General features: G+C 40.9%; 3 protein-coding genes and 1 long non-coding RNA gene across 6 annotated transcripts; 1 reads left to right on the top strand and 3 right to left on the bottom strand.

The window, feature by feature from the left end:
* Nucleotides 1–24117: 24117 nt before the first annotated feature.
* oprd1a (opioid receptor, delta 1a) lies at nt 24118–69522 on the top strand. Its single transcript, XM_085446385.1, has 3 exons — nt 24118–24638; nt 47231–47586; nt 63402–69522. Exons 1-3 carry the CDS (start codon nt 24388–24390, stop codon nt 63929–63931), a joined length of 1137 nt encoding a protein of 378 aa, XP_085302511.1. The 5' UTR covers nt 24118–24387; the 3' UTR covers nt 63932–69522.
* LOC146683578 (uncharacterized) lies at nt 36192–39469 on the bottom strand. 2 transcript variants are annotated; one of them, XR_014917581.1, is made up of 4 exons: nt 39128–39469; nt 38180–38251; nt 37498–37599; nt 36192–37324 (listed from the first exon to the last, which is right to left on the bottom strand). It is a non-coding gene; the product is annotated as an uncharacterized LOC146683578 (long non-coding RNA). The 2 variants fall into 2 exon arrangements; XR_014917580.1 differs by having other exon boundaries at nt 38180–39469.
* Nucleotides 48862–60351, bottom strand: LOC146683576 (uncharacterized). Of its 2 annotated transcripts, XM_085446384.1 has the most exons (3): nt 59966–60103; nt 59741–59835; nt 49594–52674 (listed from the first exon to the last, which is right to left on the bottom strand). In XM_085446384.1, exon 3 carries the CDS (start codon nt 52077–52079, stop codon nt 49974–49976), a length of 2106 nt encoding a protein of 701 aa, XP_085302510.1. In that variant the 5' UTR covers nt 52080–52674; nt 59741–59835; nt 59966–60103; the 3' UTR covers nt 49594–49973. The 2 variants fall into 2 exon arrangements, 1 of the variants encoding a protein (XP_085302510.1); XR_014917579.1 differs by lacking the exon at nt 49594–52674 and adding an exon at nt 48862–49526 and having other exon boundaries at nt 59741–60351.
* LOC146683577 (uncharacterized) lies at nt 56285–59049 on the bottom strand. Its single transcript, XM_085446383.1, has one exon. It carries the CDS (start codon nt 58741–58743, stop codon nt 56536–56538), a length of 2208 nt encoding a protein of 735 aa, XP_085302509.1. The 5' UTR covers nt 58744–59049; the 3' UTR covers nt 56285–56535.
* Nucleotides 69523–72089: the final 2567 nt, after the last annotated feature.

Below are 72089 nucleotides of genomic sequence, written 5' to 3'. Positions count from 1 at the left end.
CTGGGCAATATGGCCTAAAATTCATATCGCGATATAATTTGAAGCATGTGCGGTAACGATATATATCACGATATATTATTTTCTTCTGTATAACGTATTTTCCACACTATAAGGCACACTTAAAATCCTTTAATTTTCTCAAAAATCGAGAGTGTGCCTTATGTATGGATTCTGGTTGTGCTTACTGACCTCGAACTGATTTTGGCGTGCAGAAATCTGTTAAAAAATGTTTTAGTACAACTTTGGTAAGCTGCACTGCTTGATTGATTGTCAGAGCATTACGGCTGCTGTAGTGAGGAGCTTCGCGGAGTAATCTGGGTCCAAAACTCCGTCCCTTTAGGTCCCAAAGTCAAACAAACACTAAGAGTTAAAAACGGTCTAAATTCTTTCATCTGTAATTAAATCATCAGCGTTGCTGCTTTATCAGGTGTAACAATTAAATAAATTCTGTTTTCATGGATGCATGGATGTAAAAATCCATGCATCCATGAAAATAGAATTTATTTAATTTAACCGAGTTAGAAGTTAACAGGAAGTTAGCTCGCTAGTTTACACCTAAACATTTCATACCATGTTCTGACTGAGAGATTTTTGAAACTAATTCAAACGTACAGCTCTGCTACCACTTCCAACATAAATGAAGACAGAAAACTAAACAGCAGTGGCGTTTGCAGGGTTACTGAAGTTGGACTACCTGGTATACAATGTTGTGCTACGTGATTGCTAGTGACACAGCTATGTTAGCATAACATTAGCACAGTGAAGCTGGAGGATGAACGCCAACTTTTTTTCCACTCAATAAAAGTTAATGTGAGGGATTCTGATGGTTAGGGACAAATTCAATCGCATAGCAGGATGCTATACACGGGCCAAACTTCAGTCAGGAGAACAACTGAGATTATTCATCCACAATACGAAGTTAGTTATTAATATACTGCAACAACATAGGAATAGAACAGCTGCGAGAGAATTCAACATTAATGAATCAATTAATGTTACGGAAGTGGAGGAAGCGCAGTTTTTGGCTTTCCCCATATTTCAAAAGTGCTTCATCTCTTTGCTATGACTGTCACCCGCCATAATTTGCAGATGATAATGGTTTTAGCCGCTGCGATGCTTTTGACCAAAACAGGCGCAGCTTGATGACATCATCAACATGCGCTATAGCGATAGAGCGATATAGTCAAAATCTCTCTCGTTGGCCAAATTTATATCGTTTCTATCGTATATCGTTTATATCGCCCACCCTAATATGAAGCTGCTAGTGATTTCCATTTATACGTTTCCTTGAGCTAAACAACTAAACTTAAAAAAAAATTATCTTGGATTTCTAAAGGATAAGTAAAACCACCACTCTAATTCACTCTATTTTCACCATTTTAGGTCTATGACCGCCCATGGAGGCATAGTAAAAAACTAACAACAGGCCTTTAATATGTCTGTCACTTTTGAAGCCAAACAGTTTTGAGAGCAGATGCTGTCTTGACACCACAATCATCAGTAAAGTGGTGCTGCCAAATGACCATGTGTCCGTCTAACCACGCAAGCACAACCAGCACAATGCTTTGACATTAAAACTAAGATCAGCGGGACAGCCATCGTGCCAGCTGCAGTCTGGTGAAATATGTTGCTTAATGATGTTGCAAGTAGATGATGTGATTTCCTCTGCCACTTTTAACACCTCCAGTGTTACTCTAATGGCCATCTAGCCTCTGATTAGCCTTTTACATTAAGTAAGACATGTAATGACTGACCCAGAAATAGCACAGAGGAACAAACTGTGAAGGCAAAGGAAGAGATGTATCCTGCAAAAAGTCCTATACAGCCAGACTAAAGTAAAGTAATAACAACAACTCTGAACCCCAGAGAAGCAGAGCAATGAAGCAAAAGGAAGACAGTAGTTTCTCTGTAGAGTCAAGTTTCCTGACCAAACTAAAAACATTGCCACTGATTTTGTAAAATGCTGAAAAATATTGCTGAGTTGTAACTACTCAGTTTCCATAATTGTATTTACATCAAATCATAACTGCCCAATTGGAAAGCCCTAGCTTAAAAATGTGAGACCAGAAGCACTGACCATATGTTATGGCCAAAACCCAGCTCCATAACAGATCCACCTCGCTAACGTCTATTTTTCAGGAGTGTGAAAGGAAAGAAGGCTGAAGCTAATGCATCTCGACATTTCCCTCCCCACCACTCCATCTGCTGTGCCACTGATTAAGAGGCTTCCAGAAAAGCTCCCAGCTCTATGTCGGATGGCACTGTGGATTACAAGGCGCAACACATCACCATTTACAACATGGATGTAAGTTCGACAGCAGTAAGAGAATCAAAGATCAGGGTCTTAAAAAACTCCATGTACTTTCTACAGAGACAAGAAAACAGAAAAAAAAAAGAAAAAAAAAGTTGCACACGTTTGGATTTTCCATTCTTCTGCACTTGAATTTGAAATAAATGTACATGTATCCAACATTAGAGTGCCAATCTCTGTGAGAGATATGCAATATGAAAAAGAAACTGATGAAAAAATATGCTTGATTTGTATATAACTGGTGTATATAACTGTGTATAACTGGTCTTAGCTATGATTTACAGAAAGGGACCTCAGTGGAGTTTTCCTAAGCAACACAATAAAATAAGCATGAAACAAGTAAAACGTCTGACGCAAGTCTTTGATGATTTTAAGCACTACAGTATTGTGGAGTTGAGTTTTGAACTCATTTTTCATATTAAATTACTGCTTTAAAATATACCATTCAAAGTTCAAGAGTTGTATTCTAAAAGGTAGAACCTGATATATATTTTTTAAAAATACTTATATAATAAGATAAGAAATAGTTTAGTTTGTACTGTGAGATCAATTAGGTTTTTTTCTTTGCGTAAACAGTTGACTTTTTTACTCTGAGGTTTACTGTTGAATCTGGATTTCACCAGCTACACTCTAGGATATATAAGCAGATGTTATATGAACTATCAAGCCTGCTCCTACTATAAAGCATGTTAGATGGTGTTAAAGAGCATTATTACCTTAATTTCACTTTAATAACTGCTTCACAAACCAACCATTGACCAAGAGATCTTAGACCTGCCCTGCACCAATCCTCAAAGTTCATTCTGTAAACTGTACAAATGTACTGAAAACTACTTTACCTTGGACTTACTGTTCAGTATTCTCACATTATTTCTGAATAACACAAAACTGTCCACTCGTTGATAAACAAATAAAAAAATGAAACAGTCAGATAAGTTTATCAAAGGATCAAATGTGACCCCAACAGAAATTAGGACATTTAATCTTTAACTTTCCAGCCTATTAAATATCACCTGGTTAGGAGTGCAAATACCCAATTTACCTTCGGGGTCAACCTTCAGGATCAATAAAGTTTTATTGAGTTGAATTGAACTGAAATAGTACTGAACTACAAACAGCATCAGCTCTAGCAGGCTCCTTTTGTCTTTGATTCAGCAGGTCGATAGTTTCACTACTTCAACCTGAAATGTTCTTTGGTTGCTTTGGCAATAGGATTGCTGTCCTGCTGAATGATAAATTGCTGTCCGGTGTGCTTTAATGCATTTGGATGAATTTGAGTTTACTACTGGATTACTTCTGTTACTTCCATCAGTACTGAAACTATCAACAAAGGGCCAGCTTTCTGGCAGCTCAAGCCATAATAGAAGCACCACTGCTTCTGACAGATGAGGTAGCGCTTTGGTTTATGAGCCGTTCCATTCAATCATTTAGAAATTTGTCTACAAAAGTTTCCTTTACAATTGTTTTTTTTTTTGGTTCTTTATTTGTGTGTATGTAAATGGCTAACTTCCAAATGACTGCTGCTCTGTTCCTTGTTTTCCTGTGGCAACAATTTTTGTTCATAAACAACCCATGTACTTTTTTTTTTTTTTTTTTTTTTTTAAATGACATCAGAAACAGCAGTATGCGACATTACGTGATGGCAGAGCTTCAGTTCATCCTTTGTCATTTTTTTTTTTTTTTTTTTTTTTTTTAATAAATAGGACAGGGGGAATGAATGAGAGAAAGAGGGGGAGAGAAAGAAAGAAAACCAAAGGGGAGAAGAGACGGTGAGAAGGGGGGGGAAGAGAGAGAAAAAAAAAAAGAACTCCTGGGTCACCTGTATGGAGGAAAAAAAAAAACAAACAACAAAAAAAAAAAAAGAGGAGACAGCAAACAACAAAGAGCAACATAATAATAGAGAAAACAAAGCACCATCACAATAAACTAGCTAGTAATAGATATCAATATTTACTAAATAATAAACGATATTGTGCAGCACGCAAGATAGACAGCGCACAGTGTGCTTTGAGGCAGCAGCCAAGAAAGCTTTAGTCCGCATCTGTGAATACCCATGTGTGCATACCTGTGTGGATCAGCATGCTTGCATTCCAAAGGTTTCTCCATGTAATGATCTGCTAGGGAGTGTGGGGGGGCCACAGCCCCGTCCTCCAGGGTGTGAAGCAGGTATGGAGGAGATCAAAACTCCAGACATCCAGAGGCCCCCAGAACACAAGAGACCATGGAAGACCAACAGAGGGGCAGCCGCGCCACTGTTCCAGTAAGAGCTGAGGAGAGTCCCAGATGAGGGCTCGCCCAGCAGCCGCGGAGCAGAAGTCAGGGGGAGTTGCAGTGACGCGCCCGTGAGCTCCGCCGGCCCCCAGCTGTGCCTGAGTGACCGAGCCCCAGGCCGAGAGGCCGGGGGCACCCCACCTCCAAAGGGGCCCGAGCGAGCCCCAGGCCCCAGGCCCCGACAAGCGGCCGCCAAGGAGTGAGCCGGTGTGTACCCGGACGCCCACCCCCAGACACAAAGAACCACCAACACACCGACACCTGAGGGAGTCCGCCACCGGCAGGGGAAGTGGTGGTGGGTGGAGATAGGCCTCCAAACCTTGGAGGGCCTGAGGTGTCCCCAGAGAGGTGGCGTCTGATACCCAACCTGACATATAGACACAGACATACAGGCACACACAGACACAAACATCCATTCCCACCCTCATGCTCTCATATGCACTCACTCCACACTCAACCAACGTGGAGACAGACATAAAGAGACGCTGTACACACAATCACACTCCCCAAGCGTACTCTACAAACCGGGTCTAGGTACCCTTGCCCCTGGAGGGGGGAATTGCACCCAGACCCAGGTGGTGTTACCCTTTTCCCTGCGGTGGGGAGAGGCAGACCACCCCGACTCCGCAGCAGCAGGGAGGCCCCACACCCCAGACCGCAGTCGGACGGCCAACTCCTCCTACTAGCCCTCCCGCTCCAGCAGGCCGCAGAGAATGGGGGTGGGAGAAGACTCCAAACCTCCCTCCACCCGCTCATTGTAGTGTTGATGCATATGTGTTCTAAGGTGCAATTAAAATACCCAATTTACCTTCGGGGTCAACCTTCAGGATCAATAAAGTTTTATTGAGTTGAATTGAACTGAAATAGTACTGAACTACAAACAGCATCAGCTCTAGCAGGCTCCTTTTGTCTTTGATTCAGCAGGTCGATAGTTTCACTACTTCAACCTGAAATGTTCTTTGGTTGCTTTGGCAATAGGATTGCTGTCCTGCTGAATGATAAATTGCTGTCCGGTGTGCTTTAATGCATTTGGATGAATTTGAGTTTACTACTGGATTACTTCTGTTACTTCCATCAGTACTGAAACTATCAACAAAGGGCCAGCTTTCTGGCAGCTCAAGCCATAATAGAAGCACCACTGCTTCTGACAGATGAGGTAGCGCTTTGGTTTATGAGCCGTTCCATTCAATCATTTAGAAATTTGTCTACAAAAGTTTCCTTTACAATTGTTTTTTTTTTTTGGTTCTTTATTTGTGTGTATGTAAATGGCTAACTTCCAAATGACTGCTGCTCTGTTCCTTGTTTTCCTGTGGCAACAATTTTTGTTCATAAACAACCCATGTACTTTTTTTTTTTTTTTTTTTTTTTTAAATGACATCAGAAACAGCAGTATGCGACATTACGTGATGGCAGAGCTTCAGTTCATCCTTTGTCATTTTTTTTTTTTTTTTTTTTTTTTTTAATAAATAGGACAGGGGGGATGAATGAGAGAAAGAGGGGGAGAGAAAGAAAGAAAACCAAAGGGGAGAAGAGACGGTGAGAAGGGGGGGGAAGAGAGAGAAAAAAAAAAAGAACTCCTGGGTCACCTGTATGGAGAAAAAAAAACAAACAAACAAAAAAAACAAACAGAGGAGACAGCAAACAACAAAGAGCAACATAATAATAGAGAAAACAAAGCACCATCACAATAAACTAGCTAGTCATAGATATCAGTATTTACTAAATAATAAACGATATTGTGCAGCACGCAAGATAGACAGCGCACAGTGTGCTTTGAGGCAGCAGCCAAGAAAGCTTTAGTCCGCGTCTGTGAATACCCATGTGTGCATACCTGTGTGGATCAGCATGCTTGCATTCCAAAGGTTTCTCCATGTAATGATCTGCTAGGGAGTGTGGGGGGGCCACAGCCCCGTCCTCCAGGGTGTGAAGCAGGTATGGAGGAGATCAAAACTCCAGACATCCAGAGGCCCCCAGAACACAAGAGACCATGGAAGACCAACAGAGGGGCAGCCGCGCCACTGTTCCAGTAAGAGCTGAGGAGAGTCCCAGATGAGGGCTCGCCCAGCAGCCGCGGAGCAGAAGTCAGGGGGAGTTGCAGTGACGCGCCCGTGAGCTCCGCCGGCCCCCAGCTGTGCCTGAGTGACCGAGCCCCAGGCCGAGAGGCCGGGGGCACCCCACCTCCAAAGGGGCCCGAGCGAGCCCCAGGCCCCAGGCCCCGACAAGCGGCCGCCAAGGAGTGAGCCGGTGTGTACCCGGACGCCCACCCCCAGACACAAAGAACCACCAACACACCGACACCTGAGGGAGTCCGCCACCGGCAGGGGAAGTGGTGGTGGGTGGAGATAGGCCTCCAAACCTTGGAGGGCCTGAGGTGTCCCCAGAGAGGTGGCGTCTGATACCCAACCTGACATATAGACACAGACATACAGGCACACACAGACACAAACATCCATTCCCACCCTCATGCTCTCATATGCACTCACTCCACACTCAACCAACGTGGAGACAGACATAAAGAGACGCTGTACACACAATCACACTCCCCAAGTGTACTCTACAAACCGGGTCTAGGTACCCTTGCCCCTGGAGGGGGGAATTGCACCCAGACCCAGGTAGTGTTACCCTTTTCCCTGCGGTGGGGAGAGGCAGACCACCCCGACTCCGCAGCAGCAGGGAGGCCCCACACCCCAGACCGCAGTCGGACGGCCAACTCCTCCTACTAGCCCTCCCGCTCCAGCAGGCCGCAGAGAATGGGGGTGGGAGAAGACTCCAAACCTCCCTCCACCCGCTCATTGTAGTGTTGATGCATATGTGTTCTAAGGTGCAATTAAAATACCCAATTTACCTTCGGGGTCAACCTTCAGGATCAATAAAGTTTTATTGAGTTGAATTGAACTGAAATAGTACTGAACTACAAACAGCATCAGCTCTAGCAGGCTCCTTTTGTCTTTGATTCAGCAGGTCGATAGTTTCACTACTTCAACCTGAAATGTTCTTTGGTTGCTTTGGCAATAGGATTGCTGTCCTGCTGAATGATAAATTGCTGTCCGGTGTGCTTTAATGCATTTGGATGAATTTGAGTTTACTACTGGATTACTTCTGTTACTTCCATCAGTACTGAAACTATCAACAAAGGGCCAGCTTTCTGGCAGCTCAAGCCATAATAGAAGCACCACTGCTTCTGACAGATGAGGTAGCGCTTTGGTTTATGAGCCGTTCCATTCAATCATTTAGAAATTTGTCTACAAAAGTTTCCTTTACAATTGTTTTTTTTTTTTTGGTTCTTTATTTGTGTGTATGTAAATGGCTAACTTCCAAATGACTGCTGCTCTGTTCCTTGTTTTCCTGTGGCAACAATTTTTGTTCATAAACAACCCATGTACTTTTTTTTTTTTTTTTTTTTTTTTAAATGACATCAGAAACAGCAGTATGCGACATTACGTGATGGCAGAGCTTCAGTTCATCCTTTGTCATTTTTTTTTTTTTTTTTTTTTTTTTTTAATAAATAGGACAGGGGGAATGAATGAGAGAAAGAGGGGGAGAGAAAGAAAGAAAACCAAAGGGGAGAAGAGACGGTGAGAAGGGGGGGGAAGAGAGAGAAAAAAAAAAAAGAACTCCTGGGTCACCTGTATGGAGAAAAAAAAACAAACAAACAAAAAAAACAAACAGAGGAGACAGCAAACAACAAAGAGCAACATAATAATAGAGAAAACAAAGCACCATCACAATAAACTAGCTAGTCATAGATATCAGTATTTACTAAATAATAAACGATATTGTGCAGCACGCAAGATAGACAGCGCACAGTGTGCTTTGAGGCAGCAGCCAAGAAAGCTTTAGTCCGCGTCTGTGAATACCCATGTGTGCATACCTGTGTGGATCAGCATGCTTGCATTCCAAAGGTTTCTCCATGTAATGATCTGCTAGGGAGTGTGGGGGGGCCACAGCCCCGTCCTCCAGGGTGTGAAGCAGGTATGGAGGAGATCAAAACTCCAGACATCCAGAGGCCCCCAGAACACAAGAGACCATGGAAGACCAACAGAGGGGCAGCCGCGCCACTGTTCCAGTAAGAGCTGAGGAGAGTCCCAGATGAGGGCTCGCCCAGCAGCCGCGGAGCAGAAGTCAGGGGGAGTTGCAGTGACGCGCCCGTGAGCTCCGCCGGCCCCCAGCTGTGCCTGAGTGACCGAGCCCCAGGCCGAGAGGCCGGGGGCACCCCACCTCCAAAGGGGCCCGAGCGAGCCCCAGGCCCCAGGCCCCGACAAGCGGCCGCCAAGGAGTGAGCCGGTGTGTACCCGGACGCCCACCCCCAGACACAAAGAACCACCAACACACCGACACCTGAGGGAGTCCGCCACCGGCAGGGGAAGTGGTGGTGGGTGGAGATAGGCCTCCAAACCTTGGAGGGCCTGAGGTGTCCCCAGAGAGGTGGCGTCTGATACCCAACCTGACATATAGACACAGACATACAGGCACACACAGACACAAACATCCATTCCCACCCTCATGCTCTCATATGCACTCACTCCACACTCAACCAACGTGGAGACAGACATAAAGAGACGCTGTACACACAATCACACTCCCCAAGCGTACTCTACAAACCGGGTCTAGGTACCCTTGCCCCTGGAGGGGGGAATTGCACCCAGACCCAGGTAGTGTTACCCTTTTCCCTGCGGTGGGGAGAGGCAGACCACCCCGACTCCGCAGCAGCAGGGAGGCCCCACACCCCAGACCGCAGTCGGACGGCCAACTCCTCCTACTAGCCCTCCCGCTCCAGCAGGCCGCAGAGAATGGGGGTGGGAGAAGACTCCAAACCTCCCTCCACCCGCTCATTGTAGTGTTGATGCATATGTGTTCTAAGGTGCAATTAAAATACCCAATTTACCTTCGGGGTCAACCTTCAGGATCAATAAAGTTTTATTGAGTTGAATTGAACTGAAATAGTACTGAACTACAAACAGCATCAGCTCTAGCAGGCTCCTTTTGTCTTTGATTCAGCAGGTCGATAGTTTCACTACTTCAACCTGAAATGTTCTTTGGTTGCTTTGGCAATAGGATTGCTGTCCTGCTGAATGATAAATTGCTGTCCGGTGTGCTTTAATGCATTTGGATGAATTTGAGTTTACTACTGGATTACTTCTGTTACTTCCATCAGTACTGAAACTATCAACAAAGGGCCAGCTTTCTGGCAGCTCAAGCCATAATAGAAGCACCACTGCTTCTGACAGATGAGGTAGCGCTTTGGTTTATGAGCCGTTCCATTCAATCATTTAGAAATTTGTCTACAAAAGTTTCCTTTACAATTGTTTTTTTTTTTTTTGGTTCTTTATTTGTGTGTATGTAAATGGCTAACTTCCAAATGACTGCTGCTCTGTTCCTTGTTTTCCTGTGGCAACAATTTTTGTTCATAAACAACCCATGTACTAATTTTAGATAACCAACTGCTAACTAAATATATTTCTTTAAACTGACCATATTAAACCATACCAGGAACTTCAAATACTTTGTCACCTTCTTTACTCTGTCAGACAACTGCACTTCAATCTAAGTAGCACCTCTGAATCAACACTAAGCCAGCGTTCATTTTTTATAGCTATATGTGAAAAGGTTCCACCTTCAAGACAGTTTTCTCTATATATTTATAACAAAGTTATATAAAAGCTAGGAATTGGTTCCATAATGTGAGACTGCACTAATAAGTCCATGCTGTGCATTTAAAATCCCTCAGAGAAGCACAATAACCCTGAGCAGAGTTTCAAGAGGAAATATGAATATACATTAAATGGACCGGCCTTGATGGAAGAGAGAGAAGGGAAAATTACAGCGGGCCGGATAGCATTCCTCTTTCTATTCAAATCTCGTAATTATATTTGCAACAATGCAACTCAACCACAAAATGATCAGCTCGCGATTCTGGTGTTTTTATTCTACTAGCTGCTAATCTAGTCTCTAACCTCAAAGCTGCTGAAGAGATGAGGCCCAGGCCAAAAAAGATGTCACCCCCTGAACTGTTTGTAAAACTCACCCACAGAGTTCGGTTAAATTCCTTCAGGCACTTCTTCTAAGATCACTTTAGTCTTTGTCCCAAACATTCCAATAATAGAAACTACTTTTTTCATATGGTGTAGAACAATCAGCACAGCTTTCCTTTAATTATGTGGCTCAAAATGTTTTCCTCATAAAAAGTCATATTTATTTGAAAGGAATACTCAGAGATACTGAGGAGAAATATGAAATGATTTCTAGTGGCTTTTTCAAAATGGTACATTCGTCACCTATTAAATGAGAAAAAGCAAAACTAGCAGTGCAGCCCCTTATTCATTTTTTCCAATTTACCAACGGAGACAAATGAAACTGAAAGCTTAATTTAACTTTAATAACACCCAAAACTAACATGAATTGTAACACTCATTATGAAAGGTTAAAGTTTCTACTGCAAAATATGTTTTAATAAATAATAAGAGGGAATTCAAAATCTCAATCCTAATTCTAAATCCTACACCCCGATTTTGTTAGGCACAGTGTAGAGTAGGCTAATGTGTATTATTTGTTTTGAGAATTAAAAGGTAGTGATCACCTAGCGCTCCAAATGTAACCTGAAAGTTCCCATTTGTCATTGAGCCTGAGTCTGAAAACAGACCTCTAGCTATTTGTCAGTGTAAGTCCATTTTTTTCCTTTTTATACATTTTTATTATATGCAGTGTTGGGGAGTAACAGAATACATGTACCTGCGTTACGTATTTAAAATACAAAATATGAGTAACTGTATTCCGTTACAGTTACCGTTTAAAAAGGTGGTATTTAGAATACAGTTACTTTGTTGAAATAAATGGATTACACGGCGGTACTTCCCTGTTTCATATTGTGGCGGATCAGGACTGTTTGGGTTTTGTTTGACAGCTACGTTCTGTTGTTCCAGGCGGCAGCGTTACGGTTGCCATGGTTACAGAGTGACGCTCTCTCTCTGCGTGTTTCCTGGGTGAGAGAGCACCTTTTTGTTGTTGTTGTGCTAAGCTAATAGGCAGAATGCTACAAGTATAGCTCTAAAGAATGTAGCATCATAGGCAGTGTAGTCCGTGCTGCAGGGAGAATGGACTGCCATACACGTTATGTGTCTGTGAGCGAGGGAGGGAGAAAAAGGAAAAGTACGAGCTGTCATCGAGCAAAAACGGGATCTGGAAGCATGTAAATATAATAATAACCACTGCAGCCAAGAAGAGTGCCTGACAAGCCCAGTTGTAAGTAAGCTATTAAGACTCGACTGTACACCGTGTTCATGTTTTCCTCTGAAAACAATAAGTTCCGTTGGAGCAGTCTTTCAACGCCTCTCTTTGTCTCTCGCAAGCAAAGTTGACCCACACAACAAAGTAAAGCTATTTTTTGGCTACGAGCCTGACACAGAACCCGACGTATTAGCCAGAGGTCCCTTTACTACGGTTCAGAGCCGCGGTCAGTAACAGTAATAAATCACAGCAATAGTACATTCACGTAGTTGTAAACAGCATGATAATATATTAAGTAATCCAAAGTATTCAGAATATGTTACTCTCATTGAGTAACGTAACGGAATACGTTACAGACTACATTTTGGGGCATGTATTCTGTAATCTGTAATGGAATACATTTTAAAACTAACCTTCCCAACACTGATTATATGGCACATAAAAGTGAGTAGAACTCCCAATACAACTGTGCAACAGCCAACATGTGCAGTGGGACATATTGATCATTTTTGATGTTCATTAAAAAAACCCATGATGGATGCACAGGAGTGTAGTTATTGATTCAAAAATAAATGACTGTTGGATTGTATTAGATTGATCTAGGATTCAAGCAGAACTGAAAATGCCATTTAACTTGGAATTAAAAGCTTCCCTGTTGGGTACTCATGTTCCACTTACATTCAGCATTACCCACCAAAAACACTGTGTTTATTGACCTTTTGTCAAACCAAGATCGATGTATCCTGGAGAGATAGTCTGAAAATGTGCAATTATCTCCGCTGTTAAACTATGTTGTCTATCGCCCTCCTTCAGTCTTGATGAATGCTGGCATAAACCCATTAGATCTGATTGAGCTATGTTTCATCATGCTAACATGCAAAGGTAGAATACAATACTGTAGGTATGTGTACAAGTCTGTTTACATCTTTATTCATGTATCTGGCAGTAAGTGAGCTGGTAAATTGAATAACAAATCCAAATGATCTACATCATGCAATTATAGTTGTGTTATTGATGTCTCCAGGCAAGAAGTTAAGATATTTTGAAATACTCCAGCAAAATGAATCTGTGAATCCAGTTTCATTTATGCCTTCTAAAGGAAGGAAACTATAGGTAATAGACATGGTATATGCCGCACTTTTCCCTTGTAAAATTGATCTAAACTTTGCACTCTGAGTTCTGCAGTTATGAACAGCAGCAGCACAATTAATAATCAAGGTAGTGTATCATATTCAGTGTTTTTCTGTATGTTGTGTTCAAGTCTTGCAAGTTCTGCTCTGCTTTAACTACTCAGTGATACGTAGCCAATCATCTTACAAAAGTAGGTAGCTGCTGTCTGAGCACTTTCATGCTCTTCTGACAGCAATTTCACGTCCCGTTTCCTGGCAACATGACTTCCATAACTAAATGGTATACGGACCACTTATTATATACTGCTTTTCTACTCTAACTGAGTATAACATGTGATAGGTTTGTAGCTTAAACCTATTCGCTGGAACGTTCAAGACAATTCAACTACACAGCAAAAGCATTGAACACCAAGTAGGCAAAGTTCTTTGTGTAAACCATATATGAGGGAGAGAACCACGACAAGCGCCGTTCCTTCGCTTGACCCCACTCGCCCTCATCCGCTCCCCCGTAACACTGATCTTTTATTGAGGTTACATGAATATACATAGGTTCATTAACATATGATGTCTACATACAAACAAAGAGTACCTTGCCTGTGCGTTGTGTAAGTATCTCTCTGTGTGTGTGTGTGTGTGTGTGTGTGTGTGTGTGTGTGTGTGTGTGTGTGTGTGTGTGTGTGTGTGTGTGTGTGTGTGTGTCAGAACGTGAACCTGTGAAGCCCCCCCAAAGCTGGTGCCAGGAGTCTAGCAGTCCATCTAAACAAAAGGCTCTTATACTTAACCAGATATAGAGTAGGTGTCCTCCTATACCATAAATACCTGACCTTAAGTTCTGTATGCATGCCAAAGTGCTCTGGGAGGCACACAGAGTCTCCAGAGACTACTAAGGATCAAACCTCTACCAACATGACATTGAGTATAAAACTCTAACCATATATGAGTAAATATTTCTAAGTATAAATGACAATCAACAATACAAATCTAACAACATGGCTCACACACCCATTCACACAAGCACTTTGTCTCTTAAGTCTGAACAGTACTTATCTCGGCGTGAAGTATCTTGCTCGCGGATACTTTATAGACAGGAGCAGCCAGGGATCAAAACACCAACTTTCAGTTAGTAGATGATCTGCTCTACCTCCTTAACCACCACCCATCCCCCTCTTTCTCCCATATGTTTTGACTTACATTTAAGTTGTTTTCAGTTTTGCAAGTGGTTGCTGATTCACATCCTCGTGCTGGTGCCTCATGCCAAAAACCTTTATACGTTTGTATTTTTTCCAACATATTTTTACTTGCACAGTAAGAGTACAGTCTTACTGTGCATGTATTTATTGGCAACATGATTTTATAAAATCACATCCAAAAATATTCCTCTCAGTCCTAAATTTGAGACCAGTCTGTAATGGATACTTCAGCTGGAAGACCAGCATCCATCAACTGGATTAGCATAATAACAATGAAGATGACTTGGATGTGGAGCAAACACACGCTGGAGGAAACTGATTACTAACTTCTCAGGTCAAAGGCACTGAGGGCAATTAAAAAAAGAAATGGTTTAAGGTCCTTCTATGTCGCCTTCGCTTTTTAGACCTGTGAGCTTCATCTATCTTTTAAACTTTCTGCTTGAAGAATGTTGTAATTTGTGTTTATACTGGCCTTCACTTTCTTGCTCATCAAAAACTGGATGTAATAGCACTCAAGACAACTATGAAGATAATTGCTAAACGTAAAATTGTAAGCGACAAATCATTAACAGGAGCTGAAGCTGTGATTGTTGCTTAGCTGTTTGTAGAGTTTTCTTTTGATGCCCCTGTGTTGGTGTTGTTTCTGCATCAACATAATAATGTTGGTCTAAATGTGAAATTGAGCTTTAAGCTTATTGTTTTAGGATCCATCCAGAGTCCGTAGGTCAGTTCCAAATGGAGTGAATAGAGTGTTTTTTTTTCCGGCCATTTTAACAATCCTGTCTGGGTGTTTTAGCAAATGACTGTTCAGTTCAGAGACTGTATGATATTACGAAAAAGTGGAGATAAAAATTCTGATATTCTGTGTCACAGTGTCTGCTTAATTATTTCGACGGGGTGAAGACAGATGTTCTGACATGAAGAAGAAATGCATGTGCACAGAAGGTAATGAATCTGTGTTGGAAAGTTATTTTCTGTTGAAGGTAATTAAAAATTGAGACGGTGTCACTGCAAAGGGCTGTGCTCTGTTCAACAAATGGAAAGTGTACTAAAGATAGCAAAACTCAATACTAGGTAAATGATACAAAGGCTTACTGGAGATATAGACAGTTTCAATCTTTGGTAAAGCAGGGACTGTCTGCAGAGGAGGAGAAAGTGATGACCATTATACATGTATTCTGTTCTGAAAAGGCTGTCAAAGGAGGCTAACTCATGATCTCTGTGGTTATAGTAGAGATTGATTGGGAAAGTGAAGAACACAGTGTGACAGGATACAGGGGTTAAGATGAAAGCTTGATCTGAAGCATCTAATGACCTATCTACTGTGTATTCCAGAACAGGTAGGATCTAAGCATTTCTGTTCCCAGTAGGGGTAACAGAGCAATCAGATGAGCAACTGGAAACTATCCATGATCAATGAACCCCAGTTCTCCTAGAAGATCACACTGCAATTGCTGTGTTTCTGAACTTCTAGCTGATCGATCTTATAGATGTGTGCATTAGAGATCTAGGCAGCCAGGACAAAGATTATTTTCATTCGGAGATGCGACATTAAACTGAGGAGAAGATTAATGCAGATGTTGAACACATTTTTCGCATTTTTCGATTTCTTTGAAACGTAGAGTTAAGAATTTCAAAACTTCAAAACTTCCATCTTACCATGTCCTATGTTATGGCAACATCATGTTAAACAGAAACTTTTAGTGGTAGATGAACATCACCCAATGATCAGTGTACATTTAACGTCCATCCTACTCACTGATTAAGCCTAGTCAAAAACTAAAATACTCAATGACAATTTCCCACAAATAAAGCTTTTAGTCTTAGTGTTTAAATTTAGTATGGTACAAAGTTGTAAAAGATGTGCATGTATAAAAGAAGTAAATGGCAGGCTTCAATTGAGCTCAGTGGGTGAGCAGGCAGCCATATGTCAGATGGCTGGAATGCAGAGGCATGGTTCAAGTTCAAGTCTGACCAGCGTCCCTCTGACTTGCTGTGTCTTTGCCCTTCTCTTTCTCCCCACTTTTCTTTCCAGATCTATGTATCTGGCCAAGGATGTATTTGCATTCTAAGCATATCCAATTAAGATTGCCATCTCTAAACAAGCGGCCATAATTAAAGATCAGTCTGTGGCTACACATTTCCGGAGAGCTTAACATGTAATCACTAACCAGCACTTTGGTTGGCTTATTGAATTAATTGAAGCAATTCATGCTGAGGTATTTTCCACTTCCTCCTCAGGTTCCCTGGTTCCAACTCCACCCCCTTACCCCCCACCCCCACTGAGGCTCCTGCAGGTACATAAGCACCTGCCTCACCTTCAAAAACCTCAGTTTTACTGAAGCAGCTAAACTTTCCTATGTCGTAGGTTATCTATGACTTAAGGCCCTAGCTTAGGCAGACACCTTTTTCCAATGTACTCCAATCTCCACCTGCTCTTATGATTTGCTTATTGAGGAATTTAAGAAAACCTTTCACCGCCCTTTAATTGTGCCCAAGAGACCAATTTGTTTGTCGAACTGTTTCAAATCCACAAAGCCTACCTCCCCAGCTAGCTCTGAGTCTACAAACTCCTACATTCCTGGTCTCACATTAATTTTCCCAGGAATACAACAATACAGATATACAACAAGTTTTCAATAAAGGCAAACCACTCTCATTCCCAAGACACTGTTCATACAATTGACTATTGACCTTCTCCTAGGTGCTCCACTACCCACCAAAAAAATATTTAACTTCTCTTGTCCTAAGAGGGTGGACATGGAAAAATATATCAAAGACTCTTTCGCAGTTGGAATTATTTTCACTAAAATAGACCTCCATAATGTAATGCATTTCCCCTCATCCACATCCATGAGGGTAACGAATGGAAAACTGTGTTTAACATGCCTCCGGAAAACTTCGAATATCTAGTCATGCCCTTCACCGTAACCAATACGTCTGCTTCGTTTCAGGCACTATGTTGTAAGAAACTTGTTAGCTTCTTCAGTCATGCTGACAGATTATATTTACTAGACATTCATTTCTGTATGACGTAGCAAAACTGAGACACACTATTGAAATTGTGATATTTTTTTTCTTATATTAAGATATTTCATTGATTAAATGTCCAGTTAATTTTCTGCACAGACAAAGAAAAGTCACAGAAAAGGGAGTTTTCTTGGTCCGGCCCACAAAAGATCAAATGTCTCTTTTCCACTTGTACCTATTTGGCTCAACTCTGCTCTACTCGGTTTCAATCATTTTCCATTACAATTCAGATACCACCTCAGTGTCGATGGGATCTTTATAGCAATGCATCTGAAAGTCTGTGACATCATTTGCATGTGACACAAAAATAACACAACAATGGAGTACGTCATGGCAATCGTGTACCCACTGCTCAGTCTAGGGCTTTTTGTCAGAATCCAGAACCATGGTGTTGGTTTGTGAGTAGTCATTTTCCCCATTGTCGGGTTTCAAACGTGTTGGTTGTGATTTTTGTGAATGAGTTGATTTCATGACTAACTCGATGAGTCACGAGAACCCTGGCCAAACAGGAGCTAAAAAATCTACTAAGTACCAGGTACTACTACTAAATGGAAAACTAGAGATGGCACGATACCACTTTTTAATGTCCGATACCGATTCCGATATCATAAATTTGGATATCTGCCGATACCGATATGAATCCGATATAGCGTATTTTGTAATCAATAAAACTTTTTTTTATAAACACACAGCAAATTCAAAAGTGTTAAATGTTTTGGTGTTAATAGTCTTCTTGCAAAAGTAGAGTTAATTTTACTCTAAGCAGAGTCACATTCTTTTAATGTAACTCTGAGGTGTAAAATGATAGTAGTTAAAATCGAGTGTTAAAAATGAGTGTTTCTCTGTCAAATCTGGAGGTGTTACAATGGAAACATTAACTCTTGACCTCTTAACTCTGAACTCCTACAGGGGCTATGACACTAATAGAGTAAATTCACAGACTCCGCCCCCAGCACCATAGGCTCCAATCGAAGCTGAAGTGAAGCCGTTTCAGAACATTTTGCTCTACATATTTGAGTTGTTTGCCATGCTTGGTAAGTCATTTTTTCAAAGATTGTTTCAATTATTATTATGAGCTTTTACTTCTGTGGCTCTTTGGAGTTGAGACAAAGCTGTGTGAAAGGCATTAGCCATGTTGCTCGGTGATAGCATAATATTCTGTTTTAGCTAGCTGAAAGGTATTGTTTGCAGGCAAATACCACAGCCTTGAAAAAAAGCTTGCATGTGAATTTTCAGTCACATTTTTGGTCAAATACACCTAAAACAATGTCTAGAATGTGAAATGTTGGTATAATGGTGCTACTTGAAGCCTGAAAATGATCGCCCATAAAAAAAAACAAAAAAAACGAGCAAACAGCAGTAGCTGACGTCCTGACTGGATTCTACGTTAGCATAGATCCCTCCAGAGTTTTGCGCACACGGTTTAGGTAAAAATGAAAAAGGTTGAGGTTTTACATTTAGTTCAGTATTACCTGTTGCCTGTGTCTTTGTCTTTTGGGAAAATACTTTACACAAGTAATGGCTCAAAGAGGATTCCTTTTTTATTTTTCTGTGCTGCAATTGTTTACTGGATTATTTGTGCCATTAATTAGTGTCAACTAATTTTTATTCAATCTCCGCACAGGATATGCTTGTGAAGATGGAATATGGGGGAGAGCAGAAGTGCGTTGAAGTTCCACAAAGGGATGAATGAAGGACATGCATATTGTATTGAAGAAATAAGTGATGAGAACGCTGTTATTTGCATTTACCATGTCAGACCTTTTGATAAACAAAATTCTAATGAAAGTGAGAACATGTACACTGTTACATCTTTCAGAAAATGTTTTAAAATTGTGGTGCACAGTTCAGAATAAATGTTTTTCAAAAACCATTGCATCTTTTTAGTAAATGTTTATTTCCAAAAGAAATTTCTAGAAGTTCAGAACAGTAAAATTCCCACTTTTTAGAATGAATTAGAAGATAACTCTTACGTAGTTAAACTAAAATACTCTTTGAGAGTTAATATATAAACTCTTAACACAATGTGTTAAATTATCAACTCCAGACAGATTTGGTGTTTAACACTAAATCAGAGTTAACGTACCAACTCTCCAAAAAGAGTTAAATTAACACTCTCTGGTGTGGACCCATATAGACACTTTAATAGTGTTGAAATCAAATCCGACAGTGTTAATTTGGACATGCTGGATTTGCTGTGCATCTTGCTGCATTTTGTATAAGTTTATACTCAAGTTTTAAAAAACAAGAGACTGAAGCTATTCTGTTATACCTGTATGCAAAAAAGACACTCCACCCAAAACATTTTATAGTTCAGCAACACTGATCAATCTAATAAATTTAAACCTACACCATCCTCCCTATTCTGGTATTTTAAAGAGTACACAGCAAAATCTCCAGTGTTAAATTAACACTAGAGAGTGTCTATATGGGTCCACACCTCTGAGTGTTAAATACAACACTGTTGAGTGTTAAATTAACACTTTTGACAGTGTTATATGTTTAAAAGTAACCTAGTCAGTTTTGAAGATTAACAAAGACTAACACTGAGCAGTGCTGATTTTCTAACACTGGAATATTTCTAACATTTTGAGTTATTTTCCAGTGTTAAACAATCAGCACTGCTCAGTGTTAGTCTTTGTTAATCTTCAAAACTGACTAGGTTACTTTTAAACATATAACACTGTCCATCCATCCATCCATCCATCCATCCATCCATCTTCATCCGCTTTATCCGAGACCGGGTCGCGGGGGCAGCAGCCTAAGCAAAGAGGCCCAGACCTCCCTCTCCTCAGCCACCTCCTCCAGCTTATCCAAGGGAACACCGAAGCGTTCCCAGGCCAGCCGAGAGATATAATCTCTCCAGCGTGTCCTGGGTCTGCCCCGGGGCCTCCTCCCGGTGGGACATGCCTGGAACACCTCACCCAGGAGGCGCCCAGGGGGCATCCTTGTCAGATGCCCGAACCACCTCAGCTGGCTCCTTTCGATGTGGAGCAGCAGCTGCTCTACTCTGAGCCCCTCCCGGATGGGACACATAACGTGTATGGCAGTCCATTCTCCCTGCAGCACGGACTACACTGCCTATGATGCTACATTCTTTAGAGCTTCAAAACTGACTAGGTTACTTTTAAACATATAACACTGTCCATCCATTCATCCATCTTCATCCGAGACCGGGTCGCGGGTGCAGCAGACCTCCCTCTCCCCAGCCACCTCCTCCAGCTTATCCAGGGGAACACCGAGGCGTTCCCAGGCCAGCCGTGTACTTACCTACCTAACTAATAGGGTTGCCATCTCCCAGCAAAAATATTAGGGAACCATGCAAATGTAAAACAAATGCACAGAAATCAATTATTTTTCTACACTAATTAAATAGATTCAACATCTTTCTTCAACAGAATTGCAGACTGCACAGATGGTACCTTCCCAAAGGAAAAAGGTACTATGGATTTCTATACATTTAATCAGATGACCACTTTTGTTGTAAGATTCAGATAATTATTTATTCAAAGTTTTTAAATGGCATAACAAAGAAAAATATTTCTTTGTGCCCCCCTCTCCCTGTTAATTGCCTACCTGGCCCCTGACAAAACTTTGCTAGACCCACCCCTGCACAGTTACCAGCTGTCAGCTACATAAAAAAGGATCCTGGTGTTATTTGTCTCTCAGAAACAGTTCATAACTTCCCTTCAACTCATTAATGTCACCTAAAAGGTAAACCTGTTTATCCATCACCTGCTCAGCTCTAGTAAGGACGTTTAGTAAGAACATCTCCTGGTTCCATCTTCATGTTTCCCTCTCACCACATATCCAAACGGATATCATGACCAGCAGCTTTTACAGCTATGCCTCCAGCAAACCTCAGCTGATACTAGAAAGTAATATTAAATACATTCTAACAACAGCTGATCACGCTTAAACGTGCTGCTGTTGTTTATCCGCTGGTCTCCTCTTTCTAGCGCAAAGTGAGCGATAAACAAACAAGAAAGACGGGACTTGTGACAGAAAAGCCAATCAGCTGATCATTGATCAGTTTCATGTTTGAAGTAATAACAGGAGAGGAAGGGGGAGAGAATGAGAGAATGAGAGAAGTAGATGCAGCTGCGCAGCAAAGACAGAATAACGCCAGCTTTGTGTCTATTTTTTAATTCTAGCTGAAGTACAGGACAAATCGCTTCCTTTCCACCTCAATATGGAACTCCGATGGCCAGTCCAGCTGTGGCTCAATATATCAGTTGTTAAGCTTAACGTGGAAATACTATGCAAACATTCAGGGATGAACTTACACACTTGCTTTACTTCTCTGGGATAGTTTTTGCCGAGATGAAATGCCGCGGTTAGGAAGCATGCAGCGAGGCTCCAAATGCTCCAACAGACCGCCGACAGGTCTCGCAGACAACAGCCGCTCTATCACGTGACACATACTGCTCCGATGTGCCGAGCTGAGTTTCGCCAAGTAGCGCGTTTTGTGAGGTGATTCTGTGATACTTTGGATTGGATTACATTTTTTATTTCTCTCCGATATCCGATCCAGTAATTTAGATCAGTATCGGACCGATACCGATACATAATATTGGATCGGTCCATCTCTATGGAAAACCCTAAAAAGCTGAGCCAAGTTGAGCAGGTACTAGTGGAAAAGAGGCTAAATGGATTGTGTGTGGCCTGCGATGTAAATGGCCTGTATTTATATAGTGCTTTACTAGTCCCTAAGGACCCCAAAGCGCTTTACATATCCAGTCATCCACCCATTCACACACACATTCACACACTGGTGATGGCAAGCTACATTGTAGCCACAGCCACCCTGGGGCGCACTGACAGAGGCGAGGCTGCCGGACACTGGCGCCACCGAGCCCTCTGACCACCACCAGTAGGCAACGGGTGACGTGTCTTGCCCAAGGACACAACGACCGAGACTGTCCAAGCCGGGGCTCGAACCGGCAACCTTCCGATTACAAGGCGACCTCCCAACTCTTGAGCCACGATCGCCCCATAATGTAAGATGAGTCTGACATTCCAGCTGTAGATATTGTGTCCAATTGCGGTCTTACAAGTTTGGAAAACTTTCTGTATGGCTTTGGGAGACCAAGGCAAGCTTCAGCTCATGATACCACCCTCAGTCCAACGGCCAGACAGAAACACTAAGTCAGGAGTTACAGGCAGCCCTGCTGTCACTTCACCCCTCTGAGGACCATTCATAGAAATGCAAGTAAGCTCTGCGCGTTCATACCTCCACACTAATCTCTGTCACCAAAAGCTCTTTGTACTGGCTCAAACACTCTTCTCTTTGTCGTGTGTATTTCCTGCCTTTTCTGGACCTGGAGGGCTTTCTCCTGACATTCCCAGTGTTTACCTTTGCTCCATAGTAACAAAATCAATAAAGACTGTAAACATTTCTCTGAGTGTCTCTTGGTTCTGCATTTGGTTCCAGTTTGCCAACCAGACACACGGCACTCAAGATCAAAATTAGAATTTTTTTTTCTAAATATTAAAGTCACTATTTATTCCCGTTTAAAATGATTCAGTCAGAGGGATGCATTTTAATTTCTTAGAATCTGAAAATATGAGAAGTAGTTGTAGGAGGATAATTGTTAGAGTATCTAAGACATTACATGTCATGTAATTGAGAACACTCTAGTTTGAATTTCTTGCCAGTTCTCTCCTGAACGGGGCAAATCTTTTTCTTGGCATAAAGTATCTCACCACCTGGAAGAATTTGGACTGAAAATCCACTCTGCAGTGACCAAACTAGGGTCAGCGCCAGTGCATAAGGACTGGACAGGCAACCAACTCTGACAGAGGGGCATTTGGCCCCCTTTACTTTGGTGTTTCATGAAAGAAATAAGCTATGACAGATGGGCGTACATTCATACTGTCATTTCAACTGACAAAAAAGTGTCAGCTAAACAGAGGTTATAAATGAAGACGCATAGTAGGAAACCCAGTAAATTTACATTTAAAACAGTATGACAAAGTAAACCTATAACCACCACCATAATCAACTGCATAGTAAATTCAAGCCTATTTTAAATTGTCTTAAACTGGTATGCATAAATACAACTAGTGTATTTACAGACAATTTCAAGAGTTGTTCTGGATAAATCAAGGTTTAAGAAAAAACCTTGTGGGAGGGCGAGAGCCAATCACAGCTGTCAGGGAGCAATAGGCAGGGTACACCAGGGGCAGGTCACGCATCTATCACAAGGCCAATAGGCAACCTTTCACACCTGCAGTCAATTTAGAATCACCAACTAATGTAACCCACGCATCTCTCTGGACTGTAAGTAGAAGTCAGATTGGCCAAAGAGAACTCACACAGGCGCAGGGATTCAAACCCAGGACCTTCATGTTGGGTTTGAGTCACTTGGTTAGCCCAGTGAATGGATGGATGCCTCTTTTTAATTTTAGTATCATTTTACAATGTAAAAAGCAGGGAATTTGAAAGTTGATCTCTAATTTTTATCTGTACCATGTTTCCGAAGGCATAATTTATTCCTCCCGCTGCCTCAGCAGAGCAGCAAACATCAGGACAAGGACAGTTCCCACCCTGGCTTTTATGGCGTTATTTTTGTTTTTTTACGTGCGCTCAAATTTTTTTTTTTACGTGCGCTCAAAATAGTGGCACAAAAATAACGCCATACCTGTAGGTGGACACATCAACCTTGCTAACTTTAGCGTGTGTTTATGTCTTCTATAATGGCTTTACTGAAAGTGCGGTTAAAAGGCAGTTTCAGTATCATTAACGTGCCCTGTTCCCAGTTTACTCGAGATAAGTGGAATTTGATTGAATCTGTTTCCTTTTCTGCGCAACTTTAAGGTTTTATTTCTGTTTAAAAGAAGGAAACCCCAAACCTTGCATTCCCGTTTATTCCAGTGTGATTTCATATAAATGAGCAGGTTTGACGTCGACGCACGGGTATTAGAGAGCTGCCGGGCTGTGAGGTGGGGGTCTCCGAGAGTATAAGAGGTGTACACACAGCTAGAGCGCACAGATGCAGCTGCCCGCTTCCGGGGGGGCACTTACTCTTCGTCCGTTTGGATAGAAAACTCTTACTCAGAGGCTCTAATCTGCACGTTTTTTGGAAACTCTCCTGCTCGCCTTTTCCACTTCTTCCCTCCAGTCTGACTAGTTCTTTTTCCTCCTGTGTCAGTTTAAATCTTTGCCTTTCTTCTCACTGTTGCGCGGTTAAGTTTTCATCACCGAGGACAGAGTGGGCAGCACTGCAGCATGGAGCCTTACACGGTCCCCGGAGCTCAGCTCTCCCTGTCCGACCTTTACTCCGTCATCCCCTTCAATGTCACCCTCCCGGCTGATGAGAGCGACTTAATGAGCGACAGGCTGCAGAACTACACCGAGCAGCAGAATCCGGCGAGGAGCGCCGGGGGTATAATCATAGCCATATCCATCACGGCGCTCTACTCCGTTATTTGCGTGGTGGGACTTCTCGGCAACGTCCTTGTCATGTACGGAGTGGTCAGGTAAACACTATCATGCTTTATTAGCACAGTTACTTTAATGAGTTTGTGGCTGTTGATGAGAGCAACAAAACCCACTTTATGCCTAATGCAAAGCTTCATTTGGGGGTTTCAGGCCCCAAATACGCGCTGATTTCAAATCAAATTCAATTCAATTCAAATGTGTTGCTTTAAGTTTTCTTCAGTTATCTCAAGAGCTTTTCTAAATACAAATAAAATTTATGTTTTCTGAGGAAATGCACACGAATTAACAAAAAAATCCCAATCAGACCCTTGTAGGATACACGTGATGTATATACCGGAAAGTTGCTTGCTAATTACCCATCGATTGCTCCTTTCCTGCACTTTTTTAGTGTCTGTGTCTGTGTTGAGCCACAAGTGTGTACTTGCACTGCACCTGCATTTGTAGGTGAAATATGCGCATGCCAAACAAGTGATTTAAGATTCCCTGCATAAACCATGAGATTGGTCTTTTATTATTTCTGCATGAAGCAACAACATGCACCAGTTTCATACTAAAGATGGTTGTTATGACTGACTCAGCCTTGCCTCAGGGAGAGAGGACTACTCAAATAGTCTTCATGAGCTCAAACTGATCTGTGGACCTTCAGCTGCACGCTCCTCTTCACTGAGTGTGATGGAGCAGAGTAGAAATGGAAATCCTGCAGCTAGAAGGACCGACGGAGACAGCATTTGGTCTCTTTATATAACTGTAGGTTATATGCCCTAGTTTTAAGATTATTATTGTAATAATAATAATAATAATAATAATAATAATAATAATAATAATAATCCATCCATCCATCCATTCGCTTCCGCTTATCCTTTTCAGGGTCCCGGGGGGCGCTGGAGCCTATCCCAGCTGTCATAGGGTGAGAGGCGGGGTACACCCTGGACAGGTCGCCAGTCTGTCGCAGGGCCAACACACAGGGACAGAGAACCATTCGCACTCACATTCATTCGAATGAATAATAATAATAATAATAATAATAATTATTATTATTATTATTATTATTATTATTATTATTATTATTATTATCATTCCATTAGTGGGTGTTGACAGCATTATTGTCAGTCCAAGGTCTGACTCTAAAAAAAAAAAGAAATAAACCCTGTACGCACTTATTTCCCTGAAAAGCCTCCCAGCCCTAACCTGCATGATGAGGAAAAAATATAAACAAATAAATAGACAAGAAAAAAGAGCTTATATTGCTTGCTTCTTATCCTCATTTATACCCCCTAATCTCAGATATTCTCTTTATCCCCAATAGTATTAATCACGACTCTTGGCTGGAAAATTGAAGAAGCAGGTAAAATTAATTTGAGTCACACTGTGAAGCGATTTACTTTACAATGACGTCACATATTTCAGACAGCACCCACACCTCCATGAGACGGGAAGCTCGAGCACAGTAACCCAGTGAGAATGTATCATCTCCTGTGGAACATCTGTAAGCTCTGAAAGTAATGATCTTATTAACAAAATCTTAGAGTTGCCTTCAAATGAAAAGTTTGGCATTCTGTAATAGCTGTACTATGGATTTATGAGCTCATTAATACACGAAATAACAAAATGCTTTAGGTGAATTTGTTTTGTAGTGCCTTCGTGTTTGCAAAAACTGGAGGCATGAATAGCAAAAAAGCAGGGGAGTCTCCAGAACTATAATATTTGACAGATTACATTTTCCTTTTTTCTTTTTTAAAGCTGCATTTTAAAGCACTGTTTTTATCAACACGATGTTCGGGTAAAGAACCCACGACTTCTAAATTTATCTCACTCTTCTTACATTTTCAAAAAAAAACCCCCCCAAAAAGATCCACAAAATACGGTTAAACAATCTTGAAGAAAACAGTAAAGGGACCTTGTGTAAGTCCATCCACTGGAGGGCAGATTGCAGCCTGATCGTCCCTGGTCAAAATATCATCTTTGTGCACTTCTACTTGATAGACAATCAATGCGTGCTTTTCCTCATTGTTTTATGGAACAAATACATTTTGTATAATTTCCATTTGACATAAATTGGCTGCAATTCAACCAACATTTTAATTAAAAAAATACAGCATTAATAATATGGCAGTTATGTCCTTTAATTTTTCTTTCAGGAATTCTGTTCGTAAGAGGCTAACATCCTGATTGATTTAAGACTGCTGACTGTGTTAAGAATAACTGCACACACTGCCTTAATGCCACCTGTACTACAAATAATAACCGGATGTTAAGCCACAGGAGAATTTTCCTAAAAAATTCAGAAATTTAGAAAAAGTAGGATTTCTCCATAATGTTAGGCTTGAATCCCATCTGTTTTATAGAACAACAGTAATGGAGCGATTTAGAGAGTAAAAACTGTTATAACCGACAGTACTGTTTTATTATTATCGAAGGTGTATTGGAGTAGATTTTGTGTTGTATATATTTTGCTGTATTTTCCGAATGTAGGGCCAGTGCATTTATATAGCTGAAAACTGTGTATTTTTATATCCAAAATTGCAAAGGTGTGGACCCAGGAATCAGGACAATGCAGAATTGAAGTAAACATTTGAGGAACTCTAATTTGATAACATCCATCCATCCTCTTCCGATTATCCAATTGAGGGTTGCAGGGGGCTGGAGCCTATCCCAGCTACCACAGAGTGAGAGGTGGGATACTTCCTGGACAATTTGTTGCAGGGCAGTTCGACTATATGAAAGGTTTTTAATGTCATGTTAATGTTAATGTCATTTTATTGTCTTTTCTCAAAAATTCTAAGTTTTCGCCTCAAAATACTAATAATACTAGCTATAAATTCAGAATTCCACTTTTAATTTATAATACTGTATAATGATTTTCTTTTTGCCATCTCAGATAAATGAAAAAGAGCTTAATTGATATTTATTTATTTAATAGTGATGAACTCTGATGGAACAACCAAATATCACAGCAGTGTTTATTGGACATGCTGGTTTAAGTTGCAGTACCAGCAGAGGGCGATATTTTATTACAAGACAACATGAATATGGTTAAAGAGACATTCCGAACACATTTACATGTAAATACATATTAGCCAAGAAGCTTCATTGTTTCTGGCATAGAAGGAGTCTGCAATGTACTTTATACCTTCCTTGGTCACTAGCCAAGTGTTGGCTTTAATTACATTATCTCCCCCTACTGGTAATACAACTTAATGGCAAACAGTACTGGGGGTGTTTTGCCGAGGGGTGACCTGCATGCATGGCTGAATAAATCAATAACTAGAACTAGTTTATTTACTGCCACGTGTCAGCTTTGATAATAATAAACCAAAAGCCCATTTGAAAGCATCCATCTATTTTTTTTTTAATATAATGAATTTTGAATTTGTGCCTCCACTTAGGTCCTTCGATAGAAACACACACACGCAAACATGCTCCACATTTATAGCAGAGTCTCCCTGGATGCTAGCGTCATTGTGGATGTCACACCGGTCTGACGTGACCTGACAGTCTGTTTTCTGATGGAGAGCATGACGCAGACGCAAACACACGCTTCAAGCGATAGTCCATTCAGTTACACAGGGCAGGATCCTTTTATCTTCCACAGGTTTTCCACCTTCTTGCTGCTGCACTGTTTAGATAAGAACCAGTTCAGTGCTCATGCAATATACTGTCAAGTGGGCTAAATTTGAAATCAGATCGATATGCAGGTAATGGAAGCTGGGCTCAGTTTGTGTGAAAATAGACTCTTACTGAGCTTCTTCTTGTGGATTATTGTTCAATCTCTACTGAGACAGTAGGTTTTGAAAACATTTACAATTTATGTTTTGGATGTTCTGTAATGGGAATATTGTGGAATGACAAAATTTAAAGTTAATTACTGGGGTTTGAAATTTGCTTGGAAATATTGTAGCTCGTTGCCAGTAGGAACATGACTGTGTGTGTCTGAGAGATGGCAGTCAGTCTGTTCATTTCCTGGGCTGAGTCAACATGGCGACTGCATCCCATGGCTTGTCTTGCATCTCACACAGCAGGGATTGATGTCAGTGTGCGCTTGTGTTTGTGTCCATGTGTACCCTTCAGGGGAGAGTCGAAGCTGACTTTTGTGTCAAAACTGAAAGGACTGATGTAGTCACAAAATGTATTGTAACTTTAAGCTGCACTGAGATGAAAGATAAGGAATTATCTAAATGCAAATCTTAAGTTTCTGTAGCTCAGTGTATCAAGAAGCACTTCAAACTGCTGATGGTCATGTAGTAGTGTGGAGGAGATTTTCTTTGCACACTTTAGGTCCATTGGTAGTAGCTGAGGATCAGCACAGCATTGCCGCACCAGCCTGTGCTAATAATTGTCATGATGTGTGTGGAGTTTGGAGCCAAAATGCAGACTAGAAAAACAGATTGGAATAAATGAAAATGAGCCCTTATTCAGGTGAGCCAGCAAATCCAGATGACAGAGGGAAACTGAAAGCAAACCAAAAGAGAATACACAGCAGGACCAAACAGTATGACTCAACAAAGCACAGTGGGAGACAGAAACAATATACACATGCATAGGATAACGAGAGGATGGGCAGCAGGTGGGAAAACAGCTGACAACAATCAAGGGAGACTAGACACAAGAAGCAAACACAGGATGAAGATAAAATAAAAAAGGAAGTACCAAACTATGCCAAACTATGGAATCGCAAACAGGGACAATGACGACTTGACAAGGAACAGGGAACACAGGGAAGGGCTGATAACTGAAATAAGGGAACTAATACAAGCCAACGAAAGTCAAGAAAATAAACCAGGTAATCATGATAGTAAGAACAGCGAACAAAGCACACATTATCACTGCCAGATAAAACTTGAAATACTAAATATGAAAGAGAGCGCAACCAAGGCAAAGCATAGTATTAGATCAAACTTAAAATGTGAAACACAGCAGACAGAAATGAAAGGTCCCAAAGAGAAAATCCTGAGGTAAAACCCAGGATCATTGAAAGAACAGTGTACCAGTCTTGTAATGGCTGCCTTAAACACATGGTCCCTTTTCCCTTTTACATATAGAAATTATGTAAAAAAAAAAAAGTAAGCTTTTAATTCCAAGATTTATCTTTAAGGACAAAATTTTAAAAACCTTAAAGATGAGACAGAAGCAGAGATGTTTAGCTGTAATAGACCATATTTTCTTGCATCATAATAAACTTAACTAGTATGTTAGATAAATGGATTACCAATTACTCATTATTTGTATCTATCCAAGCATAAATACACGAGCAGTTATTTTGGGCCATAAGATTGAATAATAATAATAATGGATTGGATTTATATAGCACTTTTCAAGGCACCCAAAGCGCTTTACAATGCCACTATTCATTCACTCTGACATGAACGGGTGCCTAATGAGGAACATACAAGCATAATCATTTTATTACTTCTTTAATAATTATGAGCCCAAATCCAGAGTTTGTGTTGTTCATAAAATAATGTTTAACCCTTGGTGTTTTAATAATAATCTTCTCAGCAACTTGCGGCACATATGGTTTGATTGTTACTATACAACTGGGTGCCATATTTCATGTTTTTGTACTTGGACAAAATGACGATACAATAATATATAGATGAATAATTAAAGCTTTAATAACAATAAAATAAAAATGTCCCAAGTAGTGCTACCAGTGTTAATCTCGTTAAAATGACATAACTGCATTAACACAAATCTCCGTTAGCGAGTTGGCGTGCGCGGGCCTGCACGGGGTCAACGTGTTAGCGCGGTTAGCTCGTTAGCGCGGTTAGCTCTTTAACACGTTAGCGCCATCCAGCCCCATGCACGCTACCTTGCTAACAAAGATTTGCCGCGTTAATGCGCTTATGGCGTTTCGTCATTTTAACGAGATTAACGCTGACAGCACTAGTCCCAAGTTTGAGGTCTGAGCTGTGATGGAGCTCAAATCTCAACTTTTGGACAGCTACTGAGTATCAGATCCTTTCACTATAAAACTCTCACAGTATGTAAAGCCTCACCTGTCTGAGGTGAAGAAAAGTGCAGACAGAGAGTTAAGGTTTGGTTCTGATAGGTCTTGTCGCTCCGATATAATGAAAACCACATCTGTGGGTTGCAATTTACTTGCTTTCAGAAATCTCACAGACTCCGCTGTAGGTAAATTTAAAATAAACCTTTAGTGTTTTTTTTAAATAATCTCACAGGAAAGTGAGTAGAACTCAGTAGACAGCAAACATCATTTCCTGGAATGACAAATTTTTTTATTTTTTTTTTGCCTGTCCCGTTTGGCTCTTTTGCCATCAGAATTATTGTCTAAAGGCAAAGAAAGATGCCCAACTGATTTACTTTACCAAATTGACCATCCCAGCCTTGCCATAATGGTCCATTTGATTCACCTTTTATTGTTTATTTTATTTTCACTTGCTGAATACGGGACAGACTTGACTGGGGGAAAGAAGGGGAGAAAGAAAGAGGGAAAGAAACAGCTGAGAAGAGGGACGGGGGAGAAGGGCAAAAGACAAAAACCAACAGAACGGGCAGAAAAAAAAAGAGAAGAAAAAATGCATATATCAATCACCTGGATCACCTGCTGAGAAAGAAAAAAGAAAACAAGCAGAAGAGAACAAGAGTAATAGAATAAACAACATCACAATGATATATGGGAATATGACAGTAAATACTAAATATTAAACATTATTGTGCAGCACATAAGATCAACAGAACACAGTGTGCTTTGAGGTAGGAGCCAAAAAGGGTGTAGTTTGTGGGTGTGATCACCCGTGTGTACACCTGTGAGCATGGACGCGCTTGTTTTTTTAAAAGGTTCCTTCATGTAATGATCTGCTAGAGGGTGGGGGGCACAGCCCCGTCCTCCAGGGCATGAAGCAGGTATGGAGGAGATCAAAACTCCAGACATCCAGAGGCCCCCAGAACACAAGAGACCAAGGAAGACCAACAGAGGGGCAGCCGCGCCACTGTCCCAGAAAGAGCTGAGGAGAGTCCCAGATGAGGGCTCACTCAGCAGCCGCGGAGCAGAAGCCAGGGGGAGTTGCAGTGACGCGTCCGTGAGCTCCGCCGGCAGCCAGCCGTGCCTGAGTGACCGAGCCCCAGGCCGAGAGGCCGGGGGCACCCCACCTCCGAAGTGGCCCGAGCGAGCCCCAGGCTCCAGGATGTGCTCCTCAGAACATCAGTAATATGATCTTTCCTTTTTCGCAATTCTTGTTCATCCTCCCAGGCTTTCAGTATTATCTGCATCATTATTTTATAGCAGCGTGGGTAACGTTATCCTAATCTTCTAATATTTTCATTAGTCTGCTTACTCATATATGATTCTCAAATTCTTAATTTATCATCACACAGATGTGTCTCCATGTACATGATTTGTGTTGTGGACAGAGGGGGTTTTCACCTGCCCCATATGCAGTGTTGGGAAGGTTAGTTTTAAAATGTATTCCATTACAGATTACAGAATACATGCCCCAAAATGTATTCTGTAACGTATTCCATTACGTTACTCAATGAGAGTAACATATTCTGAATACTTTGGATTACTTAATATATTATCATGCTGTTTACAACTACGTGAATGTACTATTGCTGTGTGATTTATTACTGTTACTGAAGGTTCGCGGCTCCGAACCCGTAGTAAAGGGACCTCTGACTAATACGGCGGGTTCCGTGTCGGGCTTGTAGCTGAAAAATAGCTTTACTTTGTTGTGTGGGTCAACTTTACTTGTGAGAGACAGAGAGAGGCGTTGAAAGACTGCTCCAACGGAACTTATTGTTTCGGAGGAAAACACGAACACAGTGTACAGTCGAGTCTTAATAGCTTACTTACAACTGGGCTCGTCAGGCACTCTTTTTGGCTGCAGTGGTTATTATTATATTTACATGCTTCCAGCTCCCGTTTTTGCTCGATGACAACTCGTACTTTTCCTTTTTCTCCCCTCCCTCGCTCACAGACACATAACGTGTATGGCAGTCCATTCTCCGTGCAACACGGACTACACTGCCTATGATGCTACATTCTTTAGAGCTATACCTGTAGCATTCTGCCTATTAGCTTAGCACAACAACAACAAAAAGGCGCTCTCTCACCCAGGAAACACGCAGAGAGAGAGCATCACCCTGTAACCATGGCAACCGTAACGCTGCCGCCTGGAACAACAGAACATAGCTGTCAAACAAAACCCAAACAGTCCTGACCCGCCACAATATGAAACAGGGAAGTACCGCCGTGTAATCCATTTATTTCAACAAAGTAACTGTATTCTAAATACCACCTTTTTAAACGGTAACTGTAACGGAATACAGTTACTCATATTTTGTATTTTAAATACGTAACGGTGGTACATGTATTCCGTTACTCCCCAACACTGCCCATATGGGCTCCCACGCAGTCTTTATTAAATATCCTGACTGTGGGTCAGCAGAACCAAATGACAAGCGTCAGTGTTAATGTTGACTGGTTGACAAGTGGGTCAGAATAAAGGCTGAGAGCACCAGGAATGGGAGAAGTGTAAAAAACACCTCAAAGAAAATACTTCAGCTCTTTGGGTGCTTTGACTTTGCTCTTCTCTGCGACTGGCTGATGGACTGGCAAGAGTAGCCCACATACCGGTTGTGCACTGCTTCCATCTGGCAATGGAGCGCACTGGAAATGAAAGTTTTTATAACAGTGTGCAGGGTGCAGCAAGCACAAGCAGCAGACTTTGAAGAGCAGATAAAATTAATTGCTTAATATTTATTCCATCTCTGTGGTAACCCTTGAGCTGGTGACTCCTTAGGCAGCCCACTAGTTGGCCTAAAACAAAAAAGCTTTTCCTGAGTGCACTACTGCACTGCTGAACAATGCAAACCAGAGGGGCTCAAGAAGTGGGCATCCTCAATACTAAATAAAAAAGTAGGTGTATGCAGAATATTTACTTTTACCCTGTGGTAGAACACAAACAGTGACAACAGTGTGCTATAACGCAAATGGTAATAAACAATCTTATGTTTTCCTTTAAGAATTTTCTAAGCATTTCTTGTAATTTAATTACAAGCATTTCTTGTAATTAAATTAAATGCTTAATTTAATTTTAGCATTTAATTTAATTAAATGCTTAAATTAAGCATTTAGTTTAAGCATAATTTCTTAGTTTAATTTAAGCAAATTAACTAAGAAATTATGGTACTATAATTTCTTAGTTCTGTTGTGCTTTCAGTTGACATCATTCATATGATTTAGGTTGTACCTTGGTACGATGTGAAGGTGGTTCACATCGTACCAAGGTGCACTGCCATTGTGACTTATGCTGCAGGCCTAACCAGCACTGGAGCAGGTTCTGTTCCAAATTAAAGAGGTATGGGATGTACTAAACAACCAGTCCTCCACAAAATACAGGGAGTGCAGAATTATTAGGCAAGTTGTATTTTTGAGGAATAATTGTATTATTGAACAACAACCATGTTCTCAATGAACCCAAAAAACTCATTAATATCAAAGCTGAATGTTTTTGGAAGTAGTTTTTAGTTTGTTTTTAGTTTTAGCTATTTTAGGGGGATATCTGTGTGTGCAGGTGACTATTACTGTGCATAATTATTAGGCAACTTAACAAAAAACAAATATATACCCATTACAATTATTTATTTTTACCAGTGAAACCAATATAACATCTCCACATTCACAAATATACATTTCTGACATTCAAAAACAAAACAAAAACAAATCAGCGACCAATATAGCCACCTTTCTTTGCAAGGACTCTCAAAAGCCTGCCATCCATGGATTCTGTCAGTGTTTTGATCTGTTCACCATCAACATTGCGTGCAGCAGCAACCACAGCCTCCCAGACACTGTTCAGAGAGGTGTACTGTTTTCCCTCCTTGTAAATCTCACATTTGATGATGGACCACAGGTTCTCAATGGGGTTCAGATCAGGTGAACAAGGTGGCCATGTCATTAGTTTTTCTTCTTTTATACCCTTTCTTGCCAGCCACGCTGTGGAGTACTTGGACGCGTGTGATGGAGCATTGTCCTGCATGAAAATCATGTTTTTCTTGAAGGATGCAGACTTCTTCCTGTACCACTGCTTGAAGAAGGTGTCTTCCACAAACTAGCAGTAGGACTGGGAGTTGAGCTTGACTCCATCCTCAACCTGAAAAGGCCCCACAAGCTCATCTTTGATGATACCAGCCCAAACCAGTACTCCACCTCCACCTTGCTGGCGTCTGAGTCGGACTGGAGCTCTCTGCCCTTTACCAATCCAGCCACGGGCCCATCCATCTGGCCCATCAAGACTCACTCTCATTTCATCAGTCCATAAAACCTTAGAAAAACCAGTCTTGAGATATTTCTTGGCCCAGTCTTGACGTTTCAGCTTGTGTGTCTTGTTCAGTGGTGGTCGTCTTTCAGCCTTTCTTACCTTGGCCATGTCTCTGAGTATTGCACACCTTGTGCTTTTGGGCACTCCAGTGATGTTGCAGCTCTGAAATATGGCCAAACTGGTGGCAAGTGGCATCTTGGCAGCTGCACGCTTGACTTTTCTCAGTTCATGGGCAGTTATTTTGCGCCTTGGTTTTTCCACACGCTTCTTGCGACCCTGTTGACTATTTTGAATGAAACGCTTGATTGTTCGATGATCACGCTTCAGAAGCTTTGCAGTTTTGAGACTGCTGCATCCCTCTGCAAGATATCTCACTATTTTTGACTTTTCTGAGCCTGTCAAGTCCTTCTTTTGACCCATTTTGCCAAAGGAAAGGACGTTGCCTAATAATTATGCACACCTGATATAGGGTGTTGATGTCATTAGACCACACCCCTTCTCATTACAGCGATGCACATCACCTAATATGCTTAATTGGTAGTAGGCTTTCGAGCCTATATAGCTTGGAGTAAGACAACATACATGAAGAGGATGATGTGGACAAACTACTCATTTGCCTAATAATTCTGCACTCCCTGTAGTGTCAACATCCCTGGAAGATTGCCAGGATATCAGTACACAGATAGTACAAGGCTCCACAGTTTTTTACTGGCTAGTAAGTCTTTGTCATCCCCTGATGTACATCAGTAAGGAATATAGAAAATAGTACTGTACTCCTTAATTTTCTTTTTTTCTTATTTTTCTGTTAGCTGGCCACAACTACACTGTAAAAACTGTGACTAGAGGTTACTTAAAAAAGTTATGGCAACAAAGTGACACTTGAAATAATTAAGTAGATTTTAATTTCAAAAGATTTATGTAAAATGTAGAGAAAATGTTAATTAAATTCAAATAGAAAACAAAAGTAGATATTAATAGAATTAAACTGTAAATATGTGTTGGATTTAGGGTCAAAATCTCAAACTGAAGGTTGAAATTGCCCAACTTTACCAAAAAAAATAATTGATATGAAATAAGTCTCTGAGAAAAATTACTTTGAATTTACTAACTATCTGGCAAAGGTTTAGTAAAAACTTCCTAAAATATCCATTACAAAGAAATGAAATCTTCTTGTTTTTTCAGTAAAACTCAAATTGGATTCAATAATTTTCCAAATAAACCTTAAAAATAATGACTGAATAATAAGAGAAAATGAAATGAATTTTACTTATTTTCTGAGTAAAATGAATCAATTTCACAAAGAAAACATCAAAACAGTAATTTGTTTTATTGTGGAAAATAAAACACAGTAATTTATAATATAACATTTTTCTGCTCGTATACACTGAATTCTCATCAACAATCTCCTGATCTCCTAAATACATTCATTCCTCTGCTGTAAATTTGTTTTAGTGTCATAAACAGTTTATCACACAGCTTTGTGTACAGAGCAACAGCAACATAAACTGCATGAATGTAAACCAGTTTTGTAAAAAAGAAATTAATCTTTAGACTGTAATATCAACATGAACCTGAAATTTGAATATCCTTTACCGTTTCCTTTATCTCTGTTACTTATTTATGATTGACAAACAAAAACTTTAGTTTGTCAATCTTTTGTTAAATTGAATCACTCAATATAACTGTAGAACAAAGGTTTTTCACTCATGTACATGGAATATCAATAATGTAAATCAACCTTTTATCCCAATTTGGATGTTTAACCTGAGAAAATCTAAGACACATGTAAGAGCAAGTAACATTTCTACAGCTACAGGACTGCACTTCTGTTAAATTTTAAAGTTGTTTTAAACCAATGTTTTATAGTAACATACACTATAAACAAAGAAAAGCTTCACTAGTGATTCCTCCAATTTGCTGCCTTTCAAACAGAATATTCCTAAGAAACTTGTAGGTAATAAAAAACAAAATTAAAATGAAGAGCACAAATACAGCCTGACACATTGCAGGTCATTTGGGTAAGATATGAATAAGATGAAATTAACTTAAAAACTGAAAAGATAGCTGCATCTAACAAAGACAAACCAAAGGTTTTCAGTGAGCTTACTTCCCTTTCATTCTTTCAGAGTCCTCGTTTAAGCCAATAACTTGTTCTTGAGGCTGTTCACTTTTGGTGAGAGCTTAGCACAATCCAGTTCAAGGAAAAGTTTCTGGAATACTTCCAAGGTGTATTTTAGCTCTTTGGGATAGGCAAGATCGACTGCATATGTCAATCCAACCAGCATTGCGCATGCTCTTGGAAAATTGCCCAGAGCAGGCATAACTCTCACACCCTCCAGCACAATGCCAATGTCATCCTCCTCAGATCCAACAGCCTTGATTTTGTAGATTTTCATCCTCTGTTCAGAAAGATCTTGTGACACACCATCCTCATCAGCATCCTGAAACAACAAACACATGGGTTTTCTGACTGTAGTTGCACACATGAAATATTTCCTGGACACATCCTGTAGCTGAATGACAAATAAAACATGATAATGCCTCAAATTATTTGAAACTTGACAAACACATATGAATAACAAAAACAGAATAATGTTTCTACTTCAACACTTACACTGTACTCTTTGATCAGTTGATCAATGGACTCCCCAAGGTACACCATCAAGCACTGAATAACCAGATTTCTGGTTATGTTATTGCTAGGATTGCTTGGTGACTGAAAATGAGCAAGAATTCCAAAAATTACCATCAGATAAGTGACCATTTATTAAGACAAAACTGTGAGAATTGGCAGTATTAAAAAAAACTGTTAAATATCAAATTATCATCACATGGAGCATTATGTGCGATAATTAGCTGATGTTAATGCACATGCCTGGGTGCTGACAGTCAACACAAAGGTATTGTCAACATGCTTGACAGGTTCAATCTTTAAATGTGTCGTTTTAGTAAATTACATTAATTTAGTCATTTAGTTTTTTTATCTAATTTAGTTTATGTTCGTCAGAAAGGGTTTTTCCTTCTTGGGACAAAACAAAAACCCAGCAATACCTGTACTTGTGTTTTTTTGTTTGTTTTTTGTTTGTTTTTTTTTACTAAGAATAGACATGTATTTAAAATACAATTAAAACATGAAACCCATAATTGTGTTGTTAATTATATCAGTGACGTCCTGGCGTCCTCTTGCACTGACAAAAACATGCAAACAAATTAGTGGAGCTGTGCACCATGCAAATGAAATTTGACAAAAAAATTCTTTAAATAAAATTCCAAGCTGAAATGTCTGTGGAAAATACCTTGGCTATGATAGCCTGCAACTTCAATCCCATGCTGATCAGGTGAATTTAAGTTGAGGGATCTTCCATTACCTGAAAGGAAAGCAACATTATCATTTTTGACGTTTAGTCAGCTGTGTAAAAACCAAGGAGGAACCCACCCGGGGGATTAATAAAGTTTTATTTTATCTAATCTAATCTAATAACTTTAATCTCAGCCAAACCGATTTACTCACGAACAAATAAAACACTGAAAAAAACCAAACAATAACATTTTTAGGTTGTCTAAGTGACTTATACATTACGTTTAAACTGAGTAGCGAAACCCCGCGGTGATCTGAAAATGATGTGCCGGGAGTTGTGCCGTTCTCAGCGGCTTCAGTGACCCTCGAGCTCCCGGCTTGCTATCGAGCTGGTGGGTAGCAGATGCTCCGAAAACGTCGAAGCACTTTTGCAAACATGCGATATCTTGATAAACCGAGCAGATATTTGATGTTTACACAGCTACTTTCGCGCCTGAAAATATGTTAAAAGTTTATTTTGTGACCCAGAAAGATTACTAAGAGTAATTTTAAAACTTAGTAGCGGCCGCCATTATTGGAAACTGGAGTTCGAAAAACTGACTGTGGCTGACAAAATCACTCACAACTGACCGCAAAACCTTTTCATGAACTTTTAAACGTGGATGAAAGACGTTAAAACTCATCGGAATATACCGTTGATATTTTTTAATACGGTAAAACATGTGGTTAGTTAAAGCTGTTCAGTAACACAGTCGTGAAGGCTTGGAAAGTGACCTTGTGCTAGCAGTCCACTAACTGCCATTTGTGTAAAAATACGATACTATCATTACAGTGATGATTATTAATAAAATTTCGACGTATCATACTGTTTAAAACCTTTACTCAAAACCGATATACGTTATTGTTTAAACCGTGTCTTATATTTGAACAAATTAAGAAGTCTTACCTCTGACAAAATGGAGACGTCCACTCATGAAGCGCGTGTGTCCTGCACGTGGCACAAAGGATTATGGGCGGAAGTGTACAATGATTAAAATGAAAATGCTTTCATCAGTTAAATCTATTAGATTTCTTAAATTTTTTTAGTACTCAAACATTTTTTTTAAATCTACTCAACAAACCATTGCTGAATTTACCCCAAACAAAACTGTGTAAATTTAAATAACTGAACATCTCAAAATTGTTGAATTTTGCTTAGATTTGATTAAAACTACTCATACACGTTTTTACTGAGTAATAATTACTATTACTCTCCTATTAGATTCTAATTAACCCCAATCACAGTTTTTACAGTGTACAATTTTAGTGTTCTATGCATCACAATACAGTGCAGAAACAAGTAGTAAATACAAAGTAAACACAAAGTTTTTAAGGGTTTTATTTATTTTTTTTAAAAAGAAAACTATCCGAATCAACTTGGCCCTGAAGTAATAAAAAGTAATTGTCCTTCCACCTTGTTAAATCATGAATTAAATGTGATTAACCACATCTTTTATTAAAGCTGAGCTCAATTTCACTACCCACACCAAGGCCTGATTATTGCCAAAGCTGTTGAATAAAAAATTACTTGAACAGCACCTGTGAAATAGGCTAAAAGAAATCAAATAGCAACACACCGTGCCTTCGTGAAATCGCTCGCTCTGCTGCAAGCGGACCTACCCATGCTTGTGACTGTTCAGATGCTGCCAGTCCCACCAATTTCATATGAATACGCTTGTACCCAGATTGGGAATCCCTGGGTTGACTTTTCAACTTAATTACAACCTTCATATGCCACTTAGCCTGATTGCTGATATTAAGATAAATGAAGGCAGATTAAGTAAATATATCCAGGGTATGTTGAAACTGAGTCATAGTATAGGCACCTGTACAGGTACATGCTTGTAGGGATGTCATCATCATACATTTCTAAGCATGAGAAAAAAAATGATATATGCAGGCAAAAATGGTATAAAGATCTTAAAAAAGTGAAAAAAAGAAATTAGAAGCCCAAGAAATCATGATAATTATTTCATAACATGTCTTTCTTTAATGGTTAAAAGTATAAGGCTGTGTGCAATGGATTCTTCATGATCCAAAAAAAAAGATATTTAATTTTTATCAGTGTCTGACTCTGTGTTTCTACATCCTTCCTGGTTTGTTGGGATTTATATAATTCTGAGCTGTCAGTATTTGATTAAGGGATCTAGGTAAGCTAAGGGATCACTTGTTGGGATCACTGGTGTGCTGACAAGGTGAACAAGCAGAAATTACCTTCAGAGCCCAGGAAACAGGATGGATAGCATTACTAAGACACTCTCAGTGTGCATCATCGTTTGCTTAGAAGTGAAGGTCAGGGACCCCCGCTGCAGCCCACTGCTCTGAGACTTCTTTTTTCATTCTGTGTTTCATTACTGTTGAAGAGGAAATGATTGGATAGCTGTGACAGCCACTTAGCATGATGCCCGTGGTTTTAACCCAAAACAAGCAAACAAACAAAAATGTGATTAAACTACAGGAACAAGATTTTCCGCCTGTCACCTTTATATGCTGAAAGCTGACTGTGACTGAACCTCAGGACCACTTGTATTAGTGCCTATCAGAAAAATACTTCTGCATAACAACCTGTCAGTGTCTGGTGTAAAATTTATGTTGAATGTCAATGTGTCTTTTGCTTGTTGCCTGCTGAGAGCATGCATACTGTGCAGTCCAGACCAAAGCAATAATACTAAAACAGAGCCTTCCATGCAGGCGCTTTTCCCTTCTTCGTGACATTTTGTTTTTTGATTTCTTACAATCCAGCCAAGCTAGTGCATACTAGCATGGATCTGACACAGCTTGGCAGTGGCTATACCTCAGGAGCTACAGCAGGGCATCTCTTAATCAGAAGGTTGTTCTGACCAGGTGTTTCAATCCCTGGTTGCTCTAGTCTGCATGCCAAATATCCTTGGGTCAACTAACCCCAAGTTGTTCTCTGACCGCATCCATCGGAGTAGGAATGTGTGTGTGAATGCTAGATAAAAAGCACTTAAGTATAGATGAGCTGCTTGTATGAACGAGTGAATGAGGCTTGTTGTATTACATGGTTTGAGGGACTAAAATGTCAGCGAAATAGTCTACAGCCAAAAGCTGATTTATATACTCAAATTTGAACAATCCTACTACCGTGTCATTTCCACTATTTCCACTATTATGTCATATCAGAGTGGGTGTTATATCACTGAGAATCCCCTACAAGTTGCAAGTACAAGCGTCTGTACTTCTTTAAGGTTCCTTGAAGATGTATCACTTCTCATCCGAGAAGCTTCTTCAGTTCTTCTGAGAGCAATTGGCAAAGTCTACGGATAAGTGTTTGGTTGACTCTTCATGGCCAAAGAAAAAGAAAAAGAAAGAGAAAGAGGGATGATAAAGGCAGGAATGAGGAAGGAGAATTAAATTGGTGCAGCAGGAAAAAAAAATAGATGACAAGGTGCAGTTATATCATTTTAGAAAGTTTGCAGAATGATTAGACATTCAGGGAAGAAGAATGCTGTAGCTCTAACTGGTGGTACCTCACAGCTAACTGTTTTTTCAGGCACTCCCACAGTGTTCAATATGTCTCTGATGTGTGCAAAGTCATTTGGATGCATTATATTTCTGGCCTTTCCATTCCACCATTGTCCTTTTGAAATTCAAAACTAACTCTATCATAAGTTTGACTTTTCTGTGTTGCTGCACTGAATTACTGTAGGTAATTTCTGCAAAATCTTCTGTGTGCTACTGCTAGTTATTCAGTCTCTGCATAGCCTCCTGAATGATTAACATTTCATATTTGATGGCAATTTTCCCTCCATAATTAGTAAGAGGTGTAAAAGATAAGATAGCCACTTGCATGGAACAAAAAAACTAGCAGCTTCTTTGACATGGAACACAAGAATTAAATGCAGCCTCTAATTAATTACACCAGTAGTTTTCCTTTTATGAATTATGATAAAGCCCGTTGCTCTTATAAATAATTACTAATTTGTTAATGGTCTGTGTCAGTTTTACCTTCAGCTGAAAAAAAGAAACAGATTGAAATGAAACATTGATGTCATTTAGAGACTAAAGCTGATGCTGAGAGTGAATGATAGAGCAGCTGTTGAGACGTTTTGACAGCATTTGTAATTATAAATTCCTGATTAAGCCGACATTCGCTTTAGACTAATTTATTACTTTAAGAAATCTTTTCTATCAGACTACAGAGTTCTTTCATTAATATACTTGTAGTGGAAAAACTCCCAAAGATGATTTAACTCTTAAGGCCTGACCTAATATGACACGCTGCAACTGTTCTACAACTTAAAAAAATGACATGGCCTAATTATGATTTATCTCATAATAATCTAGATCCAGTTAATGAAAAAAAAAATGAAATGCCGGCATTAAAGTAGATTTTTTTTTGTATCAAAGTGATTCAGTCATGGTTGTTGTGTATCTAAAAGGACACAGAAAAAAGATCTATTGATTCAATAGAATTAGATTTTAAAATATAAACGACTGTGATTGAGTTATTGGATACAAACCCCTCTAATTTATTGAGCTCTCACTACATGTTGTGGCTTGAAAAAAGACTCACTAAAACATTTAAGAGTATGATGACCTATCTACTGCTTTGGCTCTACAATGGGTCACAACAGCAGTTTGCAGTCTATTTACAAGCTGTAGGAGCTTGTAAATAGTGCAAATAGTGAAACCCACATTAAATGTATCCACAGTATATGTTGCACTATTGATCTGCATTTCCTACACAATTATTTCTGCATGAGGGTTCCCCTCATGCAGAAATAACAGTGTATTAAGTAATCTGTATTAAGTAATCTGTTACATATTACCTATAAGCTTTTGAAAAAGTAATACAATAATTACTCCCTGCAGAAAGTACTTAAACGACTTTAACATGTCCTGAAATGCATTGTCTCTAGTTAACCTTTTATGGCTTAGCCTCTCATACATTTATTTTTACATTTTTTACATATCAACACAAATAAAAAGCCACAGTGATTCCACTATAGAATCATGGACAGGTACAAATGAGGTTGGCTTCCATTAGCTGATGTTCTGCTTGAGCATGGTTTAGGCTTTACAATAATATTGTTATCTTTTTCTGCTATAATGAAATGTCAATATCTCCAATGTTAAAAAGGTAAAGATAGAAATGGGGGGGGGAAAAGCAACATTTTTTTCTTGTTAAAATTATAGACTACAAAGAAAATATGCTGGAAATGAGCTACAAATGAAGCATGTGACTTGAATCTCTTTTGTACTATGAGCACGCCAGTGTGAATTTGGGGTAATAAAACTGTCACCGTCCTGGATTTTAATTAGGGCTGGGTATCGTCACTGATTTCTAGAATCGATTCAATTCCGATTCACAAGGTCCCGAATCGATTCGATCCACGATTCGATTTAATTCGATTTGATTCGATTCGATTCTGGGAAATTTTGACAGTCAGAAATATTATAATTCAGATCAGTACATTTACATATTTTTGTATCTATTAAAAGGAAGCTGACACACGCAAGACTTTATCAAAGGTGTGAGCATCACAGCAGATGCCTTTGTGTCAAAGTAGCTGAAGATAAAACACAGAAAAACATGAAGGTGATTTTCCTGTTCTGGGATTTTATAAAAATATTCTGCAGTACATCAAAAACGAAAGAAAACCATTAATCAACATATGAACATCACCTCTGAAGTTACAGCGGTTTTATTAGAGACACGGCTAAGCGTTTTGCATTTTGCTTAATTTTAAAAAGTTTAAATTTGTTCAATATTGAACGGCAGAAATTAGGTTTACTTTTCGGAAGTAAGTAAAAGGGAAAAAAAAACGTCGGCCGACAGCGCTGTAAACAACGGTAGACTTGTGTGTAACAAGCAAGCGAATAATGCAGAAAAGAGAGAGAGAGAGAGAGAGAGAGAGAGAGAGCTGTGCATGAAGTGTGATTTTTATCCTGAAAAGTCAGCAAAAGTCAGAGGGAATTCATGACGATGTTTATGTGAAGCGTGGTTTGGATCTTCTTTTGCTGCTGGTTCGGTCAATATTGTTTGGAGAGAGATAAAACTAACAGCCATATGATCAGCGCAAAAAGGGCGTAAACACACAGCGCGGACCCGCAGATCAGAATCAGCGAGCTGTCGGCTTTCAGCCCCGACCGTCAGCTGAGAAAAGCGACATCTAACTGATCCTGATCCGTCGGCGCTGTGTGTTTACGTCTTTGTGCAGAAGCCGTGCACCTGCTCTCATTTACTGTCTTAGCTGTTTGGTGGTTGTTGAAATTTTGTGATCTTTCACCTGAGATTCTGGCATTTCGGGCAAAATAAATTAATATTAAAAAATCGATTCAGGATTTTAATGAATCGATTTTACGTTATCCAAGCTAGAATCGATTTTAATCGATAAATCGATTATAAAAACCCACCCCTAATTTTAATCCCAAAACCTTTGAGTTTCTATGAGATCTGAAATAATAACTTATTAATTATTATTATTATTAATTACGCTCCTAGCCTTTAATTATTGTTAATGATGAGGTTTTGACCCCTAATTAAATGTCATTAATATTCCAGACACTTGTTACTTGTTGTGTTTGAGTTGCAGTGACTGTTTTGGGTTTATGGAGTTTGAATGAGTTGCTGTTCTAGTGTTGGCTTTGAATCCTTGGTTTCAGTTCTTACAGTGGGGCAAAAAAGTATTTAGTCAGCCACCGATTGTGCAAGTTCCCCCACCTAAAATGATGACAGAGGTCAGTAATTTGCACCAGAGGTACACTTCAACTGTGAGAGACAGAATGTGAAAGAAAAATCCATGAATCCACATGGTAGGATTTGTAAAGAATTTATTCGTAAATCAGGGTGGAAAATAAGTATTTGGTCAATAACAAAAATACAACTCAATACTTTGTAACATAACCTTTGTTGGCAATAACAGAGGTCAAACGTTTACTATAGGTCTTTACCAGGTTTGCACACACAGTAGCTGGTATTTTGGCCCATTCCTCCATGCAGATCTTCTCGAGAGCAGTGATGTTTTGGGGCTGTCGCCGAGTAACACGGACTTTCAACTCCCGCCACAGATTTTCTATGGGGTTGAGGTCTGGAGACTGGCTAGGCCACTCCAGGACTTTCAAATGCTTCTTACGGAGCCACTCCTTTGTTGCCCGGGCGGTGTGTTTTGGATCATTGTCATGTTGGAAGACCCAGCCTCGTTTCATCTTCAAAGTTCTCACTGATGGAAGGAGGTTTTGGCTCAAAATCTCACGATACATGGCCCCATTCATTCTGTCCTTAACACGGATCAGTCGTCCTGTCCCCTTGGCAGAAAAACAGCCCCATAGCATGATGTTTCCACCCCCATGCTTCACAGTAGGTATGGTGTTCTTGGGATGCAACTCAGTATTCTTCTTCCTCCAAACACGACGAGTTGAGTTTATACCAAAAAGTTCTACTTTGGTTTCATCTGACCACATGACATTCTCCCAATCCTCTGCTGTATCATCCATGTGCTCTCTGGCAAACTTCAGACGGGCCTGGACATGCACTGGCTTCAGCAGCGGAACACGTCTGGCACTGCGGGATGTGATTCCCTGCCGTTGTAGTGTGTTACTGATGGTGACCTTTGTTACTTTGGTCCCAGCTCTCTGCAGGTCATTCACCAGGTCCCCCCGTGTGGTTCTGGGATCTTTGCTCACCGTTCTCATGATCATTTTGACCCCACGGGATGAGATCTTGCGTGGAGCCCCAGATCGAGGGAGATTATCAGTGGTCTTGTATGTCTTCCATTTTCTGATGATTGCTCCCACAGTTGATTTTTTCACACCAAGCTGCTTGCCTATTGTAGATTCACTCTTCCCAGTCTGGTGCAGGTCTACAATACTTTTCCTGGTGTCCTTCAAAAGCTCTTTGGTCTTGGCCATGGCGGAGTTTGGAGTCTGACTGTTTGAGGCTGTGGACAGGTGTCTTTTATACAGATGATGAGTTCAAACAGGTGCCATTCATACAGGTAACGAGTGGGGGACAGAAAAGCTTCTTACAGGAGACGTTACAGGTCTGTGAGGGCCAGAGATTTTCCTTGTTTGAGGTGACCAAATACTTATTTTCCACCCTAATTTACGAATAAATTCTTTACAAATCCTACCATGTGAATTCATGGATTTTTCTTTCATATTCTGTCTCTCACAGTTGAAGTGTACCTCTGGTGCAAATTACTGACCTCTGTCATCATTTTAGGTGGGGGAACTTGCACAATCGGTGGCTGACTAAATACTTTTTTGCCCCACTGTATTTTAACTTTGGATCTGAGGAGAAAAGCAATTAACTTGTAGTTTATTTTTGGGATTTGGTAATCTGGAAATTAGCAAGGCAGTGCAGTCATAAATTAAACTAAGCCTTTGTTTGTAATCAATTCCAACATGGAATTATATCTAATTATTTCTATAATAACTTTATGAAAATGACTAGAGGTAAAATGGATCTAAAGTAGGTAACAGAATAATTGAAATATCCGTTTTCCCTGATGAAGCTCAGTTGGTAGAATGATCGGAAGTTTGGATGTTCAAATCCACTGAACGGCTACCCTGAGGTACCCCTGAGCAAGGTACCGTCCCTACACACTGCTCCCTGGGCGCCTGCTTAGTGGCTGCCCACTGCTTCACTGAGTGAATGGGTCAAATGCAGAGAAAGTAATTTCCCCACGAGGATGAATAAAGTATACATTATTATTATTATTATTATTATTATTATTATTAAGAAAGGACAAAAATGCACCAGTAACACAAATGACAATTTTTTTCTATTCAAATCTCAATTCATGGGCCTTTATGTCATCTATTCTCTACATACACTATTTCTCTCTCCAACAAGCTAATAAATTATACCCAAATAACTATATGATTTTCAGTTCAACAGCAGCTGCAAGTAGACTGGACCAGGGAGGCAACTGTGAGATGATCTGAAATAACCTGTTTTTGACTGGGGAAAAAAATCGTTAAAAAATATCAGTTTCTTTTTAACTTTTACTACACCTTCTGTCTACTTTGTGACCACAACCAGATACACCAAGATGAACACTGCCACAAATATCTACATCTTCAATCTAGCTCTTGCCGATGCCTTGGCCACCAGCACGCTGCCCTTCCAGAGCGCCAAATACCTCATGAACACCTGGCCATTTGGGGATGTCCTCTGCAAGCTCATTATTGCCATCGACTACTACAACATGTTCACAAGTATCTTCACCCTCACAATGATGAGTGTAGATCGCTACATCGCCGTGTGCCACCCAGTCAGGGCGCTGGAGTTTCGGACGCCTGTCAAGGCCAAGTTGATCAACATACTCATCTGGGTCCTGTCCTCGGCAATTGGTGTGCCTGTCATGATCATGGCTGTGACCAAAGTGGCAGACAATGGTAAGACTGCAAGTCCATGTTCTTTACCTCTTGGTAATATTTTAAGATGATTTCTGAATTAATTTATATTGTTTCAAAAATAAGGCTGAATATGTATGGTTACTGAGTGCTGGTTGTCGTAGTGGAGAACAAAGGTAATTCTGCATTCATTTGAATAATTTGCATCTATCAGGCAAACCTTGTGGTCCTTTAGTTGGAAATGAAACTGTACACAAGGAAATGCAACAATAGCGGCAACTGATTCTGAATCAATACTCTGAACTGTCCATTGTGTATTCTAAGAGCAAGGAGAAGAGCCTCTGAAGCATCTACACTACTTGATACAAAAACTGTCTAATGAAACCTAAGGTAATATGTTCCAGGAGACAGATTCTGTAGTTGAGGGTAGGTCCTTTTGAACTGCTTTTCCAGATGTCTTCTTTTGTTTGGTGCCACAAAGTAAGTACAAGATTGCATGAGGATTACTCATTTTTCCAAATAAATGTATTTGGTAATGAAGTCACAGCCTTCTCTGATAACCTTTAGCACATCTTTGAAGGAACATAATGTAGAAAAAAAACAACTATGTATCGCTGAAATACTATTGCCGAAATATAGTTGCCGGTATAGGAGGTAGTGTGCCCTTTATTTAGCAAAGTGTGTAATCCTCAGTTGTGTAATCCTACTAGAGACTTCACAGTGTGTTCCAAAAATCACATATCTGCTGCCCAAGGCAATTAAAATTTTAAAAAGTAATCTAACAGACGTTTAGCAGTGACAGCTGAGAAGTTGTGTCTGACAGGATGCATTGAAGTGATAAGTTTAAGGTAGTTTAAGGTGTTTTAAGTGTGACGTCATTAGCCGTGTCTGGGCCCAAACTCCGCTGCAGGTCCATAAGCCAAACGATCACTGCGGCATCACTGAGAGTTAAAAACTGTTTAAATTCTTTCATCTGTAATAAAATAATCATTGTGGCTGCTCTACCAGATGTAACAATTAAGTTTAGCATCCAGACATCCATGAAAACGGAATTTATTAAACTTAACGGAGTTAGAAGTTAGCAAGGAGTTAGGTCACTAATTTCCATCTAAATATAATATAGCCCGTCCTGACTGAGAAATTTCTAAAACAAATTAAGACGTACAGCTCTGCTATCACTTCCGACATAAATGAAGACAGGAAAGTAAACAGCAGTGGCGTTTGTAGGGTTACTTTAGTTTGGCTAGCTGATATTGAAGGATACAAAAAAAAACAACAACAGCAATAGAATAATATTAAACACAAAGTGAACCCGTCTTCCTTCATTAAATAGGTTCTTTTAGATGTTAAGGAGGAATTGACTTAACCAGGCTGGCGGAGAATGAAGACAACCGGACACCTGCGGCAGATGGGGAATCAGTGAACTTTTATTGAGACAGAGACAACCTCTCAACACAGCTCACATCAGGAGATTCCTAAGATTTGCTGTGAGGATGGGTATATATTCTCTAAAACTTACAGGAGGGGGTTTGTGAGGAAAGTGCTGCATTAGCAGAAAAACAACTCCATAAAAGGAAATCGGCCTTGGGTGTTCTAGTCTCTTCGCTTGCAGATATCTTGCACCTGCAGGATGAGGCGATCGCTTCTTATCGCTCTCAAGGCCAAAGTCGTGAGCACATTTTTATTACACAGTTGCACAGTAACTTTAAAGCTGAACAATATTTAAAGCTGAATAATGTTTGATCAGATTATATTTTCTTCAAATCCCCCTTTTGACCCATCTTAAATGGGTCAACACACAAAAATAAGTAACATTCAAAGGAACACAGAGACGTGTCGAAGCCTGGCTCGAAAAACTCCTCGGGTCTTAGCATTTGTCTTTATCTGTCATTGCAGATGAGGAGAAAAGAGTCCAGGCACCACCCTGCCCAGGGGTCGGCTGCAAGCAGTCTCGGTTCCCGACGAAAGCAGTAACAGCTGTCCTGCACCCAAGGATACAACGAGTCAGTGCAACCAGGGTAGTGACACAAAATTAACAGTTCTTGTAACCCAGCAACCAAAAAGCATAAGTAATGATAAAAACGTGGAGAGTACAGAGTATACTATAATAATGAGAGATATAAACGTGAAAATGTGAAAGAATAAATCAACCGTAAAATAAACCCAGAACGGTAACTGCTAAGGACATTCAAAAGTGAATATGGTAAAACGTGAGGAAGGGGTGTGGAAAAAAACAATTTATATCCAGTGGTGGGAGTACACATTCGCTCAGGCTTAAGTCCGGAGACCCTGAGAACATCGCTTAACCCTCACAACCCGACCAGACACAGTTCAACCAGATATATCCTTCAAGAGGAAGTGGGTGAGGGAAACAATTAATAACAAGCCTAATACAAAACACCACAGAGAAACAACCATTCTAGAAGCATTTAAACAAGAGAAAGACGATAATGTTCGTCACCCTCACGATCAGAGTTTTCATCATCCGTTGGCGAGGAGGTGGGAAGTTGACTAGCCAATAAAGGCATCTGCCGGGCGAGATCCTTATCCTCAGGAGTGAGAGCTGTAACAATCAGTCTCTGGAAGAGGGATCGAATGCATGGAATACAACAGCAACCGCAGGTGACTAGGACAGCAACAAAAACTGAGATGGAAACTAGGATGGAAGCTACAAGGGCCTTATATTTGCCAAACATGTTAAGCCAAGAGTCCCACATGGCAGTATCAACGCCCGAGTGTTCCTTCATTTTAACAGTAAGAGCTGTGAGACCAGTAATAGCTTTAGTGAGGGAACCATCAGGAGCTGTGTTATTGGGGATATAGGTACAGCACTCCTGACCAAAAAGGCTGCAGACTCCGCCTCTTTCTGCGAGGAGAAAATCCGTTGCGACCCTGTTTTGGAAAGCCATTAGGGAAGTGGCAGATAACTGTGCATGCACAGCTTCAAAACCATCTCGAGTGTAATTAGCCAACAGTTGCACATTAAAGTGAATGTAGTTAATTCTGTCTACATTCGCATTTATTTCAACCATCCAAAGTATCGAGGCCCATCCTGCTTTAACCTGGTCTCGCAGTTTATATTCATCGGGGACCCCACGGGGTATACCTACAGCATCAATATAGGTTGGATTATGAGCTGAACCTGGGATTAGAGAACGTTTAGAGCGGCGTTCAGAGGAGGATGGGAGGCCAACTTCGTGTACTTTTATAGAGAGATCTACTGGAGTGACTAAAACAGGTAAAATAAGAGTTATGAGAGCGCAAAGACCTGACGCATCCCGAGGGAAACCATCATATAACTTGTTATTGCCACACCACCACCACAAATCAGCCCTAGCCGTAGGTCGGAAGTTTGGTTTCATAACCGTCATCTCAGTGCACCAAGAAGAGTTCAAGCTACCTAGTTTTACTGCATTGCCAGTCAGGTTAATACAAGTGAAATTGTTCACAGCTACATCTGAAGAAAAGAAAGGTGGTTTATTAGAGACCGAGCGTTGAGTTTTAGGAAAGTGGTTTTCCAGATATGAGCAATGACCTCGTTTTGTATTGTTCATAAGATGCAGGAGGCATGCACTATTGACTGGCGCCGGTACCACTCTTAAAGTGGGGCGGGCTCCCATACACACTATGCAGTCGGAAGCCGTCTTGTCAGCAGCTTGTTCAGCTAGTAGTAACCAGTTGTTTGTTGCTCCAGAAATACCGGTTAGAATTTGGAAGAGGTCATCTTTAGACATTTTATTTGTGTCTACAATGCGTATTCGGCCGTTTCTCCCCCCGTTTGTATATGTCACCGGAGGGCCATTAAAGGTGGGGTTATCATCTTTAACTACAGAGCTTGGAGCTGCACCAACGCTAGGGCATATTTCCATTTGCCAATACAGGGCGGTGCGATCAGTCCAAGGGGCAAGTATAAATTGTTGACAGGAGGTCAAGGCCAGATCCTTTAGGGTAAAAATTAAGCCTGAAAGATCCGGTTTTTTTGCTATTCTGAGCATATTTTGGTTTCTCCAGTGCAAAGCCTGACCCCTAGAGTGCTTGGACCAATCGAGGTCCGTTTCTGACACTAAACTGGACCACTTCCACTGATGCCAACCTCCCAGGGTTATATACCACACTGAGGAGGAGAGATGTACTGCAAGGTTAAAAAGATCCCCCCCTTGGTCTTTGGTGACGGGAGTGACTGGGAAGCTAGCGAAATCTATTTCGACTACCCAACTTTTATTGTTGGGGACACAGAGAGTAATCATTCTAGTCGTACTTGGGGTACAGGAGGTAACCGTGTCTCGTTTCTTTCTAAATGGATCGGGCGTGGGCAAAACTGGAGAGGAAGTGGTGGGCAAGACCCTAGGGGCTACATTTGTCAGATTGGGACTGTCAGAAGGGGGCGAAGCTTTTGAACTTGAAGGTGTCAGAAGTGTCGGGGGCCCTTCACAGATCAGGATTATGCCAATGGGAATGAGACCCAGGGCCAGGAAGCAAACAAAGACGCAACATCTTTGCCTGCCTGTCATTTCAGGGGGAAAGGGCCAAGACATGTTTACTTAGCTTGGATGTCTTCTAATAGAGGATGATGGGGCACAGAAAGGTGGTCCAGTTCCCCCCACCTCGCCAAGGGCGTGTTCTAGGAGTTAAAGAGCAACAAAAAGTATCAGTGACACAACTTTAAATGAGCTTTCAGCGGTTAAAACTATTGCAATGTAAAATGTAAATCTTAAAAACTCAAGCCAATATAAAAGCAAAGTCATAAAAGATGTTAAAAATAGAAAAATAAAAATGTTTAGTTCAGTATGAAGAACACCCCCTTTTGTAACCAGCCGGCTTGTAGGTTGAGTTTTGGCTCCCTCAAGTGGTTGGTGATGCTGTTGCAGCTCCTTCTGACAGGTCCTTCTGCACCTCTCTCAAGGTTCTTCCTGGTTCGGTGGCAGCAGCGCACTGTGTGTAATGAAACCAGGTGTCACCTTTCCCTTCGAGCCTGACAGCGTGGGAGGTCCGCTCTGTTATGCGGTAAGGGCCTGTCCAGCGAGGCTCAGCCCACTTTCTCTTTGTGACTTTCAGGAGGACGTAGTCCATTCCAGGTGTAGCCGCCTCTTTCAGCTCTTGCTGGTTTCTTTCAGCGACCTGTGAGGAATACTGGGCAACAAAACTGCGGAGCATGTTATAATATGTCCTCGGATCGAGGTCTGAATCAGCTTCATCCGACATTAACAGGCGAGAGGAGGGGCCAGGAAAAGGCCTGCCATGCTCCAACTCAAATGGAGTGTAACCAGAGGTTTGATTTACTGAGCATCTTATGGACATTAATGCAAGAGGCAATGCCTTAACCCAATCTAATTTGGTCTGTGCACAGATTTTAGCCAATTTAGTTTTTAGAGTTTGATTCATCCTTTCCACTTTCCCCTGGGATTGGGGGTGGTAAACTGAGCCAAACTTATGTTTCAAACCTAATGCGGCTTCAACCCTCTGCAGATCGTGGTTCCTGAAATGTGAACCATTGTCCGACCTTATGACCTCGGGAAACCCATGCTGTGGTATATAATGATTAATCAGACACTTCACCACAGTTCCACTGTTTTCACTTGCTGTCGGCCAGGCTTCTGGCCAACCTGAAAATGCATCCACAGCCACCAGCAGGTACCTGTAACTACCTACTCTGTCCACCATGTCTGTGTAATCAATGATTATTTCTTTCCCTGGGCAAAGTGGGATGGGGAAGTACCCTGCTATTGGCTTGAAGGCGGGCTTGATTCCAAATTGGTTGCACTCCTTACAGGTTTTAACCATGTATTTTGTCATGTCTTTTAGATAAGGGTGCCACCAGGCGGCTAAGTTCCTCATCATTTGTGCAGGTCCCACATGCCCCACTCCATGTGCCTCTTCCATTGCTGTCTGTCTGACCCCTGGCGGTAGAATGGGCCTTCCATCTGGGCCACGCCAAACATCTGTGTTTGTGGCCCCTCTTGTTACCCATAATGATTTTTCCTGGGGGCTGGCTTTGTCCTGTAACTCTCTGATTGTGGCTAGGCCTAGTTGTATGGGTGGTCTTTCTGGAGGGGGTGTGGCTTCTGGGTCCATTACCATAATCAGGGAGGGTAAGTAACCAGCTGTCTGCTTAGCTACTAAGTCGGCCTGTTTGTTACCTAATGCCACTAAGTCCAATCCGGCACTGTGTCCTTTGCATTTTACCACTGCCACCTTAACAGGTAACAACAGTGCTTCCGCTAATTCCCTCATTTCTATCTCATGTTTAATAGGCTTTCCGCTGGCTGTCAAAAAACCAGCTCTTAGCCACTGCTTGAGCTCCACATGCACTGCTCCCACAGCATAAGCTGAATCACTGTATATATTCACTTTCTGTCCCTTTCCCATCCTTAAGGCTTCAATCACCGCTCTCAGTTCAGCTCTCTGTGCAGACTGTTGTCCTGTCAACTGCTCTGCTTTCACTGTTTTCCATCTCATGTCTGTCTGTTCCACTATTGCCCATGCAGCCTTCAACATTCCACTTTCAGTTCTGAAACAACATCCATCTGTGAACCAATCTTTTTCTGCATCCATTAGAGGTTCTGCCTGCAAATCTGGCCTGATTTTCTCCTGTACCTGCACAACCTCTTCACACATATGTGGTTCCCCTGATCCCATGTGATCAGCCATGTTTATGCCTTCATGTGAGTAGGTGATGTGTGGTGCTTCCAAAATGGTACTGAGGCGTCTCTGCCTGAGTGAAGTGAGTGTGAAGGCCTGTGAGGAGACGTAGGCCACCACACTGTGTGATGTCAAAATTTTTAGTGGGTGGTTCATCACTATGTGTGCTGTTTTCTGAATGATTTTTGCAAGTCCAGAAACGTGTTGTGTGCACGGTGGGTGGCGTTTTTCAGTGTTGTCAAGCATTACGCTTACATATGTCAACACTTTTCTCTCTCCCCCTTTTTTCTGGAACAGGATACCATTGATATGGGTTCCAGTTCCAGAAACATCAAGATGAAAAGGCAAAGCATAATCTGGCACAGCAAGGTCAGAGGCGACAGAAAGCTGTTGTTTTAACTTTATAAACGCCTGTTCTGTTTCTGTAGTCCATGAGAGGGGAGCAGAGAGGTTTCTCATGCCTTGTTCATTTACCAAAACGCGCAAAGGGGAAGTAAGGCCAACATAGTCTGGGACATAGGTCCTGCTGTAACCAGTCAGGCCCAAAAATGACAACATGTCTTTTACAGTTAGAGGTTTTGGATGGTGCAAAATGGAGTTCCTGTGTTCTGGGGACAAGGAAATACCGGACTGTGAGACCATGCGGCCTAGAAAAGAAACCTGTTTTCTTGCAATCTGTAGTTTGTTTTTGCTCACTTTAAAACCTGTGTTGGCCAGGTGGTGAAGTACCACTCTGGTGGCCTCCAAACAGATGTCAGCCGTGGGGGCAGACAGCAAAAGGTCATCCACATATTGTATTAACATACAGTCAGATGGTAGTGGGCTGGTTTGTAAAAGTTCTTTCAAACACTGATTAAACAGTCCTGGGGAGAGGGCAAATCCCTGTGGTAAGCGAGTGTAACGCCATTGTCGGCCTCTAAATGTAAATGAGAAAATGTCACGCAGTGACTCACGAAGTGGGAGGCAGAAAAAGGCATTAGCCAAGTCAATGCAGGTGAACCAGGCATGAGATGGTGGGAGGTTGGTCAAGGCAACATAAGGATTAGGCACAGGCAAAGTAGGAGTGCCAAGTAAGGCATTAATCCTTCTCAAATCATGTGCCATTCTGAACTTCCCCGTGCCTTTTTTCTCAACGGGTAGGATGGGCGTGTTCCACTTAGAGCAGGAGGGCTCCAAGACACCGGCAGTGACCAAACCAGAAATTGTTTCTGCAATCCCAGCCTCAGCCTCCGGTCTGTGTGGGTACTGAGGCTGCCACAAAGGGGTAGCAGATGACAGTTGAAAAGAGACTGGCTCCACATCAACTAAACCTACATCTGTGGGTCCAAGGGACCACAAACAATCTGGAAGAGAGTCGAGCAAAGGCGCAGCATCACAGTGGTCTGTGTGTTCTCTTCCATGTGACCCGCTGACCACTCCATGTTGCAGTGTTGAGGAATTAAAGCAATCATTTAAAATTTGGTATGTCTTGGTAGATGGAGAAAACAAAACCTGTGGGAGTTTTGTAGGTGTCCAGTCAGTGGCCGCAAGGGAACGTTTAACCATTCCACCCAGCTCCTTAGCCTGGTGTCCAGGATGTAAGGCCAGTGACACATGGGGAGCTGCCTCATCAGACATCATGTACCACTGTAATTGATCTGTTGTAAAAGTAACCGCTGCTGCCACTCCCTCCGGTGCCGCAAAAATGCACGACATGTTCAGAGACCAAGCCCGCCCCTCACACTGCTTTTGGAACATGTGCTGGTACCAGGTGGTGTCATGCCTGTCATAAAACAGTGTAACATGAGGTGGGTCAGGGGGAGGGACATAAGGATGTAGGAGTGAGAGCCACGGCCGCCATTGCTGAAAAGCAGTCCAAACTCCTGGTTCAGCAGGTGTTTCAACTTCCAATAATGCCCAGTAGATGTCAGCAGAGTCCGCCAAACAGGAGGAGGGTTGCAGCAGAAACTGACCACCTCCCTCTGGCCCATCAGAGCAGGGAAGTACAACCCCAGTAGGGAGAGTCACAGTTAGGCCTTGTGAAGAGCAGAGTATTGTGGCTCCTAATTTAATCAACAAGTCTCTTCCCAGTAAATTCACAGGCGCCTGTTTTGAACAAACATAGCTGTGTAACAAGGTCTGATCTCCAACCGTTGTGGGGAGGGGCACGGTGTAAGGCAGAGTTTTAGGTTCCCCAGATATGCCCACCACTGTAATCACTCTGTCAGTAAGTCTTTCACGAGCAACATCCTTAATGGTGGAGTACGTAGCTCCAGTGTCCACTAAAAAGCTGCTTCTTCTTCTATCTACAGTTATGGACAGCATAGGGTCCGCCGTTGTCCCTTCACCGTCCTGGGCAGTCTGTGGGGTGTCCTATAGCTGGGGACCACCCTCGTAGTACTCCCACCCCATCACAGGCATCTGTGGGGCCGGGGGCACTCCAACTACAGCACCACGAGGTCCACCTCTGTGGCCAGGATGCTGATAGGGCCCACCACGGGCTCCCCTGCCTCTTCCAGCAGCCGGGTTCAAAGGGCACGCTTTAGCCCAGTGTCCAGGTTGTCCACACCGGAAACAAACATACATCTGGCCTCCCCTACCACCTCCCATCTGACCCCTTCCCCTGAAACCACCTCTGTTTCCTCCAAATGGGGAACCTCTCTGCCCATAAGGGGCCGGGGAGTGATAAGCACCATACTGGGGGGGCTGTGGATCAGTTGGCCATGGGTTCGGATACAAATCAGGGGCAACTGGACCAGGAGGGGGAGCCGCAGCGGCCACAAGCTGCTTTTTAGGCTTGTCACCTTTTCCACCCAGGTCGTTTTTAGCTTTCTGCAGCTGAACCTTCAACAGTTGCAACTGTAAATCTTCGACGCTCTCCGCTTTATCATCAGACTTAATCTGCACTTTGTTAAGATTAAAAATCAAATGTTTCTTCCAGATTGCAAAGTCACAGTCCTGCAAATCAGGATTATCCTCCATTTTCTGGCTTACTGACTCCGGAATGCCCCTCAGCACCGCCCTTCTAAACCACATGCTCTGTGAACAAGTCCTACTGGGGTGATGACCTGTATGGTTCACCCAGTCTTCAACAGCCTGATTTAGATAATGGGTGGGATTTTGCTTTCCCTCCCATTTAAATTTCTGTAAGGTGCCTTGATTTTTGGGTGGGAATTGTTTGCGCAGGGCCGGTCCAATAAACCTCAAGGCCTGCATTAGTGGCACCTCGTTCTCATGCATGGTAGTACCCGCATTTTGTTCCAGGTCCGCTGCCTGAGATCGGGATGTGCACCTAGTTATAATAGCTCTAAAATCTCCCAGTGCGAGGTCCTGTCCAGCTGTGTATTTATCCAAACCAGCCAACCAGGCATTCCCTCCCTCCGTTATGTCAGGGAGTTTGTCCACTAGGGCCTGGACATCTCCGAATGAATAAGGTTGATACACTGGTCTACGTTGCGCTTTAGTCTGGACCAGGGGAAATATGCCTGGAGGCTGAGGCACAGGGCCCTTAGATCTAGTCTGATATCCTAAACTGGGAGGGGTAGAGGGGGGTGTATTGTTAAGGTCACTGAGTTCATCATCAGTATCCTCAGTTTCTTCCCCGCCTGGTGGGGTAGCAGTGTCAGCAAAAACGTGGGCTAAACTCATCTGTGTTTCCGGATCCTGACGGCCCACCAAAGACATGGTAACTGTGACATTTGGTGAAGTGCCAGGCTCAGTTTTTGCAGTAGCGGTCAAATCTCCTTTAACAGCGACAGGAGTGCTGGCAAAGGGGTTGGACCGGGAAAGAGGGGCTGACGCAACACGATTATTCACCTGGACCACTGACCTATGTTCATTTAAGCAGCTGCGTAATGCTGCTTCTTGATCAGTTAATTGTTGTTCAGTGGGTTCCTGTCTGTTCATTCGAACCGCAAATGGTGCGCTCGCAGGGGGGTCAGTTAGGCCCTCAGATCCGGTTCCAAAACAATGGGACATAGAAGAGGGGGCTCTACTACTAGCTGAGGATGTCGCCGACAGAGAGGAGCTTCCTGGGCAAAAATGCTTGGTATCTATGGGAGTTGGAGCTACGGGCGGTTCTTCTCCAATAGTCATTATTCCACCAGAGATATTAAGTACCGGATATATGCCTGCTGAGGGAGGAGTTGAGGCAGAATAGGGAGGTGGCTGAGACCTATTTTTCTTCATGTGTGGTTTTGCAGTTTCCCATAAACACACCCAGTGATTAAATTTAGCTTTGCGGCCTGCGTGCTTATCTGCTTCCTTTCTGTGTCTCACCCCGCTCATCACACCTGCACCTGCTGCTGCTGAGTTGGCTTCTTCCTCTTTCTCTTTTGCCTGCATAGCCTTATTCTGCCAAATTATTCCCCAGTTACCACTACTCCCCTCGTCCTTTCCCTTTTCTTTCATTAACCTTTCAGCTGTTTTCCTCAATGACTCTTTCTGCTTTTTTGCTTCTTTAGGCTGGTGTGTGGAGTTGATGACTGTCTCAACACATGTTAATTGTTCTCCCAATGTGCTAAGAATAACACCGGGACCCCAACCATCATCATTAGTTTCTCGATCTAATTCTCCATCCATTTTACTGTCAATGGAGGAGTGTTCTTTTATTGATTTTAAAGGAGAATTTGGGCCAGCTGGGTTTCTGCCTCTGTTAGGCACTAACAGCTGGGGCGCTGCTTTAAAGGTGAGTCAGCACTGAAATATCCCTTCAGGTGTTACCAAGCTTCTACCAAACCGGAGTCTGGCGGGTAACCTTGCCTAGAGCTTCCTGATAGGGGTGCTAGTTGGTTGTCACCTTGTTCACACGTCTCATTCACACTTCATACATTACCTGCAGTCACTCATTACCCTCCTTATGTATGTAATAAATGTGTAAAAAAAAAAAAAAAAAAAAAAAAAAAAAAATTCTATGTGTGGTGTATTATTTTAACCAAAAGAGGAACCTAGTTCCTTTAATTGTGTAATCTGTGAACAACGGAGAACCAAACTGTCCTGCCCAGTGTTCCACAGCAAGCATTCAGCGTGTATTTATGTGTGTCCAATATCAAACAGAACATCAAAACATTTAAAACACTAAAATCATCGGGGTTTTAAGAAGAGATCCGTTTTCTCCTATTGATCAAAGGGACCCCTCCTTTGGACTCCAACCAGTACTTCTCCTTTTTAAGTTTTAGAGGATCTTTTCTAATAAAGTCCTCTGGGCCTTCCTAACCCTTCTGTAGTTTAGAGAATATTACTAAAAAATATTCTCAAGGCCTTTAACCTTTTAATTTGTTTAGAAAGGCGTTACTAATAAACCCTTTCAAGGTCCCAGACCTGCACTGAGGTATGTATCCGACACCGGAGAGCAACCCGTCGGCTGCAACCGTGGTCAGACCTCAGTTCACTCTTATCTTTATTCACTTATTCACTTATTTCTTATTCACTTATCTCTTATTCACTTATTTCTTATTCACTTGTCTGATTCTCAACAAGCCTTAAGTAAGCCAGACAATTTTGGTTATGAATTACTAGGAGTTTGGACACTAAGTATTTTTATAATGTTCAATATAGCAGAAATAAAAGGTCTGCTTACCTTGTTTTTGTGTGCACACAGCTTTTGTCCAAACTCCGTTCACTCAGACCACGGCCGAAGTCCTCCCATCCGTTCCAGTTGACCTGGAGCGGATCCTGTTCGTGACGCCAATTGAAGGATACAAAAAAAAACAACAACAGCAATAGAATAATATTAAACACAAAGTGAACCCGTCTTCCTTCATTAAATAGGTTCTTTTAGATGTTAAGGAGGAATTGACTTAACCAGGCTGGCGGAGAATGAAGACAACCGGACACCTGCGGCAGATGGGGAATCAGTGAACTTTTATTGAGACAGAGACAACCTCTCAACACAGCTCACATCAGGAGATTCCTAAGATTTGCTGTGAGGATGGGTATATATTCTCTAAAACTTACAGGAGGGGGTTTGTGAGGAAAGTGCTGCATTAGCAGAAAAACAACTCCATAAAAGGAAATCGGCCTTGGGTGTTCTAGTCTCTTCGCTTGCAGATATCTTGCACCTGCAGGATGAGGCGATCGCTTCTTATCGCTCTCAAGGCCAAAGTCGTGAGCACATTTTTATTACACAGTTGCACAGTAACTTTAAAGCTGAACAATATTTAAAGCTGAATAATGTTTGATCAGATTATATTTTCTTCAATATATAACGATGTGCTACGTGATCGCTAGCGACACAGCTATGTTAGCTTAATATAAACAGTGAAGGTGGAGGATGAATGCTAACTTTTTTCCACTCAATAAATGTTAACGTGAGGGTGGGAAAACAACTGAGATAATCCATCCACAATATGAGGTTAGTCATTAATATACTGCTGCATGGGCTGGGCCGTAGTTACATCGTAAGATTTTAAAAACTGAGCGTTAAAATGAACAGTGACAATAAACACCGAGAGAGGCCGACAGTGATCACTGCCTGTTTTTAGGGGCTTGTTGAGATTAAATAGAACAAGATACAAATCATTAAAACATGTTAAAAACACAACAGCCTTATTAAATGCAGAGTAGTTTGGGCCCTGAAGCAGGATTCATCAATTATAGACCGAATAGTGTGTTCCTGAGGTGTTCAGAGCCCATTTTATATAAAGTGAAGAGCACTGGTCCTGACCAAGCATTAAGAATTGGCACTGAAAAATAAAACACTTCCACTTTCCATATGAGGAAGTTACATTTACATAGAGTGAATGAGCTACTCCAAATATGCACCTTGCTAACCCAAACTAAAGCAAGAAAAGCATAGAAAATATCATTAATGATTCTAACTTGTGATTTTGTAATATCTAATAATTACCACCAAAACAGTTTATTCTCCCACAGAATCAGCTAAATTGATTATACTAGTATTAATTGGAATTTTTCTTTTCTGTCTGAAGCTAATTTGGTATTTGTTCAGTTCGCTCTTGATGGCTTATAGACAATATGATAATGTCTGTGAATTCTCTGAAGATCAGTCTCTGCTTTGCCAAAGATTGTCCTCAGTGCCAAAAAGTAAGGACAATTAGGGATGAAGCATAACACATTTTATAGCCCTATAAAGTCAATACAAAATGTGGGTGGAGGAGACGCTTCCTCTCTCATCTAACACTCAGTCTTGCAACGAGCTGCCTGAAAATCAGTACATAAAATTACAGCTCAATCAGTTGTATTGTTAGAGTATAGCTGTTGGCCATTATGAGGTATGTCCCACTATGATGTGCAATAGAGTGATAATGAGGTGATCTTTTTATCAGACAGTTTGGAGAAACTGCTGTATCTCTGCACCCTAGCTGATGTTTCTGTGAAAGACTCAGAGGGGTGAAACAGAGTTACAGCAAATCCAGACTTTATCCTTGGGTCCACATCTTGTTTTATTTAGGCTCCTGTACATGTTATTGGGTTTCTCGCAGTCTGTAGCTACAGAGTTAGCAGCTCAAGGCTCACCTTGTTGTGTGCTAAAGTCATATAAAGTCACTGCTGATCCTTCAAACCACGCAGCAGACAGTCAACACATAGCTATTAGTGCTGCACAAAGACAAACATTGTAACAAATGCACCAGCTGTAACAAAGTTGTGCCATTTCAGCTTAAGCCTTCGTTTCACTTGGACATTCCTGTACAGCTTCTAACGCTGAAGACGGCGTCTCGTGTCATTTAAAGGGTTTAAATTGAGCAGACGCTTTGCAAGCAGCTGAGCGTACACAGCAGTGAGGAGTTGATTGGGAGATTTTGTCTCTGATTAGGAGGAAATGTCTACCGCTGCCATTGGATGTACAGTTTGTATTTACCATGGTCAGCGTCGCGAGTGGGGAGATCATTTAAAAGTAGTTGAATCTTCACAAAAAACCTAGCAACGTGAGCATTGCTCTCATTTTCAAAGAAATACCTTTCTTTGCTTTGTTGAAGACCTCTTTTCACTTTGTTAATACATAATTAGACTGCTTGACCGTGAAGGTGTTGACGTTACAGCTTTATTGATTTTCATAATTTAATATAATTTAAATTCCCCTTTGTTTTTATTTTGATTCAGTGTTGCTGCAAATCAGACATGCATGCCAATGAATAAAACTGGAAATAGTTGAGTCTAGGCTTAAATTTGGTTGATCCTGACTTAAAACTTATTCTATACACTGCTCTTGACAAAGATCAACTGAAGACTACCATGCCAGAAAACTTTGAAAAGATTGCGAAAGTCTGCCACCCTCTTACAGCTAAAAACAATATGTTATTATCAGTCAATGTTTTCAGATATAACCTATTAGATTTCTCAAAGATGGGGGCTCTTTGCAGGGTCGCTGATTGCAAGACTACAACTAAACTCCCTTTCAGATTATTTTCCATCCTGCTCCAGGGAGAAACTGAAAAACTGTTGAACAGTGGAGCAGAAACATAAGGAGTTTTTGGCCACAGTCTCCCTCGTGTGTGCAATGTTCTATTCTGTTCAGACAAAAACGGGTTAAAAGAACAAAAAGAGGAAGATGCTGCAGAATGTGAACATGAGGCTGAGAGAACAGAGAGTTCAACTCAATTAGTCAGTCGATCGATATGTTCAGTCCTGTTCCCTCTCCAGGGATGCAAAAGTGCAGTGATCAGCCTAACAGCAAGGAAACGTGAAATGTGCAAGTAGTGACTAATCTTTCAAAAAATTAAAATATAAAGAGTGAAGGGATTGTACAGTAGTGTATTCATTGTGATGGTTGAAAAGACAAACTATAAAAATAACTGGGTGCACATGCATAAAATGTGTGTATAAATTCAGTGATGCAGGTCTGTACTGGGATGATATTAAAGTTTGAGTTGCCCACACAAGTAAAATCCAGCTGTAAGTTTACCTAACCTTATTTTCTATAAGTGTGTGCCTAAAGTTACACGTAAATTACATGTCACTACATGTATAATTGCTTCTATAACTTTTGAAAAGTTATTAGCTTTTGCTTTATTCTCTCTTCTTCAGCACTTTAGGGGACTTTTTATCTCTTATTGTGTGAACAGTTGAGTGCAACATTATGAAACCTTCCATGACAGACTGTCTGAATTTAAAAGTCTGCACTACACACGAAAGGTTCTTGATCTTGTACCACAGCCTTCACTGCAGTTTTTTGGATTTGAATCCTGTGGTTTTTGCTCTGATCTTTCACAGATGTTAATTAACATCAGCCCTATTTTGTCTAACGCCATCAAAATGTAACTGTTCTTTTTTTTTTTCAGGTAAAACCACTTGCATGTTAAAGTTTCCTGAGCCTGACTGGTATTGGGACACGGTGACAAAGATCTGCGTCTTCATCTTTGCTTTTGTGGGGCCTGTGATGGTCATCACCATATGCTATGGTCTGATGATCCTGCGTCTGAGGAGTGTTCGTCTGCTCTCAGGCTCCAAGGAGAAAGACCGCAACATGCGCCGCATTACCCGCATGGTCCTGGTGGTGGTGGCGGCCTTTATCATCTGCTGGACCCCCATTCACATATTCATCATTGTGAAGACCATGATAGAAATTGACAGCAGGAATCCCTTTGTGATAGCTAGCTGGCATCTGTGCATCGCTTTGGGGTATACCAACAGTAGCCTCAATCCTGTCCTCTATGCATTTTTGGATGAAAATTTCAAGCGATGCTTCAGGGATTTCTGCCTCCCCTGTCGGACCCGTGTGGAGCAAAACAGTCTGACCAGAGGCCACAACACCACCAGGGAGCCAGTGTCCATCTGTGCTCCAACAGAAGCAGGAAAGAAGCCGGCATGACTAGGCATGGACCGGGTCCCCCATTGCTCTCGTTCAAGGAGGATCCAGCAAGATCTCCAATCAGAAGTCACCCAGATCTCCACAACAGAGTTTTAAGAGATATTTTCAAAGGAAGAGTTGACATAGGCAAATCTTGTTTTATTCTCTCTAATTTGGCTGTCAAACGAGACATTCAAATGAATAATTAAAGGTAATGGAAAACAAGTTCCACTATCTATTAAAGTTCTTACTGTCCCCCCTCAAAGTGATGCCTTACAGAGGCACTGAGAGTAGAATGATATTGATGGCCTAAAATGTTTTATCAAGATAATGAAACAGTTCATAATTTAGGGATCGAAAGCTGAACTTTCTGATGACGCAAAAAGGGCAAAGAAATCCCTGAAGGAGTCTGTCTCAAAAAATGTCATTCATATGGCATTTATCTTGGTACTATAATCGAGCAGAGAATGACTGATGTACAAAAAGCCAAAAGTTTAAAACAATGGCCTTTTCAAATCCGACTTTGCCATTTCATCAGAGACATCTGATGTGGATTAAAAAACTGAAAAGTAAGAATTTTGGAGATTAACTCTTTCCATTTGTACATTTAACATCATCTCATAATAAGTGAGCCTTACAGAGGAGAATCACACAACTCTTGCCCACCGACAGCTGGATGATGAATTACAGTGTAGTTTGTTGCACAATGGCAGCAACTCTCTACATGGAGAAGCAGGGAATTCTTGTTTGGTATTCCGTGTGATTCAACCACCCTTTGGGTATTTTTTTGTATTTTTCTTTGTTTTAAAAAGAGACACGTGGTGTGTGCTGAAAGACAATTTTGGACTCAGTGGATTTGAAAAAGGTCTGTCATAACAGATGTAGAATCAGAATGGAGCCCACTCTATGGGGTTTGTGCTTAGAAAAAGACAGAATAGCATCAAACCACTTGTGTTTGGATTTCCATGGGCTTCTTCTCTGCTTACCTACTTGACTTTCTGTAGTGGTGTCAAGCGCACAGAAAGCCTCTGAGCAGAATCACTAAAGGAGGATAAAGCTGCCAGTGGAAGAACACTGTCGGCAGCCACAACACTTCACTCATTGTATTGGTCTATTGTTCTGACTGAGACTGGCTTTATCTCATTTTCTAGACTTCCATCCTGATGTCAAACTAACTGCTCCAAGGGTTATTAAGATTATTGATCATTTTTAAATTAGAAAACTGTTACACTGAATATCTGTAGCACATTTAAGACAAGTAAGATGGCATTAGCCAGAGCTAAATCATTCGTGGTGATTTATGTGCTATGACGGGACTCGACATGAATCAAACTCCGTCAGTGTGAAGGTAATGATCATTTCAGCTTTGCATACACAAAGAGTTGTGTTAGAGATAATAATCTGAGTTTATATGAATTTGCTCTCATGTGGAAATATTTCCGAGACAGTCACGGTCACACTGGTGAGTGCTGAAATGCATAGTTGACTAAATGAGGTTAATGTAGCAGTAAAAACACATCGGAGCAGACTGTGAATGAAAAGATAGTAGAAAATGAATCAAAAATGTAAATTTGTACATAATGTTTAGCTTTTACATTACAACACATTTGGCTTCAGTCACAGATAAAATGACCACAAGGTACGTCTGTGGTTCTGTATTTTTCCTTTACGCTTTGCTTATATTGACATTTGATAATTCTTGATATTTCATCACCTTGCTTTTGATCTATGTGGCTCTAAAATATTTAAGAAAAAAAAGCAAAAAAGAAAGAGAAGCAAAATAAGTGTTTACAGTTTGTTTGGATATGAGTTTGTGTTCCGTTTACAGATTCAGCAATTTCCCTTTGGACTGGCTGTGGACTTCCCCACAGAGATATGGTCAGAAGAGAAAAACAAACATACAAACAAAAAATCTGTTTGCAGCAGGATATTGATACTTTTTGTAGTGTATGTTTTCTTACAGTGATAATGTGTGATATAAAGTGTAATGTGGTGTATATACCTGCTCTGCTTAGCTCTAAGTGCCAAATCTGTCAGGTGTGCAGAATACATCTGAGCTGCTGTTATCTTTGCAAAATCAAACGATATCTGGCTGGAATGTACAGACGTAGCTATCCCAAAGGATGACAAGAGTGTGTAAATTTCTTTTTTGACTAAATTAGCAATTACTACAAAAAGCAAAGCATGAATCATGTGAATTCAGGGTATGAATAAGTAAAATGTATGTGCATGATTTACACTGTACAACCAGGATTAGCCCTGCTTATGAGGCTTTGTCATTCTTTTACACTCAGATACTTTCCATAGCTCGATACAGAGAGCTACAAAAGGAATTGTATTTTCTCTGTGTGAGTCCAAACCTGAAAAATAAGTAATATACTACCACCATCTTTATTTGTCCATTCTAGTCATCTAATATTGCTTCAATGGATGTGGAGGCTTAAAGCTTTACCAGGGAGATGGTGCTCAGGCAGTTGAGCTGAACATCTGACCACTTTGATAAACCATGAAGGCATAGAGCCAGGCTTTTTTTGTCTTAGCTGGCCTGAAAAAATACCTTTAAAAGCTTAAAATACCGGCTATCACAAAAGCGGCTATCAACTTTCTTTGATAAGCCAACCTTCAGGGTCTGTGCACACTCTCATAAAAAGGGGCGTGTCAAGGGCATACCAGTAGAATTGTGGAATGACAGAGACTGGGAGCATATAGTACACATAAGCATACACAGTCGCAAAAAATGACGTGGTATTCGCAGAGACCTGTGTCTACTGAGCAAATTTGGGGTCATTCGCTCAACCAACAGTCACTGCAGTGCATGGCGCTTTCTATGTGAAAGGGCCATCACAGAACATGTGACTGTTTTTCTGCACAAAGTCCCAACTTACTCCAGTAAGAGACATTATTAAATAATGATGATAAAATGGTGATAAAACTCCTTAATTAGTATACAAAATATAACAGCACAATGCAACCCAAGTCCAAATATAACTCAAGTTCTAATGCAGCTGAAAATTATTAAAATTATTAAAAATATTGGGGTTTAGCTCAAGAGTAGTAGCGTATTTGTTAATTATGTTTACACTGCAGGTAATTTCTAATGTCACAACTGCACATTAGAGCTCTTTAAAATCGATACATCTGAACATTAAATGTTACTGTTCCATAGCCTACTATAAGTAGACATGGAAATTACTTTGGTTTAGTTCACAGTATTTACTTTTGTTGATTTAATAGGTCATCTTAGTTATAACAAAAGCTCTTTTTAATGTTCTAATCTGTGTTTTAGTAGCTACAACTCCAGCAGTGTAAAAGTCAAATAAAACAACAGCAGATTAGAGCCAAGGATAAAAACCTTTGTAGAGTTTTTGCATCACCAACTGACAATACGACACAGTTTGTATCTTGAATAGAATAGAATTGTCATTGTACATGTACAATGGCACTGTGGGTGCTCCACATCAACTGTGCAGGACATATAAGTAGTGACACAACAGGAATAAATAACAAACAAGAAGAATATGTGCAAAATAAGAGGAACAGCAGGGTTTCATTCAGGGGTTTTAGCTGCATATATACAAGAAGTTACAAATATAAACCATATTGCTACAGCTGGAATCGTATAGCTATATAACACTAGCAATATGCTGTGAATAATAGGAACATTGTAACACAGAAAACACTGACCTCAAGCTCCACACGGTTTGCTAACCCATTAATCTCTTTGCCATTAGCCCTGTAAACCAATCAACTTAGTCTATTTTAGGTGCAAAGCAATATTTATTATTTGTTGCCTTTCAGAATAAATACTACTTTTATTTTTGGAAGATTAAGTCAGAAACATTAAATCCTTATTTTGGCACAAAAAGAAACATTTCTGTCCTAAACCACGCCTCCTGGAGCTTCAGGACTCCAAAACTTGAACATGATAGGTCGTGCCGGGCTATGATTCCAGAAAATTATGAGTCTTTTTTGTAATGGAAGGCACTGAAACAATATCCTGTTAATAGTCAAAAGGAAGCCTAAATTCTCCAGAGAGGAATTACACAGAAGTGTGTCCTGTGTTAGATGAAATAGGGTTGGCTACACAGCTTCTTTGGTATGTGGAATTTGGTATTCCCAAATGTAAATTTTAATACAGAAAAGCTGTGTGGCCAAAGATGTAATTTCAAAGATGACAAAAGGGTAAGCGATCCCTGCCTCTAAGTTATTCTCATATAACCTGCTGGGCTACTGATTAAAATCAGCAAAAAAGACTACACTAAGAGTATTTTTACATTGATTAATCAACTTTCAGAACTTTAACCACAGAAAACAGACTTGTCAGACTTTTATGTTCAGTGCACTGTCTTTGATCCATTGGTTTACTTTGGTATTATACGGAAACTGCGTGGAAATGCCCATTACATATGGATATTTCCACATCTCCAACATTTTTTTTTTTTAATGTTTGATTCTCGAACAAAATTCCCTTGCAAATACAAATTTTAGTAATCATTAAGTTACATACAGTGTTGTGACACATGAAACTAAAGCAAACTGAGAATGTGACGCAGTGTGCTTTCACTGTTGGAATATGAAATTAACATAATACATGCAATCTAAATCACCATTTAATCTTCAATCTTTTGTAAAATTATATTGCTGTTAGTGATCACAATATGTGTGATAAAGTCCATGCAAAGATTCGCTCAGATTGGCACCGTGTTAAGGAGATACAGACATATATACATAAATACACTATGATGATCACGGCTATGCAGCAATCTAAAGTTTTTAAGCTTCACGGTTACTTCTGTGACTTTCGGTAGTACGATCTATGTTGTCATAGTAATTTATCATGGGCAATTTAATAATTCCAGCTTAACTGGTTAAATTGCAATGATCAGTTCAATTCACCAAATCACAGCAACAGTAGCCTAAAGGCGCTTTATATTGTAAAAACAATAAACAACGTCGTTTGAGCAAGCATTTGGCAACAGTGGGAAAGAAAAACTCCCTTTTACCAGGAAGAAACCTCTGGCAGAAGCAGGATGAGGGAGAGGGAGATGAGAGGAAGACAGGATAAAAGATGCGCTGTGGAAGAGAGCCAGAGATTAATAATAACTCATAATTAAATGCATTAGCAGTTCACTCCTGATACAGAAGATAATCAATAGGGAGCCTTGTAAGATGTGAAATATTAGTAAATGCTATTACTGATTTATTGTTCAGAACAGTTCATCTGATTCATTTCTTACTCTTCTGTCAGGTTCTATAAATTTTTTGCACGCCTGTCATTTACATTGTATCAGTATTGTTAGCTACTTTGACACTTTTGACATTGATACACTACAGCTTAACACTGTAAACAGAATATTAAAGCAGCCTTTGTGAATTTAATAGATGTAGATTTGTGTTATATGCTAATCTGTTGATAACCACTGACTGCAATATCAAATGCAAGGCTAATCATATTTAACACTATACTGCTTCTTTTGCAGTGTTAACATATTTCTTGGCTTTTTGGTGCAAATGTTGTTTAAAACATTTATCTTGCAGCTACTGTGTTTCTACCGTAACTTCAATTGTAGGCAAAAGTGAAGAAAACAAAATAAAGCTTTCAGTGAACTTTGTGACCTTTTGGGGGTTTTTTTGTTTGTTTGTTTTTTGTTTTGGTTTCCTGGTAATGAGGAAAAGAGAGGGCATAATATTTCCTTTAAACTGATTTGTTTCATAATGGAACAATCCATCTTGCATGAACATGATTGAGGTTAACAGCTAAGAGTGCTTCTCTTTGGTCAGTCGTGGCAAAGTGCATTTCCACGGGTGCATGGATAAACACACAAGAGGTGACCCAAGGCTCTTCTGAGTCCCAGAGTGTGCTGCTCACCGCCAGCAGGAAATTAAACACCCAACTTTGCAAATACATGTCAGCAGCTTGCAGTTGCCATGGAGACTGACAGTCACCCCAGCCAAAGAATACTCTAGTGAAAGAGCTGAAGAGTTTCAATTTAATGATGACTTTTTCCTTCTGTAGCAGCCACTCATCAATTACCCACAACAACAGCGACACCTCTCTGGTGATTAGCCAAGGGCTGACCGCTTTAACAAGCAAGGGGACGGCTCAAATCCCTGACCTAAGTATTCAAAAGAGTATTCTGACATGCAGGATAGCCTTCTGCCATTCTACTGTCAGAATAAAGACTCCTGAACTTGATGAACAATCCTGTTTATTTATGATTACCACTGTAACTGTGTTTTGAGAGAAATATATTAGGCAGCTAAAATAAGTAATTATTATTTAAATAATAACAATTTTAATAAACTGGGACCTTTTTTAAAAAGTGTGTCCATGAGGACATAAAGGATCTTTTCTCTACAATATACACTCTAACTCAACTAGATCATCATTTACATTTGTAATGGTTATGTTTAGAGATGTATAATAGTTTCCTTTGAATTAGGAAGAGTGATAAATGACTCATTTTACCAACAGTAATATTTATTTTATCAATATAAAACCTCAAAGTCAACAGCGTAGTAGCAATTCTGTAAGCTAATATAAGGCTGTGTACACTGTAAAAATTTCACTTGAGATATTGAAGATTCACTACCTCACATACCTTGTCCCTCAATGTAGTGTAAAAGTGAGTTTTAAATTGGTGCTATACAAGACTAAAGATATGTGAAGAATTCATAGTTTTCCACTAAAAAGTGTAAAACTGATGGGTGTGGTATAACGAGATGAGAGTGAGGGAAAAAAAAGATCACAACTTTAATATATTGGCTACTCTATATTGGCCCCTGTGGTGTATTCATAATTGTCTCTGGTACATTTGTTGTATGGGCAGTATGTGTTCACTGTTTGATTGTGTAATTACGTGTTACGCACTGGCAATGCATGCCGGTTGATGGTAATACAGGAAGTAAAAGAGATGGTCTTACCGCACACAGTGGTCCCGCGTACTTATTCAGATTCAGAGTAAGAATCACACATGGTGTCAGAAGTGCTGTGTGACTCGTAAGACTCCATACATCTGCCGAGTGTGAGGAGAAGGGGAAGGTAGAAACAAAATGCCGAATGACGACGTAGACGATCGTCCGAGGGCAGGAGTTAGCACCGCGGCTAGCACTCCCAGCGCTACGTTTAGCATCCAACCACCGGAGCCCTTTGATTTTTCCAAACCACACGAATGGACAAGATGGGTCCGTCGCTTCGAGAGATTCCGTCAGGCAAGTAATCTGTCTGCGAGCTCGGAGGAAAATCAAGTGAACACTCTCATATATTGTATGGGAGACGAAGCGGATGACGTCCTGAGAGGACTAAAGTTAAGTGATGTAGACCAACGGGACTATGCTAAAGTGAGAGATAGCTTCCACAACTTTTTCATTGTCAGGAAAAATGTTGTTTATGAGCGCGCACGTTTTAATATGCGCAAACAAGAGCCGAATGAGACTGTTGATGCATTCGTGACTGCCTTGCATGCATTAGCAGAGCACTGTAACTACGGACCGCTCCACGATGAGCTGATAAGAGACAGAATAGTAGTGGGCTTGGCCGACACGAGGCTGTCTGAGCGCATGCAGATGGAAAAAGACTTGGACTTGGATAAAGCTATAAATATGGCCAGGCAGTCAGAAGAAATCAAAAAGCAACAGTCAGCTTTGAGAAGTGAAACAAATGTAATGCATGTAAATGCGAAAACAGTTGACAGAGTGATACAAAAGCACGACAAAACAAAGTTCAACATGTTCAAAAATAAAACTGTCAAAACACAACAGCAATATAGCAAGAGACAAAGTAACAAATGCTACAAGTGCGGAGGCTCTCCACATCCGAAACCTGAGTGCCCAGCAAATGATGCAAAATGTCATTTATGTGGAAAAAAAGGTCACTACCAGCAAGTCTGCAGACAAAGCAAGACAGTGCAAAGTATTGAGGAGGAAGAGGAGCAAGGTTTCTTCCTAGGCTCAGTTTCCGGTGACGGCCAGGCGTGGACAGCCAACATACAAGTGAAAGATGCAAAAATCACTTTCAAACTGGATACTGGAGCAGATGTGACTGTAATAGCTGACTCGGACTTATCAAAGATTTTTGCTAACGAACACAGACCAGTTCTCCAGCAGCCAGAAAAACCTTTGTTAGGCCCTGGAAAAACACCACTGGACGTTGCAGGTTTTACAAAGCTACAGCTCAACT

This window comes from Copadichromis virginalis, linkage group LG22 (genome assembly GCF_057382275.1).
Source record: "Copadichromis virginalis isolate Kocher_CV1m ecotype Utaka linkage group LG22, C_Virginalis_male_GT1.1, whole genome shotgun sequence".
NCBI classification, from domain to species: domain Eukaryota; kingdom Metazoa; phylum Chordata; class Actinopteri; order Cichliformes; family Cichlidae; genus Copadichromis; species Copadichromis virginalis.
This window is presented reverse-complemented; position numbering and strand designations above follow the sequence as displayed.

What these genes read in the sequence shown, in the direction of transcription:
- LOC146683577 (XM_085446383.1), bottom strand. Translation starts at nt 58,743, where the DNA reads ATGGATGGAGAATTAGATCGAGAAACTAATGATGATGGTTGGGGTCCC.
- oprd1a (XM_085446385.1), top strand. Translation starts at nt 24,388, where the DNA reads ATGGAGCCTTACACGGTCCCCGGAGCTCAGCTCTCCCTGTCCGACCTT. An exon ending in GTCATGTACGGAGTGGTCAG is followed by an intron (nt 24,639 to 47,230) that starts GTAAACACTATC and finishes GACCACAACCAG; the next exon opens with ATACACCAAGATGAACACTG. An exon ending in GACCAAAGTGGCAGACAATG is followed by an intron (nt 47,587 to 63,401) that starts GTAAGACTGCAA and finishes TTTTTTTTTCAG; the next exon opens with GTAAAACCACTTGCATGTTA.
- LOC146683576 (XM_085446384.1), bottom strand. Translation starts at nt 52,079, where the DNA reads ATGTCTTGGCCCTTTCCCCCTGAAATGACAGGCAGGCAAAGATGTTGC.